Source organism: Nipponia nippon, unplaced genomic scaffold (assembly GCF_047370975.1).
Source record: "Nipponia nippon isolate SJK-2023a ecotype South Korea unplaced genomic scaffold, ASM4737097v1 scaffold_23, whole genome shotgun sequence".
Taxonomy (NCBI): domain Eukaryota; kingdom Metazoa; phylum Chordata; class Aves; order Pelecaniformes; family Threskiornithidae; genus Nipponia; species Nipponia nippon.
The window spans coordinates 1-57,412 of record NW_028262340.1 but is presented as its reverse complement, the minus strand read 5'-3'; the positions used below and the strand labels follow the sequence as shown (position 1 = coordinate 57,412).

Sequence of the window (57,412 nt, the reverse complement as noted above, 5' to 3'; positions counted from 1 at the left end):
AACACTTTGCTGGCGTGACCTACGGCATGCACGCTGGGCGGAGATATCCCCCGTTCATCCAGCGCTGCAATAAAGAAGGCCTGCTTTCTGAATGCCAAATTGGCGTTAGAAAGTTTTTGGACCGGTTGGCGGTTGCCCAAGCATCTGCCAAGGGAGCTGCCTCCAACCAGGAGCGCTCCCCACCGGCTGCTCTGCCAACAACGCCCCGGCGCGTGCTCCCACCAGGAGGCAGAAACAGCTCCGTGTCTGGAAATCCCCATTTCTCAAAGGCTGTCGGCAGAGACGGGGCTGTCCATCAGCACCAGACCCACAGGAGGGGACAGCAAAGGCCCCTGGCCTGTCCCCACCACAGCATGCCTGCCCCAAAGCCTGGAGCCGCCTGCAGAGAGGAGGCCACTCTGCCTTCCCCTGCCCTGCGGACATCAAACACCCACCTCCAGCTGGCAGGGCTGGGGCTGGCGGCCCTGGGGACAGCAGCAGGAACCGCTCTGACCCTGCTGGTGGGGCTGGCCCTGGGGCTGAGCCCTCGGGCCCAGGGCTGGGGACTGGGCCGTGGCGGGGCCCGTGGGCGGTGAGGCCTCCAGGCCCCTGCCCCAGGCCCATCCGCACTGGCACATACCTGCTCCTGCAGCTCCCCTGGCCCTGTGTCCTGGTCCTGGCCCTGGTCCTGGCCCTGGCCCTGGCCTGGCCCTGCTCCCCCCGGGCCCCGGCTGCCCCCGGCCCGGCTCCCGCCCCTTTCTCCTCAGGCCCCTGGGCCTCGGCCCCCTCCGGCCCCGCCCCACCCGGCTCTGACTGACAGCCCGCCTCCGGCTCCGCCGATTGGCTCCGCCGTGGCCAATGGCGCGGCTGGGGGGGCTGGGCCTGCGCAGGGCGGGAGGGGAGGGAAGGGCGAGGGGCAGGGCCGGGGGCAGGGCCGGGGGGGAGCTGCCCGGGCTTTGCTGGGCACCGGCACGGCTTTCCCAAAGGGTGGCTCTGGCTGTGCTCCAGCCACCGCCCTGGGCAGGAGGAGCTGCGTGCCGGGAGCCGCTGGCAGCGGCCAGGCTGAGCCCGGCACCCAGGGCCTCCCTCAGGCCTCGCTGCCCCCGGGCGCTGAGGAGGAGAGACGCCCTGTGCTGGCGCGGCCCAGGGCGTCCTCCTGCGGCCAGAAGGGGGGACAGAGCCCTGTCCCTCTCCCCATGGGGGCTGACCGCTGTCCTTGGCTTCTGTCCCCGGGGGTCCCCGGTGCTGGCAGGCCCCGCGGGGCCTCGGGGCCAAGCAAATGCCGGGGCGCCAGGGGCTGCTGGGGCCCAGGGCGGCTTTGGGCCTCTCCGAAGCCGAGGCACGGCCGCCCCTTTGCTTCTGCAGGTGCAGTTCTTTGCTACCCCCGGGGAGTCTGGGAGGCCTTCGGGGAAACGAGGAGGTCCCAGCACGCACGCAGGGAGGAGGACAGTGAAAAGGAGCCCTGCCAGGGTTTTTCTGCTGGTTCCCATCTGAACGCAGACACCTGCGGGCATCAAAGAGCCAGGGGGGCTGCGCTGGTCTTCGGGATAACTGCGCTCCTTTCTTTTTCAGTTGTGTGCCCACCCTTTTCCTTTTCTCCACCCTTTTCTTTCTTCCCCTTTCCCCCCTCCCCGTTGCATTCTCTCTTAAAGGTAATGAGGATTTGGCTTTCTGGACACATCATTGAGTAAGCAGATACAGGAAATATAGGCTGGTCTGTGCGTCCAGAGCTGTAGGCTATAGACTAGATAGATATGGGCTACGGGTAGAATTACTATTTGCTAATTGTAATTTCTTTTCCATATTCTACACTAGGTAAGCGTGGGGACAGCAGTGTAGTCCTCCTGCTGAGAAGCTGGGCTCAGTGTAGAAGGACAAGAAGCACTGGTGAGGGGGATGTGTCGGGGCAGAGGCCAAAGGGCTGGGAGCCCGGCCTCAGCAGCCCAGAGGAGGTGGGGCAGGGTGCCCCTGAGGGCACAGCTGCTCCCTCTACACAGGGAAACTTCTCCCCCGGCTCCCAAACAAGGATGTGCAAGCCCAGAGCATGCCAGAGGTGGCCGCGTCTGAACAGCAGGATGAAACCTCCAGGTGTGGCAGTCCAGCAGGGCAGCTGGGGCTTTGCGGCAAGGACGCCCTGCGTCCGCGTGTGCTGTGTTGCCGTGGGCACGCTCAGGGTGCTTCCTGTGTGAAGGACACCATGGCCTCGGACTTGTGCTTCCAGCTTTAATCCAACAGAGCCATTTTCTTGGAGAGCGCTTCACTTCTGCCCAGCTTTGCAGGGCCAGCAGCAGAGCGCCCACAGGGCCCATCCCCGTTTTGGCTGCTTCCTGGGAGATCTCAGGATGAGCACGGTCTGAATTGCCAGGGATGAGACTGAGAGTTCATCATCTTTCTCCAAAAGCTGTAGGGCTGCAAGAGGAGGAAAGAGAACAGAGCTGAAGCCCACCGATCTGCAGAGACCCCCAGGCATCCCCTCCGGACCATGCCAGCCCCACCCATCCCTTTCCCTGGCAGGAGGAGCAGGTGGGACAAAGGCATCAGCTGGAAGCTGCTGCTCAGGAGCGCCCCAAATGCCCCTGAGATGTTCCCCTGCCCTTGAAGCATTTCCCTGCAGCAGGGCAAGGCATGGCAGCACCCTGCCCAGGCTGGGGCCCCTGCCCCACCAGCCCCGCCACACACAGCACTGCCCCTGCTCACCGCTGCAGAGCTCAGCCAGCTTCTCCTCGCTTTGGTCCCTCCGGTGCCGCGCAGCAAGCCCTAGGCACAGAGCTGCGTCAGACCTCCCGCTCCCCAGCGTGCTCCCAGCAGCACAGCTCCCGGCTCTGCCGGTTTGGCTGCACACCCTCCTCCCCCTCAGCAGGGTGACCCCAGGGAAGGACGGGACCCGAGGCGGGGTGGGACTGAGCAGGGCGGCCACCAAGCCCACCTGCGTGGGCAGGGCTGGGAGAGGGAGGCCCAGAGCCCCTGGCTGCCCAGGCCCTGCCCAGGGCAGCCGGGGCTCTGGCAGCCACAGGGCTGCCCCTTGCTGCCAGTGCAGCGGCTGGCACTGGGGCCAGGCTGCCAAAGGAGGGTCTCCAGGGGCTGTGGCTCACCAATGAACCTCACGGCCGCCTCTCGCAAGGGGACCTGAGCATCCTTCAAGTACGGCAGGCTCTGACTCAGATAGTCTTCAAGTCTGCTCCTGTCCTGCACCAGCTGGAGAGAGCACAAGGGCATGGGGCTGGCACAGGCCCTCCCCAGTTACCCGGACCGGTCCCTCCTCCCAGCACCCCCGGTCCCCCTCCCACCTCAGGCCCTTCCCATCTCCCAGCCAGGAGCCCTGTGGGGCTGAGGTTCAGAGAGAGCCCCAGGCAGAGGCAGGTCTGGAGGTCCTGAGAGCCCTCTGTCCCACTGCCAGGGCCCGGCTGGGCTAGGGTCTCGTTCGACATCTTGAGGGTGGGGAGGGGAGAGGGGCCTGGAGAAGAGCCCTTGGGGGGCTCTGTGCCTGGGGGCAGGGAAGGAGGATGCAGCTCCAGGCTGCAGGCTCTGGGCTGGAGCAGGGCAGGCCAGGCACAGCTGCACAGGGGCACCCCTTGTCCAGCCCGGGCCCTGGGCCTGGGGGTTGTCCTCACCAAGCACTCCCCAATTCTCCAGGTCTGCTGTGTCTGGGCCAGGTGCTTGAGCTGCCTCCACTTCAGCAGCTTTGCAGCGACGAGGAGGGCTTCCTGAGAGGCCTGCAGAGGGGGACAGGGATTGGGGCTCAAAGTCCTGGCCTCCAACACTTGCAGGGGCAGGACTGTGGGGAGCAGGGATGGGAGGGGACCCCACATCTCCATCCTCTGCAGCAGTGGTGGGACTGGGACAGGGAAGGAGGGCAGCTCTGCCCTGTCCTCAGTGACTCGGGCAGTTGGAGCCTGGGGTGAGACAGACGCCAAGAGGCCAACTGCCAGCAGCCCTTGCCCCTCCCTGATGCCCAGCCCACCCCTGTGCTGGCAGCACGCCCTTCCCCGCATCACTGGTCACGTTTGAAATCTCTACCTTGGCCACGCTCTCGCTCTCGTCACTCATGCGGAAGAAGAGGGGGAGCAGGCTTCTCCGCACGTTCTCCTTCACCTGCCGCTTGTCGTTCCCCACCACCATCTGTAGCACCTCTTTGAAGAGGCAGATGGAGAGCTCTCGCAGCTGGCTGGACTCCTGGCAGGGAGGAGAACAGGAGGACGTCAGCAACAGCCGCTCCCTGAGCAAGGGCGTCAGCGTGGCTTACATCACAGCAGCCTTACATCATCAAAGAGCGGCAGGAGCTTCTCCACCAGCTGCAGAGCGGTCAGGCTGGCCTCCTCCCTCGTCATATGACCCATCACATTTCTGAAGACAAGCAGGGCCTTCATCTTGTTGTCAGTGTTGGCATTCTGCTGGGTCTCCATGATGTCCGGCAGCAGGACCAGCATTTTTCTTGCCTGTAGGAAGCACAGAATTTTCTTCTTGTGAAGCGGTGAAAGACCACCCTGGCAAAAATGCTCTGGCCACTAAGCACCAGCCTCCTCTCCGCCTTCCTGGCAGGTGGCACAGGAATCCCAAACCAAAGGGGCAGAAGGCTTGGTAACCCTCCGGGCCTGGAAAGCTCCCCAGGCAGCCACCACCAGGCCCCTCCATGGCAGCACTCTGCGGACCCCCACGGCTCGTGCACCGCAGGGTGCGGGGAAGGGCAGCCATCTCCAAGCTGGCAATGAGCAGGCGGTGACCCCGTCATGACAGAGGCCCACTGCCCCAGCCCCAGAGTCAGCCCCTAGCATCAGCTGTACCCTGGGCTCTGGCTCATCCCCCTCTCTCAGCAGAACGCTTCTTCTGGGGACAGGGCTCCCTCGACTGAGGCACCTTGGCGCTGGCTGCCTCGGTGCAGAGCAGAAATTCCTGCCTGGCACCACAGGGATGAGCCAGGAGCGAGAGCTGCTGGTGAGGGAGCTTTTCTCCTTGCGCTGCAGCGGCAAGGTCCAAGCCTGAAGGAGCCTGGGGCCCGTGAAGGGGACAGCGGGGGCATTTGGAGCTGTCACCCCACCTCCTGACTCCCAGGGCAGGCCAAGCCACCGCGTTACCCACTTCCCCAGCCCCAGGCTGCCAACATGGCTTCACTTGACCAGGCCCTGCTCACCGTCTCAGGTCTCTGCGACAGCGTGATGAGGCCTCTGAGCACCAGCGAGAGCAGCACCAGGCTTGGACGCCTCAGGTACCTCTGGACTTTGTAGAGGCTAGCAAACTCCTCCGATTCAATGTCGCTGGAGGCCAGCAGCTGAAACAAAGGCGGCAGTGAGAGACTGGCAGAGCCCACTGGGCTCCGTGCTCCGTGTGGCTCCTGCTTCCCACTGGCAGCTCAGGGCAAGGGCACCGGGGCCAGACAGCCCGACCCAGGGGCAGCTCTGCCCGTGGAGGGCCGCTTGGCTTCCCCGCGCCCTGCGCCTCGCCGCACACCACATGGTTGCCTGTGCCGGCTCCTCCTGTCCTCTCAGCATCGGCAGCCTCTTGCTCTCACGCCTCTGAGGAGTGATGCAACAGCAAGAGCGGGCACAAAGGAGGCACGACACGCGAGTGGTGACGAATGTCTCCTGCCCCCAACCTTGCAGCCTGCTCAGCCTGTGCAAAGGCCACGTCTCTGCCCCTGACCCAGCCCTTGCCCTGCCCCAGGCTTCCAGTCTGCAGAGCAGGACAGGGGGGTGCAGGCAGGGGAGAAGCAGAGAGCTGCCTGGGCAGGCAGGGGCTGCCTGGGCTTCGTGTTTGTGCACCGGGGCCCAAGCAGCGTGGAGTGGCCCTGCATGGCTGGCGCAGGGGAACCTGCTGCTGGGCGGTCCCTGCTGGCCCTAAGGGGCTGTGTCCCTATGTCCTGGAGAAGGCGACTGTTTGGGGCAGATGGGAGGGGAGAGGACCGTGCCTGTTTGCCTGAAGAGGCAGGCACAGCCCCGAGGGTGAGCAAGGACTGCTCTGGTCACTCACAGCCAAGTGATGGATGCAGGCGTCCTCTGTGCTGGAGCTGAACACCCTGCGCAGCCGCTGGTCCTGGAGCTGGCTGAGCAGCTCCCTCAAGACCTTCTTCAGGGTGTGGGGCTGGGAAAGCATCACGTCCCACATGGCCAGAGCAGCACTGCAGGCCCAGAGCGCTCTGTCAGCAGGGCTGCCTCGGCCACCACACTGTGCCCGGGCCAGCCCCACAGGACCCAGGCTGTCCTGGCCCTTCCCGACCCCTCGCTTGGAGTGCCCGGGTCCCTGCCCGGGCAAGGAGGAGGGGGCTGAGGCAATGTTCCCCATGGGGCAGGGAGGAACCTCGTGGCAGGGCTCTGGGCTGCCTTGGCCAGCTTTGGCTACTGCGGGCCTGGCACATCCACCAGGGCTGGAAAGTGGCGTGGGCTGGAGGGCCCTGCTCCTTGGGGGTGTCCTGCGCTTTCCCGTGGCTCCGGCAGCCAGAAAGTCTCCAGGCCCCTCTCCCCACACGGCACAAGCCCACGGGGGCTGTTGGGCTCAGTACCTGTCACACGATGGAGAGAGCTTCAGCAGGCTCGCGACCACTTCCCTGGGGCACTGCTCCGTCATCAGGAGAAGCAGCAAGTCCAGGCTCTGCCGGGCTGACGCCGTGCGGATGCATGCCGTGTTTTCATAGATGCACCTCACGATGCTTGGCACCTGGAGGGCACACAGGTGAGGATGGTGCTGCCACTGGAATGCAGCCATTTCCTCAGCTGCCTCTCAAACTGCTGCTCTTCCCATCCTGCTCTGCTGGCTTCAGATGGCTTCAAGGTGCCTGAGGCACCTGCATCAGGGAGGGAGGGAGGGAGGGAGGAACAGTGCCTGAAAGGGCTTCAGGGCAGGGCAGCCACAGGCCGCTTACCTCTGTCAGCCAGGAGGCAGGCTCTCTCCCAGCCACATCCAGGATGCTGCTCGCCTCCTCCTTGTCATAGACGCTGGAGTCTCTCATGGCCTCAATGGCCACGAGGACGACGTCTCTCTTCTCAGAAGGCTGCAGGTATTTTCCAAACGCCTATGGGAGGAAGGAAGGCGGGGAAGACATGGCACACCGAGCGCCCTGATGGTGCTGCTTAGCTGAGCAGTGAGAGCAGCTCTGGCAAGACATGGCCCAGCAGTGCTGGCAGCGGTGCCCGCAGGAAAGCTGGAAGCAGGGGCTGCAGTACTGCGTGGTGGAGGAGGAGAAGAGAGGGCCCTCAGGGTGAGGGAGGAGGGTTGGGGTCGTGAGCCCAGCGTGCCGGCCCTACAGAGAACCAGGGCTTGCTGGTGGCCAGGCGGGCTGGAGCTGATGCTGGGACACTGGAGTGCAGCCCCTTCTAGTCCCTGCTCGGGGACAGCAGCAACCCTCTCACCAGGGACAGTGAGGCCATGCCGGCCCCACTGATTCTGGATCTCTGGGCACAAGAGGCCCAGCAAGGGAGGAGCTCATTACCATTGTTATGTTGCTGGTGCTGGGCGAAGAAAGCCAGGTGGTGTTCTCAGCTTTCCATTCCCTTTGACGCCGCGGATGCTCTGGATTATCCTCTGGCAGCATCGTGCCTAAACAGGAGGGGATCACAGACAAGTGATCAAGTAGGACAAAGTGTCTTTGCCAACAAGCTTAGCAAATGGTGAAAAGAGCTTTGAACTAGGAATGGCTGAGGAGGGGGTTCCGACCCACAGTCAGGGGAGGAGGTGGTGGGCAGGGGTATAAAGCAAAGGGTGACGACAGGCGAAGGGAACAAGAGGGACCTCAGGGACGATGGAGAAGGATGAGACACCTGCCTCAAGCATATGTGTGCAAACGCTCACGGCCTGGGAAGCTCAAAGGAACTAGAACTCTGCACGCAGTCACACAACTCACACGTTGTTGGAATAACTGAGATGCGAGGGACAGAGAAGCTGGCAGGCTTTCCTGGACAGCCTCCAGCAGGCACAAGAACGGTCCGTTGCAACACTCGGGGAAACAAGCAGGCATCTGAGGAGATGCCTGTGTGTGGAGGGACACAGCCCACCACAGCTCCTCTTACGTTTTTGCCGCAGGATGAACCTGAAGAGGCGATGAAGAGCATCCAAAGCCCCCCAGCTGATCTCCCAGTTCGTGCAAGTGCGGCAAAGGATGAGACGCCCCAGCAGCTGTCCCAGGATGGGGATACGGATCTCTGTCTGGCAGGCACGGCTGTCATCGTCTCCTACAAAGGTGCTCCGGACCTGGGTGAGGGAGGCAGGACAGGTAGAAGGGCTGAGGGGCAGCAGCTGCGACCCAAGAGGCTGCGCAGGGAAGGATCCCCGGGGAGTCAGAGCTTTGGAGGGCCCTCCCAAAGCAGCCAGCTGGGGAGAGAAGAGCATGGGAAAAAGAAAGAAAGCAAGACCCTGGCTCCAGGGCAGAGCCTTGCTGAATGCCTCAGTCGCTGCCCAGGCTTGCCTCGCAGGCATCTCTGAGCTCAGGCTGCTCTGGTGTGCAGGCAAGGGGAGACAGCCTGGCTGGAGGCTGCCTGGCTCCTTACCTCCACTGAGGAAGAGCTGGCCAGCAAATCGCTCAGCCTCCCAATCCTCCCCACAGCCCTCTCACACGCAGCTGCGTTCTGGCAGTTGACGAAGGTCAGCAGCATCTGGGAGGAGAGAAAGTGCTCACGTGCCCTGGGAGCTGGTGCCCGCGCCAGCAGAAGCAGCACTGCTGAAGCCCTGGCTGGACTCACGCAGCCCTTGTGGCCAGGCAGGTGGGCAGATGCCACCCCCAGGGCAGTGCCTGCTCCCTTCCGTGCCCTCCCCCACAACACAGCCCTGTGTCCCCTCTCCAGTGAAGGCTGGGCTCTTGGGCAGGAGCCTGCCTGCAGGGTCTGCAGTGGGGCAATGGGGATACGGCCCCCTGGGAAGCCAGGAGTACAGAGCTTCAGGGCTGGGCTGCCTGTGCAGGACAGGCAGGTCTCAGTGGCTCTCTGCCCCAGTCAGATCTGGGGAGGAAAGCACGAGGGACGGTGAGGCAGGGGAAGAGCAGCACCAGCTGCCACCGCTGAGGTGCCTAAGGAGAGGGGTCAAATGTCTGCCACCGCTTTGGTGCAAGGAAAGCTCTGGGGACGGAGCTGGCCCAGAAGTGCCATGGGCAAGGCTTTGCCGTGACACAGGAGGAGGCTGCAGAGGGGAAGCGACATTGAGTGCAGCCAGGGGACACGGGGCTGCCAGAAGAGCATGGTGGACCAGCCCTGGCTCCCCCAGGGAGCTGGGCACCCTCCCTGCAATGTGCTCTGTGCGTGGCACTGGGGTGGGGACCATCCACTCGAGAGTGGACACTCCCGTCCCTCCAGCGTCAGGAACAGCCCCTGCGCACCCCACTCTTTGCCAATGCCACACCTGTAAGATTGTCTGCAGCTGCGTGAAGCCAGAGGCAGGAGAGCTGAGCACCAGCGTCCACAGCATGGTATCCATGGTATCCAGGGTCTGCAAGAAGGACAAAGGGTTGTGGCAGTCTTTCTGCAGTCCCTCTCACCCTGGAGATGGATCTGAACTCCCCACGCCAAGGACTGCGGGTGAAGGGAGGAGGGTGGGAAAGCAAAGCCGAGCCCCTGCCCTGCCTTGGATCTCCGGGTGTCTCTCAGCACACGGCGGCCAGGGAGCAGCCCAGAGGGACTAGGGACTCCTGCCGCTCAGCCAGCACTTACGTTAAAGTAGAGAGCAGTGTCCAGGTCCTGCATGTCCGTTTTTGGAGGAAGCAAGAAGACACTCCTGAAGCAGGCCTGTAAGAGGCTTTTCTTTTTGCCCTCCAGCACCATCTCCACTTTGCTGCAAAGAGAGAGAGGGGCCTGTTGGACACTGGTGCTGGGCGCCTCGATGCCTTGGGCAGGTGGCCACGCGCCTCTGGAGCAGGGGTCCCCGAGAGGGATGGAGGGTGTGCAGGGAGCCCTGCCAGGAGGCACCTCCTCCCTCCCCAACATGGCCTGGGCCAAAGGACAGTCCTGGCAGGCAAGCCTCCCGCCTCCTGCCTCCCGCCTCCCGCTTTGGGGAAGAGCCGAGGCATGGCAGGCAGCTGCACGATCCCTCTGGCCTCCCCTACGCCCTCCCAACAAGCCGCGAGCAGGGCAGAGCAGAGTCCCTCTGACGGCACTACTGGACTCTGCCTGGATGGGGGACGGGGAGAGGTGCCAGCCAAACCAGGGGCTGGGCAGCTACCTCAAGGCGGCGATGGCAAGCATGGCTTGCTGCCGCACCGCTGTGTGCAGGTGGTCCCTGGGCTCCTCTTCCAGCAGCACCTGCAAAGCGCAACCGGCATGGCACCTGGCAGCCACCAGCAGCCAGTGCCAGCAGACCCAGCACCAGGCGGTGGGGCTGGTGGAGACCCTCTGCCCCCGCCCCAGCACCAACCCCAGCGTGCCCCCTGCCACTCCCGGTGATGGGGTCTCTGCTGGCAGGGCTTCTCAGCGGCACCCGAGTCCCCTCAGGGCAGCTCCGCGTCCACTCACACTTGTCCCTGCCCTACCCCTGCCCGTGCACTGCCCGCACACTGCCCGCACACTGTGCCGGTGCCCGGGGACCTTGCCCCCGTCCCCAGACCTGCCAGGTGTCCCCTCACCTTGATATTCTCTGCCAACTCAAAGCTGTGGCAGAACGCATTCAGGCCCTGTGACAAGCCCTTGCACCTGGCAGCTTCGCACAGGGTGCAGATGGTCTCTAGGAACTGTATCTTCTGGGCCTCCTCCTGGCAGCCAGGGGACAGAGAGACAAACGGGGAGCGTGAGAGGGTAGACACATGGCCAGCAGCACTGGAGCCCTGGGGCTGCAGTGCTGTGCAGGAGACCTGGGGGGAGCAGCTCTGCCCAGCCACCAGCCCCCCAGCAGCCCCGGCAGCAGGCAGCAGAGCTGGTGCCACCGTCAGGAGACGCAGGCACAGCTACCATGGAAATAGCCACGCTTACCTTTTCTGAGCTCTTCAGAAAAGCCTGGATGAGCTCTACGGCTTCTTTTTCCTCTCGGTACAGAGATTGCCAGCTGGATGCACCAGCGGGGGCACCTAGTAAAGGAGGAGAGCAGGGAGGGCTGTAGAGAGGGGCTGAAGGCAAATGCAAGGAGACGGAGGAGCTCTGCCCTCCATCCGGCCCCGTGCCCACTCCCCTGGCGCAGTCTCCCCATGGGTGTCTGGCCTGGAGGGTGCCCGGCAGATGGGCTGCGATGTTGGAGCGCAGTGTGGCACAGAAAGGCACAAGTGCACCGGGCTTAGGAACTCGCTTGCAGACAGGCTGGAAAGGTGCCCGTCCCCCACCACTGCTGCCTCCCTCCAGGCCAGCTGCCTCTTGCTGCCCCATAGCCTGGAGCAGGAGCCCCGTCCCGCCCTGGGGGAGGCTATGCTGGGGCCAGCTCCCAGCCCCGAGCAGCATTCCACCAGTGCCGTGCTCCCCGCCCGTGGGACCCCCACTGCCGCTGTGCCCGGGAAACAGGACCCTGGCGTCGATCAGGGTGCAGGCCCCAGCCCTGCCCAGCCCAGCGGGGCCCCTCACTTACTTCTCTGCAGCGGCTGGGGCACGCACACCTCGTAGGGCTGCGGTGGAGAGCTGCTCTCCTGGGGAGCCCTCTTCTCCTCCCAGGCCACCCTGGGGCGGCTGGGGGGTCTCTCCGCCATCCTGCGCGACGCAGGAAAGGGCTAGGGGTGGGGAAGGGGGAAGCTTTGGCAAAATGCCTTGGCACCGCGGGGCTGCCGGGGAAAGACGTGGGCTGTGCTCAGGGGCTGCTCGCCAGCTCCAGGCTCCCGCCCTGTCCCGTCGCCGTCCTGCCGGACACTGCAGGCTGGGGGCTGTGACCGCGTTGACCATATGCAGTGCCACAGGGTGTCACAGAGGCGGGTCACAAAGGGCACCACTGTGACCCGCCACCCAGGCCGGGAGGGGCAGGGTGTCCTCTGGGGGCGTCACGAGGCCCACTGACCCCTGGGCACTTGGGTCCTCTTGGCGTGCCCCAAGCCCCACATTTGCCCTCATGTTCCCTGCAGACCTCCCTGTTGCTCTCCAACTGGCCCAGAGCCCCGTGTTCACGCGTCCCAGCGTGCCCCCAGGACCTTCCCTTCCCTTCTGTGCACTCCAGAGCGCTGCTTCTCTCCCTTGGCGATGTTAGATTTAGTCAAGCTGAACACAAGTCCTAGTTTTTGTCACTTCCTCTCTTCCTCCTATCAAACAGGAAGAGCTTATGCAGAAAAGAGGGAAAAGAAAAGGAAGCATCTTCCACGGAGTTTGCCCTTTTAGGAGTTGGGAACCTTTCACAAATGGAGATTGCTCTCTTGCTGCTTTTCTCTTGGCCTGGTTTTGGACCGCGAGCGAGAAGCCCTCCTCATTGTGCTGGTGCTGGCTGAGCGCCATCTCCAGCGCTCCATGGGCATCTTGTGGGCCACTTCTCCTGCCTGATGGCCTGCTCCCCCTCCCAGCTTTCAGAACGGTGGGAAGCCCATTGCTGCGCGGGCTGCACAGAAGTTTTATAATTGGAGTCTTTTGGCCTGTGGGGAATGGTAGCTCCAGGCAGGGCTGTCTTATGCTGGGTTTTTAGCAATGTGGAAACTTCTCCCCTGCAGCACAGCAGGAAATACCACTGTCTGCTTTCAGCTCGGAGCTGCATAAGAAAGTGCAAGGCTAGGATCCTAACCGAGTGTTTCTATCCCAACTGACTTTTGATGTTGCTAATGACATTTACCAGTTCTTTTGGAATCTCATGCTAATCTTTAATCATTCCCGTGAGGATACGACACTGGCCACAGTGCGGAGTTCACCACAGATGGGACGAGATGCTCTCTCCACATTTCTACAATTTCTGGCATCTTACAATTCACAGCCTTTCCTCCGTTCTGAGAATCTCTTTCAGCAAAAAGCCGTTTACACCTGCTCCTCTCTCTGATCCTTGTTTGGTGTTACAACTGTCGACGGAACGTTAACATGCTGTATTGCTGACCAGATGCTATCAGAAGAGGAAACCGGAACAAAATATGCTCTCTTTCCTAAAGTGTCTTAACATTTTCCATCAGTCCCCTCCCCTACAGGCCGACAGACAGAGAGCTTGAAGGGCGGTTCAGCAATTCTTCTTCTTTAAACATACGGATCTCGTTGGGATCGAAAGGAAAGGTGGCTGATTTGAACAGCATCCAAGCCGCTCCTTATTTGTGCCTTTAGCGATTTCTAGAGACTTCTAAGGTGGGCAGCAGAGAGGACAAACGCTATTTGATGATGTCTGCAGTCACAGATCACAGAATCACAGAATGGTTGAGGTTGGAAGGGCTCAGCCACCCACGCAGTAAAAAAGTGCGTTCTGATGTTCAGAGGGAACCTCCTGTGTTTCGGGCTGTGCCCATCGCCTCTGGTCCTGCACTGGAAAGAGCCTGTCTCCATCCTCTTTGCACCCTCCTTTTGGGTATCAAGACACATTGATGCCGTCCCCCCTGAGCCTCCTCTTCTCCAGGCTGAGCAGTCCCAGCTCTCAGCCTGTCCTCATAGGACAGATGAGTCCCTTCAGCATCTTCCTGGCCCTTTGATGGACTCTCAAGCCTGCCTAACCAAGGGTTTTGTTGGTCTCTGCCTCTTCAATAATTCAGACCTTACTATCTGTCAGGAAAAGCGGGGTCCCACTGACTTTTGATTTCTGTTACCTTGCAGATATGAAAAATGCCAAAAGGACCAATAAATCAGTTCATTAGAAGAAATAAGTCACGTGAATGTCTCCTTGGTTTACATCCCTTTGTCTTCAAAACCATGTCAAAGCACACTGAAGTTGTCAAGGGAAGGTCTGCATTTGTCCTCTTTGTACTGATGGGCCAAGACCGCCCCTGCTAAGACCGCAGATGGAAACTGGCTGTGCCTGTACTCCCGTACGGGCTCTCCTTTACTGTCTGCTGACGAGCAGGTGTCAGCTTGCTGTCGACTTATGAAATGGTCCTCTGTTCAGAGCACAGGCCTAAGCACAGGACACACCAAGTTTGTTTTCCGTGTCTTCTTCTTCTGGTTCTTTTTCTTCTGAACGTCCTTGCCAAGATCTACACAGAAATCTGAGCATGACATCACTTTGCCATGCCCATGCAGAAGGATGCTTGCATTTGCAAACACACTCCTCTGTCTCCCTCCAAGTGTGGACAGCTTGAGTTGGACTTTCAGAAGATACCAGTTCTTCTCTGGATTCCATTTTGTTCTTTGCGCATGAAACACGTTAATATTTTTTCAGATATTCCTTAGGGAGACCTATTTCTACCTAACATTCCCAGGATAATGAGAGGGATGACTCATAGCTCACCCTATTGCTAGTTTGATAGCATGATCGTACTCCGGGGGAAGGCTCTAGAAAAGGGCCCTCGGGGCTCTGTGCAGGGCTTTCCGTTGTCCCTGCCTCGCAGGACAGCAAGAGCAGGAGAACCCCGCTGCCAGCGCCAGGCGGGTCCCCAGAAATGGCGGCTGTCCCTGAGCCTGCACAGCGTCCAGAAGGAGTGGCATACAGGAAGGGTAAGGCTATTGCCACTTCTACCACAGGAGCCACCAGAGCTGTGCATTGACTTCAGGTGCTGTAGACTGGCCTCTTCTGCTACGTCAACACGCACAGCTTTCACTACTCCACAGCTACGTGCAGTGCATATCAGTTTTGTTGCAGAAAGATGCAAAGAGAGCAAGTCTTCATGGCTACAGCGCAGTATCAACCATCAAGAAAGCACAATTTAGCCTGAAGACAGTAAAGCTCAATTTTAAAATGCCACCTTAGTCCCTTCAACTTCACTGCTTCTTTGGCAACTTGTCCAGGATGCAAAAGACTTGCACTGCAATCCGACATACAGGACTATTTAACCAACACTTCTAGCCAGATGTCCTAGCAAAATTTTGCACATACCTCTAGCTCTAAGCAAGGATAGTGACCGCATGTCAGGAAAAATCATACCTAAAAGCTGCTCAACTCAGCCTCTAGGAATTGGACTCAATGCCATTACTCCAGGAAAGATACCAACAGCATTACTAACAGAGAGCTCTTCAGACTCCTGCCCGAGTGATTTTGGGGGATAGAAAACATCAGCTACCCTGACTGTTTTCTTCACAAGTTTTTCTTTTATTGTTTTTTAAAGAACCATTTCACATTATTCCGCAGGTGTCCATTAGCATCATTCCTCCTCTCAAGGTCCTTCACCAATTTAATTGTCAAATACTCACAGCTGCTTAAACGTCAAAGGGATAAGGAAGCTGTCAAGTTTCAGCTTAAGAGGACTTAAAAAAACCCCTGGAGTTTATTTGAGAAGGAAGCATCACTACAGGAAACTTCTTTTCAGTGGAGTTTGTCAATGAATCAGCTAGTGTCTCATCAGGCATACATGCACATGGTTATGCTTTTACGAACACAGCATAGTTGCCTGGCAAAATAAGTCTTTCCTTGGGTTACTTATTTATATTTTACCAGCAGCAGGACAGTGTTTTCAAACCTGAAGAAAAACGCTGCCCCTTTTCCAAAGGTACATTCAAAGCGGTGGTAGACTGAAGAAAGGCTTCACCTTTGGGAAAGTAAAGCAGCAGGCGAGCCTGAAGTCACCGAGCTCCAAACAAGTACTGCAGGCAGAAGGTAAGAAAGATGACAGGCATTTTACCCACAAATGCACCAGGCTCTAACCTTGTGCCAAAGCGTGTACGCTGGGTTTCAGGTATTTGCATTTGCAGACAAACTGTTCAACTCAACTGCTTCATCAGGTAAAGCGGAAAGATCAACTGCAGAGCTCTAGAAGACCACTTTGCGTAGCAACGCTATTGACATTCACGGCAAGGGATTCAAAACACTTATGTACCCAGAGGGGCCCAAACAATAGCACTTCAATTTCACAGTTGTAGGAACAAATACCCAGGTATTTAAGGACACAAAAAGGAATCATTCAGCTGCACAGAACTGTCCTCCAAACATAAGGGATATGTTGGTTTTGGTATTGGTTTGAACGCCCAAGGCAAAAGTAAGAAACAGTCCCAACTTTAACAATCATGGTTTCTCAGGGGGTTTTGATAACATTTTCAAAAACCAGGAGGCCAAAACGGATTTAAAACCAAAAGCTAAGTGATACAAGGTGAAAATGGCAAAAAATACGCTCCAAACCATTTTTATTGCAAGAAACAAAAAGCACACGACACCCTATACAAACATCCATATTGCTAGCTAGAGACAGACAGATGTAGAACAGGGCACCACGTTCAGTTGGGCAAACCTCGCACCTACGTGATCTCAAAATGATCATACATTATCTGTACAACTCAAAGTCATTCAGGAAATGTTCCAGCAGATTCAAGATGAAACACAATGCACTCCTAGGCACAAATACCAGTATTCCCATTAGAACTGTGCGAACGATGGCATTACTCAGTTTTTACTATGCTGAATCAAATCCCTTCTATTCACAACATATGCTGTCTTTTACTGGGAAATACATAAAGGTAATGTTTGGAAAAGTAATACAAGGTTACATTGTTTAGAATGAAGTGCAGTGTCTAGCAAAAAGTCTGCGTTTTTACATACTGCGTTTGATGCTCGGCTCACTGGCTCAGTTGGACTTCTGGAAGAAGAAATACAGGGGATCAGAACTTAAAACAGAGCACTTGTACCCAACATAAAGCGGTGAAAACAGATTCTAAAACCTGAACATCCAAACATGATGTTCTGATAGTCTAGTGAATGTGGACATTTATTCGTACACAGAAACTGTTCTCTCTTGGTACATGCAGTGCAGCTAAAAAGAAGCCCAACAATCACATTTCTACTTTGTCACAAATCACTCTAGGACTTACAGAGACAGAACACAACAGTGCAAGAGGAAGCCCTCAGGTATTTTGTCTCTGCTACATCAGTATCAAAAAGATGAAGTCTGTCCTACAGTTTTGTGTTCTTCAATCATCAGCCATCAAAACACAAAGGTCACTTTAGCCAATCTCTACACCCCTAGTACTGCAAATAGGTACCCGATAGAGTACTTGAGTGTCTGAGAAAGAACAGTCATAGCCTAGACACGTCCAAGTGCAAGTCTACTTCAGTGAAAAAAATCAAGAAATAACAGAAATGTCAGCAGCAGAGTCTTTAGGACAGTGGTTCTTTGTGGGAGCCCAAGCCCTGTGTTCAGATATCTACCACACTTGGCCAGGAAAGGGCCAAAATACTACATGTGTTCCATATGCTGTATTGACTAAAAATAGCAGTAGATATCTCACCTGACAGCAGTTCCGAGGAGTTTGTGCGATTTAGGAGCCCCGTGACAAACTAAAAAAAAAAAAGTCTTAATTGCCAGAACTTGCTTGAAGATAATCTTGAAAATGCTACAATATTCTAGGCAACATTTATTACGTTTGAAAACTTGCTGAGATTCCACACGCTCATTCATCTGTCCCTGCATGCTGCTCATCCTGACTCAGACATGCAAGCATTGACGTAGTTAGCAACCAATTCATACATCACCCAAAGTGTCCCATGAGCAGAGGCAATTCAAAGGCTGCTCTGGAATTTCTGTACAAATAGAAAGGCACGTGCTCCCTGCCACTGCTAGAACACCACCGGGCTGGCAATTACAGCCACGCACCTCCGGCAGATGAGGAAGTACAAGGAAATACTTTAGATTACCACACAAGGATTGCTTCATCCATTTCCCTTGAAGAACATGCTACAAGGCGAGTAACGCATTGCTGAAGGCCTCTCCGCCCTGACAGCATACATTCATCATTCCCAAACAGGAACCACTCTACCAGTTCTTTCTGCAACGTTTCCCACTGAAGGGATAGAAAGCTAAGCTGCCCGGTTCATTTTCTACGGGAGAACAGCAGTGCCATTCTTTCCTTATCCCCACACACGGGTATTGCCTTGAGCTTTGATGCCAGCAGCATCTCTCCTCTCCTTTCAGGGCAGCATTACAATACCAGGAGAGGGTACCATCCAGCCAGAAACGCAGGATGCATTGACAAGACAGCGCTAAGCATACGCATTGAAATTAACCCCCAAAACAAGGCCATGTTTATAAGCACAACGCTGAGACATCCAGAATTCCTAGAAGAAGGCTGGAAAACATGACCAGTCAAACAATGCCAATGTAGCTGAGAGAGAACTGGACTGCATGGATACCTAACTGACAGCATTAATCCTCCAGTCAGGACTGCATTTGAATAGCTGTCATTCTAATCAGGACACCCAATTCCCTGTCCTCCATAAATCTCAGCAATACAGAATACAGAGTTAAAACCTGGAGCACAGAGATCAGCTTAGGGTAAAAACAGACTTAGAAAGGGAACTAGCAACATTTGGTAACATGTGAAACCGCTTCCTGACTTTCAAGTTTGGAAAGGATTAACTCTTCCTTCATCGTACTGACACAAAAGGAAACACGCTTTAGGATAGTGTTGGTTTTATCTTGCCTGAAATGGACATTGTCTTTAGGAAACTAGCAGGAATCCCTGAGGAGTGGAACTTCTTGTTTGCATGGTTCGCCAGCTGGCAACCCTTGGTCTCTCCTCTAGAGCTAGCATGCAAAAGACCCCGATTTGGGGCGTAGGAATACCTGCCATATCCCGCCCCCCCCTTCCCCAAATGCAAGAAAGAGTCAAACGGATACATTAAAATCTACACCAGGACAACGACAATTAACAGCAGCTTTAACAAGAAAGATACAATCGGAATGCCTCTGTAAACTAACAGCTGTTAAAACAGTTAACACATGGAAACCCCTGACAAAGAATACAATGCTTGTTGGAGCCTTACACAACGTATGTTTTGCTGGGAGCTTTAACTCCTCCAACAGGGATTCTTCTAACAACGACCGATGAGTGCTTAGGAATCAGGGCATTATCAGCGGTGTATTCTGAAAACAACATAAATACAGAAAAAACATTAGTCAATTCGTAAGAACGTATATTGATATCTAATTACACAGCACTTCAGAGAACCCCTTTGAGCTAAAAAAGCCAAATTTGATATCGAACATTGCGCTTCTATCGTACAGTTCAAGAAACCTGCAGGTGTGATATCAAACACAAGCAGCAAGAACGGTTTCATTTTCAACGGCTCCTTTTCCGTCTTGCCTCCCACCGTATCACTCAGGGTGGGCTTCTTGTCATTCTACACTGAGCCCAGCTTCTCAGCAGGAGGACTACACTGCTGTCCCCACGCTTACCTAGTGTAGGATATGGAAAAGAAATTAGAATGAGCAAACAGGAACTCCAACGCCAGCCTACAGCTCTGAAGGTAGAGACCAGCCCACACTTCCATCCTGGATCTACCTTCTCTAGGATGTGTCCAGGAAGCCAAATCATCATTACGTCTAATAGAGATTGGAACTGGGGGGAAGCAGGGAGAAAGAAAAGTTCCCGAGAGTCCCTCTCCCTGGCCCGCTGATTACAGCCAGAGCCCAGCCTGGAAACGGCGAACGTCCAGGGATTCCTCCCACACCAAAGGGGCCAGGACCAAAAGCTCTTGCTGCGCTTCAAGTATCCAGGCAACCCCATTCACAGCCCCACAAACGCTGGCGCTCTCTCTTTCTGGCGCCTCCGCACGAATGGATTAGCCCTAGAGCACCTTTCAGCAGCACAGGACAGAGAATGTGCATTGTTGAATAACAGCTGCTGGGGTTTTATGTCAGTCAAGACCAGAAAAATGAAACGGATAGAAACAAGAGAAAGACTCATTTAAAAATACTACATGAAGTAAGGCAGGGATCTCTCCTGAATCTGGTTGGGTGGCTAACCTCTTGGCTCCCAGACTTAGCTAGAGGCCTGTGAACTAGAAGGATTTGGGTTGTTGTAGTCACTCTCTTGTTTGGCTTTGTAATTATCTATCTGTGCGTTTCCAGTGTTCTACTACCTTCTATGCTCCACATACGACTTAAAGAAGGAAGGGTATAGTGTGACCCTGATGGTCAAAAGAAAAGGAGGGACTGCTAGGAACATCTCATTGCTAGGAAAAACTATCATAGCAATTAGTCTTGAGAGTAGGAAATTGTATGACATTTCTTAAGATCCATCCAGATTACGTTGGATACTGCTCAGTCATGGTTCAGTCAGCATGACTGAAGGACCCCAGCTCATTGCAAGGAGGAGAAGGACAGCCCCCACCCTGAAGAAGCAAGGATACCCCTGGACTACCCAGGTCACGCCAGCATCCCAGCCCCTCCAACACCTCTGGGGAACCCTCCCCTTATCTGCCATCAGAGATACGGAACTGCAGCAAGACCGACCGCAGGGACGTCGGGATCAAGAGCAGCGGTTGCCCCCCTGCCACGGCAGAGAGGGGGAGGACAAAAACGACCTAAAAGCGCCCCAATCCCCCCATCCCCACCACCGGGCTGGAATGGGGCAGCACACACGTGTCGGCATTGCAGGGACACCAGTGCCAGCCCCATCCCTTCCCCTTGCACAGGAAATTCACCTCCCCCCAAAAATCATGCTTGGGATGGGAAATCGTGGGGATGGGAGACCCTCGGGTTAGGAAACCATGACGGGGCTGAGAAATCCTCATTGGCTTGGGAAACCATCACGCGGTTTAAAAGCCATTGTGCGGGTGGGAACCCATCATTGAGGACAGGAAACCTCAGCAGGATGGGCAATCCTTGAGATGGGAAGCTGTTGTGGTAGGAAAAATCAACCCAGCGCAAGGCTGGCTGCAGCAGGTGCTGGCGGAATGAGCGCCGTGGAGACGACGGCTGCTTCCCTCAACAAACCCCACCCGGACCAAGCGCCATGGCAGGTACAGCAGCAGGCTCCCGCTCCTCCCGCTGCTCCACCCCATTGCTCCTCTGCACTTCCCCCAACAGAGAGGTTCCCTCTCCGGCTGCCGATGGCATTGGAGGTGCCCAGCGTGAGCATCACCACCCCGGCCATGCCGCCACCGGTCACTGCCGGCATGCTGAGCTCCTCTGGCCCAGGGCTGCTGGTGTCCCGCGCGCCTGCTCGGGTGCCCACCGTCACCTCCCAGCTGGCCCAGGCCACTGTCTGGCAGGGGGTGCCGGGGCCCCTGGGGGCCCCAGGCCAGGTGGTGCAGCTCCCCGGCGTGGTGCTGCTTCCCCCCGTGGTGCAGCTCCCCCCGATGGCGCGGCTCCCCCCTGTCGTGCAGCTCCCTTCTGGGGTGCAGCTCCCTCCTGGGGTGCAGCTCCCCCAAGGGGGGCAGCTCCCCCAAGGGGGGCAGCTTCACCCTGTGGTGCAGCTCCCCCCGATGCTGCAGCTCATTCCTGTTGTGCAGCTTCCCCGTGTCATGCAGCTCCCCTGCAGTGTGCAGCTCCCCACCGTGGCCGCTCCTTGTCCCCCTGCTTATGGCTGGGGACAGCAGGTGGTGATGGGGACACTGGTGCCCCACCACCCGATGGGCCTGGGGCTGGGGGCCAGGGGCCAGGGGGAGACCCTGAACCCCACAGGCCCCCCTGTGCTCCTCACCCTGCCGGCAGCGCCCAGAAGCCATCGGAGGCCTCCAGCAAGGACGGGGCGGCCATCGAGGACAGTGTCCCTGCTGCCAGCCCCCGCCAGACCACCCTGCCTCTGCCGACCGGCAGAACCACAACGAAGCCCAAAGGTGAGGTCTGGGGGGTGGCAGAGCCCATGGTCGGGTGGCCAAGCTTAGCAAAGCTGGCATCGCCCCGGGGTTCGATTGCTTTTGTTTCCTTTTTCAGCAGCGGTGACCACCCCGGGGGCCCCGGGGAAGCCCACGGATCTGCCCCAGCAGGGGCCAGATGCCTTCGTCGAGGCCTTTCCTGAGCAGGCAGAGGACACCACCGCCAGCCGTGTGCTCGCCTGGCTTGACATCATGGACAGCGAGGACACCGTCCCCAGTGTCCCCGACTTGAGCACCTACCTCAACAAGTTCCCTCATTTCTTGGCGTACAGGGCATACGGCGGCAGCCCCAAAGAGAGAGCGGCAGTGGCGGGGCTGGGGGATGGTGATGTCATTGTCGACAATGTCCCCGACGCTACCAACTTCCTCAGCTACCTCCCTGACTTCTCCGAGTACGTGGCAGAGGGCAGCTGCCCCAGTGAACAAGTGGCGGTGGCGGGGCTGGGGGACAGTGAGGACACTGTCCCTGATGGCCTTGATTTCCCCAACAGCCTCGCCAGCACTGCTTCCCTCAGTGAGCTCCACAACTCCTCAGACCACGTGGCAGACGGCGACTGCCCCCAGGACCAAACCGTGGCGGCGCGGCTAGGGGACAGCGAGGACACCATCTTGACCACCAATGTCCGCAACTTGACCGCCGACGTCCTCAATGAGCTCCCTGACCTCTCCGAGTACGTGGCGGAGGGTGGCTGCCCCAATGAACGAGCGGTGGCGGCGGGGCTGGGGGATGGTGAGGACACCGTCCCCAATGTCCCCGTCATCCCCAGCTTCACCACCTCCCTCAACAAGCTGCCCCACCTCTTGGAGTACAGGGCAGAGGGCGGCTGCAACAAGGAGCAAGTGGCAGCGGTGATGCTGGGGGACGGTGAAATCACCTTCCCTGATGTCCCCGACAGCCTTGCCAGCACCGCCTCCTTCAGCGAAGTCCCTGACTTCTGGCACAGCGGGCTGGAGGGCAACTGCCCCAAGGACCGCCTGGCAGCGGCAATGCTGGGGGACGCCGACCCCTTCTGGGGGGGGCCGGCCTCCCCCTTGCAGGACCCCGAGGGGAAGCAGGGCACGGTGGCGGCAGACCTCCCCACCTGGCTGCCACTCAGCCCCTCGGAGACTTCTGAGGAGAGCTCTCCGGAGACTTCAGAGGACAGTCCTGTGGAGAGTCCCCGCAAGGATCCCCTGAAGGCTCTTGTGGAGACTCCCCTGCTGAGCCCCCTGCGGATCCCGCTGCTGAGTCCCCTGGCCAGCCCCCCGGCTGCCCCCCGGCGTCACCCGCCCCACATGGCCCAACTGGTGCAGGAGGCGCTGCGGAGGCAGCCCCGGGTGCTTTTGACCCGCTTGCTGCTGCCGCCGGGTGCCGCCTCCTGCCAGATGGTGCCCAGATCGGGAGAGGTGGGCGGCAAGAAGGCCAAGCGGCCCGCACCAGCCAGCGCTCCCAAGACACAAGAGACCTCCCTGCGCAACAGCATCCCACCAAAGAAAAAGAAGAAGAGGGTGGTTGTGCCAGGTGCCCAAAAACTCAAAAACGCTGTCGGAGGGGAAGGTGGGTGGGCACGGCACGGTGTGTGTGGCAGCGGGCAGCAGGCAGGACGCAGCAAGCGGAGAGCATCCAACAGCAACAACGTGCCTGCCAAGCCATCTAGAAGCCAGAGGGATGCCAGGGGTAAAGGCCCTTCGCGCACCAGAGGGGACAGGTTTCATGCAGCCCGTCTACTGAAACCCTGCAGCACGGAGGCCTTAAACTTCTGGCCCGGGGCTCTGGCCCCGAGCCCTGCCCCGGCCCGGGGACCCTTGCCTGCCCCAGTCCCCCGGCCCCATGCTCTTCAAGCTACGGCTCCCCGCTGCCCGGGGGCTGCGATACGTTCAATGGAACGGGTGACACAGTGCTGCCAGCTGCTGGCGCCACTGGTGTCATGGCCAGGCCGCGCCCCACAGCTCCCGGCAGCAGTGGGCCGCACGCCGCTGCAGCCCCCCGGGGCAGCCCCCAGGAGCCCCTGGGCCGGGAGGAAGCTGCAGAGCGGTGGGGGCAGGGGCAAGACAGGGCAGACGCCCTCACCGCTCTGGTATGTGGGAGCCCTCTCTGCCCACCATCACGCTGCTGGCCCCGGGCCCACCCAGCGCCACTTCCACTTCTGCTGCCTTCACACCAAGCCCCTGCCTGGCACAGGCTGCAGCCGCGGCGCCACCTCGCCGTTCCTAAAGGAACAACCGCCCCCAAACCAGCATCCCCACCCCGGCCTGGTACCCACACCCCTGCTACCGCCAGCTCTGCCCCGGCCTGCTGCTGACAGCCCCACCGCCGGCAGCCCCACCGCGGGCTGCAACCAGCATCCCCAGGAACAGCATCCCCACCGCGGGCTGCAACCAGCGTCCCCAGGAACAGCAGCCCCACCGCGGGCTGCAACCAGCATCCCCAGGATCAGCATCCCCATCGCAGGCTGCAACCGGCGTCCCCAGGAACAGCAGCCCCACTGCGGTGTTGAGGAAGCCCCGCTACGACTTGAGGGAGCACGTGCTGACCTCCATCCCGCGTTTCCACCTGTTGGGGCAAGGACTGAAGGTGGTCATCTGAAAGCTACTGAAATACCCAGTAGTTCAGCTCATTGCAATTGTTTCAGACAAGGCTTTTGGCTAGAACACAGTCAAGAAAATTGAAAACCAGAACTAACCTGAACTCCCTCCTTGACTGGCACCTCTTTCTTCATCACTCCTTTGCATTTCTATAGTTCCTGCGCAGTACATATCAAGAGTTTCCTCATGAAAAGAAGCAAGAAAGATCAGTCACAATTATGCAGAAAACCTGCCATTCACATACACAGTGCCCACACAGGAGCATTATCAAGGCCCTGCCTAGACACAAAAGATTAAATTAAGGCACCGGGGAGGAGAGAGCAGGAACAGCACTCTGGCACCCACGATGAGTGACAACAATTTCTGCTCTGAACTGGGGCTTAGTCAAAGGGCAAGCACAGTACTGGTCCAGACACGAAACTGAGCGTATCGCTTAATCCCGGGCGCCCCATGCACTGTACCTTCTTCCGTCGCCTCCTGCCGACGAATGGTTTCCCAGGCTCTTCCATCTCATCGCAGCTGTATGCTGGCTCCGGGCTGACTGGGGGAACGTCTCAGCAGTTTAACTTTGCTTGGGGCTTGCTACGAGCACGAGGCTTCATCCCTTTGCCTTCGCCCCCAGCAGAAGCTGGGCAAGTGGCAGGTTTGCGAGTGGCTTGATGGAACGGAGCTTGGACACCTACCAGGCATTAAAAACCAACCAAAGAAAAAGCCAGAGAAACTGCGTTAGAGAGCAGCAGAAAGAAACAACGGGGCTCAGCACTCTTTCACACACGGGGTTTGGAATTTGGGAGACTGGAGTTCCCAACAGACTCGCCTCTTGCAATGGAAACATCCTGTAGCTTTTGAGCCTGACAGAAATATGACAGACTGCCCCCATCCCTACGCTGCAGCTGCCCCAAGCGTTTGCTTGTCCATGTCCAGCTCTCTTCCATGCTGGCAAGGGATGTTTAATCTGCAAAAGAGGCAGTCCTACAAACCGTCAGCCAAATGCCTCTTCTCTCTCAGATGTGAAAACTGCAGTGAAAGACAACACAGGTACAGGACAAGGCTTCTGCTCTGGCTTACGTTTTCAAAAGCAAGGTCTTCCCAATCTCTCTTTTCCAGCTGCCGCCAACACCTGCAGAAAGGGTCTGCTTTTGATCAGCTGGATGATGAGTGCTAACTACCAAATCCCAGCACAGGACGTTACACCGCAGGCTGCAGATTTCCAGCCCAACCCCAAGGACTGAATAACCTCCCTCCTGCCATTGGGCTGACGGCAGCATTGCACATCCCCTGGCTTCTCCAGCTTCTCCTTCTGCAGACCTCTCGGCTGTTAACATGCCAAACTTCCCAGCCCCCTGCGTTTTGAGAAGGCTGCTTTTGGCTTGGACTAGAGTAGCAGTTAACACCTGCACTCCTGAACCCTCGTAGACCTGAGCGTGCTCCTCACAGCTCCGTACCGCTCTGCCCTGGGGGAAGTGAGGCTCAGGGGGAGCCGTGCTGCACAGATATGTGCTGGAAGGCAGTGCAATGAGAATACGGATACGAGACTGGTGGGGGAAAGGTCGAGTATCGACCCTGGGAAGCGTGATGCCAGATCAGTGTCTGCAGCAGGATCCAGGCAGCCACAGAGCTGAGCAGCGACTCTCTTTGGAGACCATGACGCAACGGGTACCCTCACTCCCACAACCCGCTCTAGATGACATCCCACCTCTTGCATCCGTGCCCTCCCTTTCCCCTCCAGCTTGCCAGACATACGGCAGTGGCAGCAGGTCACTCCCGTTCTGCTCCCTACATCCCCCCTTGATGACTTGAAGGAAGGCTGCTCCCGGCATCTTCCTCGTGCCCACCCCAGCCTCCCTCAACAAGTCGACTGCAGGCCACTTCTGCTTGCGCAGGAGCTTAGGCAGCGTGACAAGATCCTGGGGTGCACAAAGAAGGGGGTGCTGCCCTTCCCCCAGGGCCGTTGGCTCTCTGCTGGTGAGCACTGGGAAAGCTGGGAAAACACCCTGAGAGCACCCTTACCCAGTCGCCGTGCCAGGAGGTGTGACACCATCGGGGGAAAGCAGCGCAGCTCTACAGATCTGTTCTCATCTCTCCAGCCTTCCTTTTCTCCTGACGGTTTCCGTCAGCAGGGTTTGCTCCCGAGTTCTGGCAGACGCCAACAGAAACCCTGCCGTTATGGCTGAGGAACTAACTCACCCAGGAGCTATTTTTCCAGAAAGGGCTACGGTTACTTGTCCGACAGAGGCCACGCCCAAACAGAGTTTCTGAGGCACCTCCTGAGCACAGGCGTGCAAACAAGGGATTGCTAAGACTCAGAGTAACTCGCATCATTTAAGAACCCACAACAGGCAACTGAATGTGAAAAGGAGCACAAAGAAAGGGGTCTTTTCAGAATCGCTATCTCTTTCTTTTTCATGCCCGTACTTTCCTCACCACGGGGAGCAAACACAGACTCTGCAGCCCCTGCAGGCACAGACGGTTCTGTGGGACAGAGGGGAGAAGAAAGTAGAGAGACCTGCACACGGAATTTTCAAACCTGGGAAGAACCAAGTCGAAACACCTGCAAAGTGTACTTACAGAAATTTAAACCCGATGCAGCCGACTCGTAGAAGCGAGGATTACAGAGAACTAGAGGGGAGCACTGCAATCCAAGGGGGAAGCAACACAGGCAGCTCTAACCGCACATTTTCCCCTGATTGCCTTACACACAACAGGCCTGGGATCCCCACTGCTCACCTCACCCTGGAATAGTCCCATTCCTCCTCTGAACCATCCGCCCTCGGTACCCCCGTTTCCCAGAAGCCCGCAGCACAGCTTGGGTGGGGGGACAGGCAGGTATCCCACCTTGGGGCCCAGAGAGGGGCACAAGCGTTACCTGTGGGATTCAGAAAAGGAGTTCATTACCAAGGCCTGCTTCAAAACGTTCATCATCAAGGCCTGCTTAGAAGTTGGTCACCAACAACTGACAGCTCCCAAGGACAGAGTAGAGCTAGGAAGGAAGTGAATCAGCATGCCCGCAGAAAGCAAGGACAGAGGAGAGGCCTGTAAGGTAAGAAGGAATCTCTGAATCAAAGAGTGAGCTCAGCACAAAGATCATGGGCAGTCTGAACAGAAACCAAGAAACTCCCTGAGCACTGGCGAGTGTCAGCTGTCTTCTTAACAAAAGGAAACCGCCAAATCAGCATGCTGAGGTGGAAAAAACCAACGAGGTCAACAAGCGGACAGCTGGAACTTGAGGAGAACGACCACCAAGGACCCCCGAAAGAAGCCCCAGAATCAAACAGCGCATGCTCCGGTGGGAGGGGAAATATGGTCATGATTTCTGGGAAATACTTGGAATATCAATGACTTTCCTCGGAAAATTAAGGAATCTGTACGTTTTAAGTTTGACAAATACTTTGCTGGCGTGACCTACGGCATGCACGCTGGGCGGAGATATCCCCCGTTCATCCAGCGCTGCAATAAAGAAGGCCTGCTTTCTGAATGCCAATTTGGTGTTAGAAAGGTTTTGGACCGGTTGGCGGTCGCACAAGCATCTGCCAAGGGAGCTGCCTCCAACCAGGAGCGTTCCCCGCCGGCTGCTCTGCCAACAACGCCCCGGCGCGTGCTCCCACCAGGAGGCAGAAACAGCTCCGTGTCTGGAAATCCCCATTTCTCAAAGGCTGTCGGCAGAGGCGGGGCTGTCCATCAGCACCAGACCCACAGGAGGGGACAGCAAAGGCCCCTGGCCTGTCCCCACCACAGCATGCCTGCCCCAAAGCCCGGAGCCGCCTGCAGAGAGGAGGCCACTCTGCCTTCCCCTGCCCTGCGGACATCCAACACCCACCTCCAGCTGGCAGGGCTGGGGCTGGCGACCCTGGGGACAGCAGCAGGAACCGCTCCCACCCTGCTGCTGGGGCTGGCCCTGGGGCTGAGCCCTCGGGCCCAGGGCTTGGGACTGGGCCATGGCGGGGCCCGTGGGCGGTGAGGCCTCCAGGCCCCTGCCCCAGGCCCATCCCCACTGCCACATACCTGCTAGTAAAAGAAAACAACAAAATAAAATAAAAACGCATAAAGCAAGGTAAAGTAAAGTAAGATTAACCAACATAAAATAAAATAATAAAAATTAAACCCAAAGAAAATTTAATAAAATCAAATACAATAACATCACATGAAAGAAACTAAACTAAAATAACATAAACCAACATAAGAAGACAGAAAATAAAATAAAGTAAAATCAAGTAAGCTAAAATAAAATCCTGTGTCTACTTGTATCCCTTTTGATTTGTGTCCTCAAAAGTGTTTCTGCAGCTGTAAACCCCCTGGCATTTCAGGCAAAGAGTGGTCTCCTTGCTATGCGCCTCATCGTGAGTGCAGGGAAGAGAAGAGAAGAGAAGAGAAGAGAAGAGAAGAGAAGAGAAGAGAAGAGAAGAGAAGAGAAGAGAAGAGAAGAGAAAAGAGAAGAGAAGAGAAGAGAAGAGAACAGAAGAGAAGAGAAGAGAAGAGAAGAGAAGAGAAGAGAAGAGAAGAGAAGAGAAGAGAAGAGAAGAGAAGAGAAAAGAGAAGAGGAGACGAGAAGAGACGAGACGAGACGAGACGAGACGAGACGAGACGAGACGAGACGAGACGAGACGAGACGAGACGAGACGAGACGAGACGAGAAGAGAAGAGAAGAGAAGAGAAGAGAAGAGAAGAGAAGAGAAGAGAAGAGAAGAGAAGAGAAAAGAGAAGAGAAGAGAAGGGTTGAGTTGGCAGGGACCTCCAGGGATCCTTCAGGACTCTCTAGCTGAGGTGAAGACGACTAGCAGGAGCAAGACAAAGGCTGAGAGGGCTGCCGTCACTTTCAGGAAAGGTCTTGAGGGTGAAGGCCAAAGGAGGAGAAAAGCTCTTGAGTGCAAGGAAAAAGATGGTCAGGAAGAGAAAACAATTTGGGACTTCTTTCCCAGAAGAAGACCTCACCATAAGCAGGGTAGTAGCAAATGTCCCTTGGTGCATCGGTCAGGAGCGGTGAGGCCATCCTGCACGTGCTCTACGGCTCTGCACAGTTCACGCAGAGGGAACCCAAAGCCTTGCTTTCACCTCTGGCATCCCCACAACCAAATGAATGGCTATGGTACAAAGAGCCTTCACGACGCAGTCTGAATGTCCAGCTGTATTTAGCGGGACGCCCAGCAGCTGTGCCCGGTGCATGGCCAGCAAGGGCAGGGACAGCCCCCTGAGCCTCCTGGGCCCAGGGACTGCCTCGGGGCCAGCAGCCCTGAAAGGGTTAAAGCCAAGGTAGACAAAACTACTGCATGAAAATGCTTCCTGAAAGAATGAAAGCCTAGGGGCAAGGAAGATATTTTACATATCTTAATCACTTAACTAAACAAAAGAAAGGCCTATGTGATTTAGAGTGTAGTTAGAATGGTTGTAAGATAAGGGGGCTCCGGGATAATCCCATCTCAGACAACTGGGCCTTGGGAGAAGAAATGTATGGAAGATAGGAAGTCACAAAAGAATGGCAACAGCCTTGAAGGACACCGTTTAGGTGATCCTAGGACTGAGTTTGCAGAGAAGCAAGGGTCGGTCAGCGAACACAGTGAAGAAGACTACGAGCCTTCATCTGAAGACTCCCAAAGAGCACTTGAAGACCACCACGGGAGACGACTGTGCATGCAGATCGGACATTTGCATATGTTAATGAGCTCCAGGAATTCTCATGTTTATGTAAATGATTTCTTGGAATTTCTGTGAATATGTAGGACTTTATAGTATATAATCTCTGAAGGTCTACCAAATCGTTGGAGCGCTTCTGGTGGAGAATCCCCAGTGCTGCCCAGCGCTGCAATAAAGAATACCTGCTTAATAGTGACTTCATTGCTATTGAGTTTCATTTCAGGGACTCTCTGAATCCTCGGTTTCTCCCTTGGGGAGATTCAGACTGTGAGGAGAAGCACCCGTGAATATTTGTATCAGTTTTGGCGACCCAGGTGGGACCCTCTCTGTTTGGCTGCAGGACCCGTTGAGAACGGGATTCCCTAGGGTACCCCCGGAAAATTTCCGGAGGGACTCCTTCTCTGAATCGGATCACTGCGGGAGCAGATAAGGACCGTCTTCAGAAAAAGGTATTCTTTCTGAAATTTGGTTTGGGACTAGGCATTTGTTGGAAACCCCTGTAAGCCGTGAGTGGTTCACACTTGGTGGAGTATACCGGGCTGCTAGCGCCTTAAAGGAATACGCTTGGGAGCACTTCGGTGCTCATTTGGAACACTTGCATTTGGATACATTGGATCTTGGCTTTGGAACTCGGTTATTTGGTTTTGGGATTGTGTTTGGCATGTTATAAGGACAAGTAGTTGCTCTGTGTTTGCTTTTAGGATTTTTGTTCATTGTATTGGTATGTGAGCGTTTTTGTTGTCAAAAGTGTCTATACCGTCCTGTGCGTGCGTGAATGAGACGTACTCTTAGTACAAAGTGAGTGCGGAGTCCTGATCCGTGGTTTCGTTGTCCTGCAAGGGAAACGGCCGGAGATGGACGAAGCAAAAGAAAAAGATTGTATGGATGTAAAACAGTAATTCTGTAACCCTCTAAGTGGTAAAGTGTGGACGGTGGAACTAACTGTTAAAATACTGCGGGAATACAGGAGAGAACTGGGACCAATAAAATGGGAGGGTCACAACAAAGTAAAGAGATACCAAAGAAATCTCTGTTAGGTTGCATTTTATATCACTGGAAGGGCATAGGGGGTCCTCCTGCAGGAAATGTGAATAAGAAAACTCTAATTAAGTATTGTAATCAGTGATGGCCATTGTATAAATTAGATGATGAAGAAAAGTGGCCTTTGAATGGGACTCTGAAGTCTAATGCCTTGCTGCAACTCCTCTGTTATTTTGAAGGAGGGAGGGAAAATGGGACGAAGCTCTGTATGTGGATACGTTTTCACCCTTCGAAATCACCCCGAGTGGCAGAAAGATTGTGGTTTTAATTTTGCTCCCCAAGATCCCATGGTGTTGGCTTTGGAAAAGGAAAATCAGAAAGAGTTCGGGAAGTTGAAGCGATGTTGTTCAGCATGTAGTATTGGACAGAGGTGTTGGAAGGTGAAAGAGAAACCCAGAAAGGCGGAAGAAAAGTGCCTTTCCGGATGGATGATGTGGATAAGTGGAAGGATGCAGTGAAGAGGTACAGGGAGGACCCAAGTGGGGCTGCGAAAAGGTTTGAGTGGATTACTAAGAACTTGGACCCGGATTGGAAAGATGTGGATCTTATGCTAGATGCTAGGACTGAACCTGAGAAGCAGCTTGTATTAAAGGCAGCCCGAGCTCCTGTAGAAACACAGACTGAGGGACGAGTTTTACAGGGCACAGCTGAAGATCATGCGCCCTCCAGGGACCCAGGTTGGGACCCTAATGATCCAGCTCCGTACTGTTTGATTGCAACGATACTGAACCTGGATCAAATTTGGAATAGAACATGCGATCCCAAAGGCAGGTAACTGGTCGGCTCTGTATGCTGTCAAGCAGGGGCAGAGCTTTTTAAACGCCCACGGAGCTTTTAGATCGCTTATGGGCTGCTGTGAGAAGATTTACTACTAGTCAGAAGCTGCCACACAGCAGCTGGTATCTCTGTTTCTGGGACAATCCACTAATGGTATCAGAAAGAAACTTCAGAAACGTAGGGAACCAGACATAGGGAATTTAGAAAAGTTGCTGGAGGAAGCGTGGAGAGTATATCGGAATGGGGAGGGGAGGACAGAAGGAAACTGGGAAAGGAGATAGTGGCTCCGTTAGCCACATTCTCTGTATTGAATCAAACCTTGTTACCTCTAAGTACACAAAATGTTCATGTTGTGGGAGCAACTGGGCAGGTTGAAAAGGTTTTTTTCTTGAGACCATTAAAATTTAGAATTGGGAAGAGTGTGGGGATTCACAAATTTCTCCACCTGCCTGAGGCTCCTAGACCATTGCTGGGGAGAGACCTATTAGAACAACTAAATGCCGAAATAAAATTTAGAAATGGGGAAACTGAATTTAAAATACCAGATGAAAATCAGACTGAAATTTTAAGTTTGGTTCTTACTGACCCCAAATTAAAGAAGAAGAAATTACACAAGAAATAAAAGACCAGGTATACCCAGGAGCGTGGGCCTCAGGAATGCCTGGAAAGGCTAAAAATGCTGAATTGGTTGTTGTTAAACTCAAAGGAGGGGCACGACCTGTTAAGATAAAGCAATACCCCTTGAAATTGGAAGATAGGCGAGGGGTACAAAGTATTATAGAAGAGTTTATAAAATTTGGACTATTAACTGAATGCTCTTCAGAATATAACACTCCCATGCTGCCTGTCAAAAAGCCTGACGGCAAAACTTATCCATTGGGGCAAGATTTGCGGGCAATAAATCAAATAGGTGAAGATTTGTATCCAGTAGTGGCAAACCCCTGTACTCTCAGTGGTTTACTGTATTAGATTTAAAGGATGCATTCTTTTGCCTTACCTTGGCTCCAGAAAGCTGCAATTTATTTGCCTTTGAATGGGAAAACCCTGATACAGGACGAAAAACCCAACTGACCTGGACAGTGTTACCCCAAGGATTTAAAAACAGCCCTACCATTTTTGGAAATCAATTAGCTAAGGAATTAGAGACCTGGGAGAGGCCCCCAGGAAACGGGATTCTTTTGCCGTATGTGGATGATACATTAATAGGCACAGAAAAGGATGAAGAGTGTAAGGAATGGACTGTGAGCTTGTTGAACTTTCTGGGATTAAGCGGTTATCGAGTCTCATTACAGAAAGCCCAAATCTTGAAGAAGGAAGTGATATACCTGGGATTCGTGATTTCTAAGGGACAAAGACAGCTCGGGAATGACCGAAAGGAAGCTATCTGCAGAACTCCAGAACCCAACACGGTAAAAGAGCTTCGAACCCTTTTGGGAATGACAGGTTGGTGCCGGTTATGGATCTCTAATTATGGACTTTTGGTTAAACCTCTGTATGAACTGTTGAAAATAGCCAGACACAATTACTGTGGACTGATGAAGCTGAGAGGGCATTCAAGGAACTGAAATTGGAGGTAATGAAAGCTCCAGCTTTGGGCCTACCAGATGGAACGAAACCTCTCTGGCTGTTCTCGTATGAAAGGCAAGGAGTGGCTCTGGGAATTCTGGCCCAGAAGCTGGGTCCTTATAAATGAGCTGTAGCGTACTTCTCTAAACAATTGGATGAAGTAAGCAAAGGATGGCTGGGATGCCTTTGGGCAGTGGCCGCCGTTGTTTTGATTGTCCAAGAAGCTCAAAAATTTCCTTTGGGACAAAAGATGATTGTGCACACTTCCCACACTGTAACCTCCGTTTTAGAACAAAAAGGGGGACCCTGGCTTTCACTATCAAGATTCTTGACATATCAAGCAGTTTGGATGGAACAGGATGATATGGAAATCGTTACATCTACAATTATCAACCCTGCTTCCATTTTAAGTGATGAACAGGAAATGGAGACCGTCGTGCATGATTGTATAGAAACTATAGAAACCGTATATGCAAGCAGAGCAGACCTGAAGGAGGAGCCACTGGAGGAAGCCGACCGAACGGGGTATACTGATGGGAGCAGTTTCGTAAAGAACGGAGTTCGAATGGCAGGATGTGCTGGAACCACCACAGAGCGACTGGTGGAAGCGAAGTCACTCCCTAAGGGCACATCTGCACAACGAGCTGAAATGAAATAGTTGCCCTAGGGAGAGCGTTGGAGCTGGCCGAAGGGCTGCGAGTAAATATCTGGACGGATTCAAAATATGCCTTGGGTGTAGTCCATGCCCATGGAGCAATTTGGAAGGAACGAGGACTCTTGACTGCTCAAGGGAAAGGTATAAAACGTGCTGACAGAATTTTGCGACTTTTAGATGCTGTACAACTTCTGTCAGCAGTGGCAATTATGCACTGCAAAGGACATCAGAAAGGTAACACTGACAGGGAAGTGGAAATTGGCTGATTACAAGGGCAGGCGAGCTGCAGAACAAGGTGAGGTATTAAGCATAATTCCTGAAAAATCTTTGCCACCACCTGAAACAATTGAATGTGATGAAAAGGATCAAAAGCTGATGACTAACTTAGGAGCTGAAATCAGCCCATCAGGATGGGCACTGCTGAAAGATAACAGAATAATAGTTCCCTTTAGCATATTATGGGAACTTCTAAAAACAGAGCACAACAAAACTCATTGGGGAACTGAAACCTTAACCACCTCTCTTCTTAAGCAAATTGTAGCTAGAAATTTCTATCAGACTCTAAAGACTGTAGTTAATAGATGTGAAGTATGCTTAAAGAACAACCCAAAAGTAGAAAACCGTGTGAAATTTGGAAATATCAGCAAAGGAAATGTTCCAGGTCAAAACTGGCAGATAGATTTCTCGGAACTCCCCAGAAAAGGGGGATATAGGTATTTGCTAGTATTAACTGACCCTTTTTCTGGGTGGCCTGAAGCCTTCCCTTGCAGAACAAATAAAGCCCGAGAGGTAACAAGAATTCTGTTAAAGGAAGTTATTCCTAGATTTGGAGAACCAGAGGCAATGTCCTCTGACAAGGGACCACATTTCATATCACAAGTGGTCCAGCAAGTTAGTAAGTTTTTAGGAATCTGTTCCAATCCAATGTCAGGGGAGGTTTCAATACGATCCCAGGGACGAGATTAAGACGCTGGAATCGGTCAGATGTCGTACAACCTTTTACTTTTATTTGAGGGGAGAAGAGAATGGAGGGAGGAGGGAGGGCAAGGGAGGAGAGGAAAAGGATAGGGGAGAGAGAGAGAGAGAGAGAAGGAGTTTATCACCACCACTCCGAGTCCGATGATCTTCCGCTGGGTCTTTGGTGGCCTCAGGCTTCGTCGGGGACGGAGGCGAGGGGGGGCCTTGAGGGTGCAGGAACGGAAGGAGTGGTCGCGCACGCCGCCGCCGCTGCCCCCGCCGAGGGGCACGTGTGCTCCTTATATAGGGGCTCTCACGGATGCGCGGATCACAAATGCGTACGTGCGGTTTCTCACGGACGTGCTGCTCCCGCCTGTGCTCTTCCGCACATTTAGTCCCTGTGCAGGGGCACGAGTTTGTTTTTCTCAAAACTGTGGAGAAGAGGGCTTTCTCGAAGCACAACGCTGGATAGTGCCACAGCAGCAATGTCGAGACAAAACCGCATTTCATAACGGTTCTATACAGGTGATTGGGGGGGGGGGGTTAATACAGCCTCTGCCCACAGGTGGGCAGCAGGTGGGCAGCGGCGCGCACCAAGCGGGCAGCACCAAGCGCAGGGCATCTGAGGACACCAATGGGCCCGCCTCGGTGCTCCAGCCACCCAGAAGCCCTGGGGACGCCGGGGGGCAAAGCGCCCCGCCCCCGCCGCCCACCCGCCCACCCCGCCCGCTGCTGCTCGAGAAGGCGCGCAGCACGCATCCCCGCGCCATGCGACCCCACGACAGGCTGCTGCGCAAAAGGTCCAGGCCAAAACACTGCGGGGGCCGAGGACGCCCCGCTCCGACCTGAGGGCCCACCTGCTGGCCTCCATCCAAAGCTTCCACCCGCTGGGGCAAAGGGTGAAGGCGGTGGGGCCCGTGCGCCAACCGCCCCAGCCGGAGCCCCAGGCCGGCCCCAGCGTGCCCCCCAAGGTCCCCAGGCCCCTGCCCCCTGCCCCCACAGCCGGCGAGGGGCCCGCTGCCTCCGAGGCCCCAGCTGACGGCCAGAAGGAGACGGCACCGGCGGCGCCATCGAGCAGCAAGGCGCGCACCGGGGCTGCCGCCAAACCCAAGCGGCCCAGCTGGCTGCACCTCTCGCCCACGGGGGGCCAAACCCCGCGGGAGGGGCTGCCGCAGCAGCTGCACATGTCGCCGCGCCTGCCGCGCCCTCCCGCCGACTCCGCGCTGCCGCCTGACTCCCGCTGGCCCCGGGCTAGGCCCACCCCGCTGGAGGAGCAGCAGGAGTCCGTGCCCATCACGCCTGAGCAGCGGCCCGAGCGGGAGCGCCTCAAGAAGCTGGCCCAGGAGGAGCGGCAGCGGGCGGCCCTGCAGATGACACTGGGGCAGCTGCAGTTTTGTGCAGAGGGAGATCGACATGCAGATAGCCGACGCCTACGGCTACCCATAAGCCACCGCTCCAGCACCGTCCCCCCTACCACCCACGCACAGAGCAGATGCGCAGGCAGGGACCTGCACCCACCCGCTCCATCCCCAGCCCTCTCCCACATCCCCCCGCTTCTTCTTTCCGTCATTAAAAGGCTTGCCTGTTCGCTTTGCAGCGCCTCTCTCTGCCTGCGGCCATTTGCTCAGCGGGGGTGGGGGGGGTGGGGGGGTTTACCGCAGCCTCTGCCCACCCCGCGGGTGGCTGAGCTGGGCTGGGGATGGCCACCCAGACGATGGGTAGACGGGGCATCGCTCCGGGTGGCAGGCGCCCGTGGGAGAAACCACACTGATTCGCACCAACGCCGGGAGGACGCAGGCCTCCAGCACTGCCCCACTACCGGCATCACCGCCCCGGTACCGCCATCACCAGCACCGCCCCAGCACCAGCATCACTGCCGGCCAGCTGGATCCGGCCCTGGCAAGGAGCCGCGGCCGCCCCAGGGGGCCAGGCAGAGACAGCCTGAGCGCGCAAAACGCAGCTCGCCCCGTGGCCGGCCAGCGGCCGTCGCCTGCCAAGGCTCGCGTGCCGAGATCCCGCAGCTGCCGCTGCAACGGCTGCACGGCTCGCTCGGCCCCCCTCTATGGCCTCGTCTGGCGCTGCCCGGACCTCATCCACCAAAAACCCCTGCCCACACGCCAGCCCTCAGCCGCTCTCACCAGCAACTCGCAAACGGCCCGTGCCGACCGAGGCCAGAGGCTAGGACGCAAAGGGTCCAAATACAGGGGCCAAGATTCTTTCACGCACGTGCCGGGTCCCAGCCCAACTGGGGCAGCCCCAGTGTGCCTTTACACAGGGTTCTTGGACCCTTCACTCGGTCAGGGACCAGACCACTTGACTGATCACTCCCACCCACGCTACCCACTCCTCATCACAGGCCAACTTTGCAAAGCAGCTCTAGTTTTGCAGCATTCTTGCTGCTTGTCTACCGAGCCGCATCTCCCCGTACTCCGTCTCGCTACAGTTCCTCATCTCTGAGGCCGGACGACGCCGGCAGGGTTTCAAAGACGTGGCAGAGGGGCTAGGATGCTGCCGTTATCTTGCTGGGCCCGGGGGATCCTTTCTCCGTCACGGACAGCTCTAAGCTTCCCGGAAGCAACGTCCTTCTTTCCAGGGCCGGGCTGTGCTGTCCTTTCTTTTCCTTCAGCGTGAGCAATACCACAGCCTCCAGGAAAACTCCACTACCTCCTCACATTGCAGGGGATCACGTGAACTCCGCGTCTCTCTCTCTCTCTCTCTCTCTCCCCCGCCCCCTCTCTCCACAAACCAACCTAATACACTTTTATCCTCTAAAGGCTGGTTGATGAAATGGTTAAGGACGGGACTCTTGGTAACGTGCCCTGAGGGTCCCAGCAGCCAGGGCCCCAAAAAGCCAGGGACAGGCTGACGGAGAGCCAGCAACCGCTGGGCTAGGACACCATCCCGGGGCTGGGAAAGCACCCTTGGGATGGGAAGCCATCATGCGGATGGCAAACCACCGTTGGGATGAAAAACCCTTGTGGGGGTGGGAACCCATCCTTCAGGACAGGAAAGCATGGGCAGGATGGGCAATCCTTGAGATGGGCAGCTGTTGCAGTAGGAAAAATCAACCCAGCGCAAGGCTGGCTGCAGCAGGTGCTGGCGGAATGAGCGCCGTGGAGACGAGGGCTGCTTGCCCCCAACAAACCCCACCCGGACCAAGCGCCATGGCAGGTACAGCAGCAGGCTCCCGCTCCTCCCGCTGCTCCTGCCCTCCAGGTAGCCCCCCAGCCGCCTCTGCCCGCCAAGCTCTCACCCCATTGCTCCTCTCTGCTTCCCCCAACAGACAGGTTCCCTCTCCGGCTGCCGACGGCATCGGAGGTGCCCAGCGGGAGCTCCAGCGCCCCGGCCATGCCGCCACCGGGCACTGCCAGCGTGCTGCCCTCCTCTGGCCCAGGGCTGCCGCTGTCCCGCGCGCCTGCTCGGGTGCACGCTGTCACCTCCCAGCCGGCCCAGGCCACTGTCTGGCAGGGGGTGCCGGGGCCCCTGGGGGCCCCGGGCCAGCTCGTGCAGCTCCCTGGCGTGGTGCCGCTTCCCCCCGTGGTGCAGCTCCTCCCGATGGCGCCGCTCCCCCGTCTCGTGCAGCTCCCCCACCAGGTGCAGCTCCCTCCCGTGGTGCAGCTCCCCCACGGGGCGCAGCTCCCCACCAGGCCTGCTCCCTGTCCCCCTGCCTATGGCTGGGGACAGCAGGTGCTGACGGGGACGCTGCTGCCCCACCAGCCCATGGGCCTGGGGCCGTGGGCCGTGCTCCAGGGGGAGCCCCTCTACCCCACAGGCTCCTGCCTGCTGCATGGCCCCGCCCGCCCCGGCCCCCCGCCACCGCGCCGCCCCGCGCCTCAGCACTGCCCGCAAGGCCCCCCTGTGCTCCAAACCCTGCCCCGCACTGCCCACAAGCCGCCAGGGGCCTTCAAGAAGGATGCAGTGGCCAGCCAGGACAGCCACCCTGCTGCCAGCCCCCACCAGCCTGCCCTGGCTCCGCCGACCGGCACAACCACCACCAAGCCCAAAGGTGAGCAGCTGCGGGTGGCAGAGCCCGCGGGCGCGCGGCCCGCGCCCAGGAAACCTTGCAGCGCCACGGGCTTGCCTTGGCTTGGTTTGCTTTTTCAGCAGCGGTGACCACCCTGGCGGCCCTGCAGAAGCCCGTGCACCTGTCCCAGCAGGGGCCACACACCTTCGCCGAGGCCTTTCCTCAGCAGCCAGGTGACACCAACATCAACGAGACACTCGCCTGCCTCCAAACCGCGCACGGCACCGAGGCCGTCCCTGACATCTCCGACAGCCCCAGCTTCACCGCCTTGCTCCACCAGCTCCCCGACCTCTCCCAGTACGTGCCGAAGGGCGGCTGCCCCAAGGAGCGAGCGGTGGTGGCGGGGATGGGGGACAGCGAGGACACCGTCCCCGATGGCCCCGACGGCCCCGACTTGACCACCTCCCTCATCAACCTCCCTCACCTCTCCGAGTACAGGGCAGGGGGCGGCGGCACCAAGGAGCCAGCGGCAGCGCCCATGCTGGGGGACAGCGAGGCCACCGCCCCCGATGTCCCCGAGGACCCCCATGGCCCCGGCGGCCCCGACAGCACCGCCTTCCTCAACCGGCTCCCCAGCTTCCCGCAGGACAGGGCGCAGGGCGACTGCCCCCAGCACCAAGCGGCGGCAGCCATGCTAGGGGACGCCGACCCCTCCTGGGCGGGGCTGCCGACATCCCCCTCGCTGGACCCCAAGAGGAAGCCCCACCAAGAGGTGCAGGAGGCGCTGCGGAGGCAGCCCCGCGTGCTTTTGACCTGCTTGCCGCTGCCGCCGGGCGTCACCTCCTGCCGGGTGGTGCCCAGATCGGGCAAGGCGGGCGGCAAGCAGGCCAAGCGCCCCGCGCCGGCCGGCACCCCCAAGACGCAAGACACCTCCCCGCGGGACAACATGCCGCCCAAGAAGAAGAAGGTGGTGGTGTGCCGCGTGGCAAAACACTCCAAAACCCCGCGGGAGGGGAAGCCGGACAGGGACGGCGAGGCGGCGGGTGGCAGCGGGCAGCAGGTGGGCAGCGGCGCGCACCAAGCGGGCGCCACCAAGCGCAGGGCATCTGAGGACACCAATGGGCCCGCCTCGGTGCTCCAGCCACCCAGAAGCCCTGGGGACGCCGGGGGGCAAAGCGCCCCGCCCCCGCCGCCCACCCGCCCACCCCGCCCGCTGCTGCTCGAGAAGGCGCGCAGCACGCATCCCCGCGCCATGCGACCCCACGACAGGCTGCTGCGCAAAAAGGTCCAGGCCAAAACACTGCGGGGGCCGAGGACGCCCCGCTCCGACCTGAGGGCCCACCTGCTGGCCTCCATCCAAAGCTTCCACCCGCTGGGGCAAAGGGTGAAGGCGGTGGGGCCCGTGCGCCAACCGCCCCAGCCGGAGCCCCAGGCCGGCCCCAGCGTGCCCCCCAAGGTCCCCAGGCCCCTGCCCCCTGCCCCGACAGCCGGCGAGGGGCCCGCTGCCTCCGAGGCCCCAGCTGACGGCCAGAAGGAGACGGCACCGGCGGCGCCATCGAGCAGCAAGGCGCGCACCGGGGCTGCCACCAAACCCAAGCGGCCCAGCTGGCTGCGCCTCTCGCCCACGGGGGGCCAAACCCCGCGGGAGGGGCTGCCGCAGCAGCTGCACATGCCGCCGCGCCTGCCGCGCCCTCCCGCCGACTCCGCGCTGCCGCCTGACTCCCGCTGGCCCCGGGCTAGGCCCACCCCGCTGGAGGAGCAGCAGGAGTCCGTGCCCATCACGCCTGAGCAGCGGCCCGAGCGGGAGCGCCTCAAGAAGCTGGCCCAGGAGGAGCGGCAGCGGGCGGCCCTGCAGATGACACTGGGGCAGCTGCAGTTTTTTGTGCAGAGGGAGATCGACATGCAGATAGCCGACGCCTACGGCTACCCATAAGCCACCGCTCCAGCACCGTCCCCCCTACCACCCACGCACAGAGCAGATGCGCAGGCAGGGACCTGCACCCACCCGCTCCATCCCCAGCCCTCTCCCACATCCCCCCGCTTCTTCTTTCCGTCATTAAAAGGCTTGCCTGTTCGCTTTGCAGCGCCTCTCTCTGCCTGCGGCCATTTGCTCAGCGGGGGTGGGGGGGGTGGGGGGGGGTTTAACGCAGCCTCTGCCCACCCCGCGGGTGGCTGAGCTGGGCTGGGGATGGCCACCCAGACGATGGGTAGACGGGGCATCGCTCCGGGTGGCAGGCGCCCGTGGGAGAAACCACACTGATTCGCACCAACGCCGGGAGGACGCAGGCCTCCAGCACTGCCCCACTACCGGCATCACCGCCCCGGTACCGCCATCACCAGCACCGCCCCAGCACCAGCATCACTGCCGGCCAGCTGGATCCGGCCCTGGCAAGGAGCCGCGGCCGCCCCAGGGGGCCAGGCAGAGACAGCCTGAGCGCGCAAAACGCAGCTCGCCCCGTGGCCGGCCAGCGGCCATCGCCTGCCAAGGCTTGCGTGCCGAGATCCCGCAGCTGCCGCTGCAACGGCTGCACGGCTCGCTCGGCCCCCCTCTATGGCCTCGTCTGGCGCTGCCCGGACCTCATCCACCAAAAACCCCTGCCCACACGCCAGCCCTCAGCCGCTCTCACCAGCAACTCGCAAACGGCCCGTGCCGACCGAGGCCAGAGGCTAGGACGCAAAGGGTCCAAATACAGGGGCCAAGATTCTTTCACGCACGTGCCGGGTCCCAGCCCAACTGGGGCAGCCCCAGTGTGCCTTTACACAGGGTTCTTGTACCCTTCAGTCGGTCAGGGACCAGACCACTTGACTGATCACTCCCACCCACGCTACCCACTCCTCATCACAGGCCAACTTTGCAAAGCAGCTCTAGTTTTGCAGCATTCTTGATGCTTGTCTACTGATCTGCATGTTCCTGGAGTCAGTCTCGCTACAGTTCCTGATCTCTGATGATGGATGACGCCGGCAGGGTTTCAAAGACTTTCGAGCATGGCTACATTGCATTCCTATGCCCCAGGAACTAAGATTTCTGACCAGCATCTTGAGTGCCTCAGGACTACAGTTCTCAGCTTTTCCCTGAAATAACATGGCCACCTTGCAGCTCTGTGCTCCAGGACTACACCTCCCAGCATGCTGCGGGGTGCTCCTTTCTTCGGTCTCACCCTGCTGGGACATTGCCTCACCGTCCTGGCTGGGCCCGATCCTCCTGCAGGCCCCGGGGTTTCCTCCCTCGGTCTGCCTGTGTCCCACACCCCGGTGGGGCAGGGAGGAGGAAGAGAGAGGGACAGAGTGGCAGACAGGGGTGGGATAGGGTGTTGGGGTGCCCGGAGAGGGAAAGAAGCAGGACAGAGGGACAGGAGAGAGACAGAGAGAGGAGGAGAATGGGGCAGGGAGCTGGGCAGCGGGTGGAGAAAGGAAACCCCTGGTGAGGAGTGGGCACAGGGACAGGGAGTAGGGCATGGAGGGGAAGGGGGCAGGGGGTGTCCCAGATCATGGTGACGAGCAGCGGGACAGAGAGAGCAGAGGAGGGCAGGAGGGAGGACAGAGGTATGGAGCAATACAGGCAGGCTGAGGGAGAGGAATAGAGGGAAAAGGAGGAGAGGAAAAAGGAAGGGGAGAGAGAAAGGGACAGGCAGGGACAGAGAGCAGGGCACAGAGAAGCAGAAGATCTGCAAAACAGTCAGTACTGTAAACTGCCTCTTGTCTGAAAAGATGTGAAAACTGGAGTTATCGACCCCACAAGCAGCTGCACAAGCCAGGGGCCTGCTCTCGCCCTATCACCTGCTCAGCAATCAGTGAGATCAGAAGAAGTGTCACAAGCAAGGGGACTTCTCATACCCAGAAAGCTACTGAGCAACACGGGACACCACAAGCACCTGCACAAGCCCAGGACGTGCTGTGACGCTAACAGCTACTCAGAGACCGGTGACCTCACAAGCACCCACGCAGCAGAAGCATCCTCACTTCCAACATCCCAGCTTTTTCCCCTCCATCACCATCCCTGTCTCCCATCTCCCCGTGCTCTCCTCTCTCCCAGGCGCCTTTCTCACCCACTCCACCACCTCCCAGTGGCTGTCTCTGGCTCTCTCTGGCAGATCTTACCTCGGCGGCAGCAGTGTCCCAGCCGGGTCACCTGCATCTCCTTCTCTTCCTCCTCTGCTGTCATCGCAACTGCGCCAGGTGCCTGATGCACTTTTTGACCTCAAAGGGCATTTCGTCCTGCCTCCCTTCTGCTGTGAAATCCTGCTCCTGCAAGAGAAGTGACAGTCAGTCACGGTCACCTCTGTCGCATCTTACCTGCATCTTCCTGAGCTGGACAGCTGCTGGGACCTGTCACCATCAGCCCCGGCTCTGCTTGAAGTCTTCTCCTGGCACAGGCGTAGCTCTGGCTGTGCTTGGGGCGGGCCATGCTTCCTGAAGGAGGACAGCAACACTCACAGTTACTCCTGGGCAGTTTCCAGCTGGGAAAAGCTGATTAGAGGCAGGTTTGCCACAGGTCCGGGTGTGCTTCTTGTCCCCCAGCTCGGCCACAGGTCCCACATTTGGCTCCCTCCAGCAGGAGCTTGGAAAACCCTTTCCCAGCTGGGAGCGCCAGGCCCAGGGCACGGGGCAGAAACAGCCCCCTCCCCTGAGCACCCCAGCCCCCAGCTGGCCTCTGCCCCCACACTCCTAAAATTCCAAACAGGCTCGCCCCCTAACTTAATTATCTGCAGTTTTAAGAAAAGAAACTGTGTACTGCCAGATTCAGTAGTCCGACTAAGACTGTTAGAGGGCGATTTGGGCTTCAGCTCCAGAACAAAAGGATTTCCAGTACAGAATCTCAGCTGCCAACTCCATGACCATCTTGGCACTGACACACAAACACGCTGTTGTACTAAAACTTACGGCAAATTAAAATTATCCTCCCCTCCCCAAATCTTTGTTCTTCTCATACCCTCAGACTGCCACAGGTAGTATTTAATGTAATAGAATATAATAATATAATCATGTCATTATTCTGCAATTACCACCGATCAGAAACCCCTCCAAAGCATTACTCCCTGACGGGACCGACAGTACTGCTGATAAGGGAGAACCATCACTACCCATGCACCTGCCTGTTAGGCCTTTTGCCTCTGCGACCAAGCACTTCTACATGGACATCTCTGCCTGACAGGAGAAGACCAGGCCCCCCAAAAATATCTTACATTGCCTTGGCTCTAGAGTAAGCCAGGGATCTATGAGAGTGATACAAACAAGTTTAAGAGAAAGCAGGAGAGCGGAAAAAGCAGAAAATGTAAGATATCTCACCCCCCTCTCATTTCAGAAGAAAGTTTCAAGGGCGTTTTTTTTCTGTTTGGTTTGTTTTTTTAACCACTGCAGAGCACAAGTTGAAAACACATGCCTATGTTTTAAGGAGAACTGTAAACTACAAGAGTAAAACTATCCAGTCTATGTAATGACACTTCTTTCCAGGATACATCAGTCATTTTTCTTACATTTCACTGGAGAGGTTTATGCTAAAATCACTGAATTCTGATGTGGAAATAGCAAAATGTCATCTGTAAATCTTGGAAAAGAACACCACATTGGAGGAAAACTGTTCATAGAAACTGTAAATGACGTGTTTCTGCTGCCAAAGGTTATAATGCTTTTGAGTATCTTTGCCGCCTTCATCTTCTTTGCCTTCACTTTCTTCTGATGACATTATAACTACTGTACCTCAACATAACATTAAACTGTTCAAGCACTCTTGCAAATTACATGAAATCCAAAATGCCTTACTGTACTGGCTTTGGCTGGGAGAGTTAAATTTCTTCAAAGCAGTTTTTATGGGGCTGTGGTTTGGATTTCTGCTGAAAATACTGTCGAGAATGCACCAATGTGTTAGTTACTGCTGAGCTGTACGTACACAGCATCAAGGCCTTTTCTGCTCCTCACGCTGCCCCGCCAGCGAGCAGGGTGGAGGTGCACAGCGAGTTGGGAGGGGCACAGCTGGGACAGCTGACCCCCGCTGACCCAAGGGATATTCCATACCCTATGACGTCGTGCTCGGCAATAAAACTGAGGGGGAGAGTGGCAGGGGGGACCCTGCTCAGGTACCGACTGACTGTCGGTCGGTTGGTGGTGAGCAATTGCTTTCATTTGCATCGCTTGTTTTTCTTGGGCTTTATTTTCCTCTCTCTGTTTGGTTTTTTTTTCTCTTTTCCCTACAATATTTTTTAAAAATTTCTTTTCAATTATTAAACTGGTTTTATCTCAGCCCACGAGTTTCTTTCTCACTTTTACCTTTCTGATTCTCAACCCCATCCAACTGGGTTTTGTTATTACCATCACATCCATGACACACTAGATCCTGCCAAACCTACAACCTGCAAAACCAAAAGACCAACTTATGCAAGACACGGTCCAGAAATTACCATCAGCACAGAGAAGCATACGTATCTATCTTGTTCTGTCCTTGCCGGAACTGCTGGCTGACCTGTCATCAGCCTCGGTGACTAACAGCAGGCAAGACGCTCTCAGCTGCCTTAGCTCAGATGCAGCTCCTAGGAAAACAGCTATTTCAGAAAGTCATGCCTTGTTATTTTGGGAAAGTGTTTCAAGGAAATGTTTTTAACACTCCAGAATGGTAAGACTAAGCACGGTCATCTCACTCCAAGTTCAAGCTCTGCTACAGATTACCTTTTTTTCTTTTCCCCCTCTTTTCCCCAAAAGGGTGGCACTTCTTCCTCAACACAAGATGAGTTACATGGGGTATACAGATAGCCCACGGAAAACTGAGAAATGAGCCTGTGATCCCTTCCATCCCCATTCCTTGGCACTCCAGCACTCCTTTCACACTCCTTTCCTCGCCAGCAGTCAGGCCTTACGCAGGCTGTGACACACGTACAAGACGCCAACTTCGCCAGATATTGCCCAAATCATTTCCTACTTGAGATCTGATGGGCTCAGCTACTGCCACAACCTTTTCTGTCCTTACATGCAGTCTTGCCCCCTTCTGACCCATCCAGAAAGCTCCTCAAAGGATCACCTCACTCACTGCCTTCATTGCAACTAACAGTCTCCTTAACACCCCAAAGTTGTTTCCCTCCCTTCACACATCGAGTTAATATGGCCTTTCATGACTTAGCTCCCTCCCTCGTTATTTCCCACCAAGTACCACGACGACAGCTCCGAATTACAGGCCCTGAGAGCAGCTTCCACCAACTGCCACCTGCGACACACCAACAGGAACGGCACTGTCTTCTCCCATGCCCGTCTCCATGCTGGGGAGGAGCTGCTCACACACCCCTGGCAGCCGGCCTTGGTGCCTGAAAATCCTTGCTGTCAACCAGAACCCCCAGATCCCTCTCCATGGGGCTGCCCTCCAGCCTCTCCTTCCCCAGGCTGTACGTACATCCAGGGTTGCCATGTCCCAGGTGCAAAATCCGGCACTTGCCCTTGTTAAACCTCATACGGTTGGTGATTGCCCAGCTCTCTGATTTGTCCAGATCCCTCTGCAGGGCCTCTCTGCCCTCAAGAGTCTCAACGGCTCCTCCCAGTTTTGTGTCATCGGCAAACTTTGATAACAAACCTTCAAGTCCTCCATCCAAGTCATTTATGAAGATATTGAAGAGCACTGGCCCCAAGATGGAGCCCTGTGGAACCCCGCTAGTGACTGGTCGCCAGCCCCATGTAACCCCATTTACTAGAACCCTTTGAGCCCGACCCATCAGCCAACTGCCCACGCACCAGAACTAACCTACACTCCCTCCTTGATTGGCACCTCTTTCTTCATCAGGTCCTTGCATTTCTGCAGTTCCTGGGGAGTACCTATCAAGATTTTCCTGTTCAAAAGAAACAAGAAACATCAGTCACAACTATGCAGAAAACCTGCCATTCACATACACGCTGCCCACCCAGGAGCATTATCAAGGCCCTGCATATATGCAAAAGATTAAATACATGCACCGGGGAGGAGAGAGCAGGAACAGCACTCCGGCGCCCATGATGAGCAACAAGAATTTCTGCTCTGCACTGGGGCTTAGTAAATGTGCAAGTACACTACTGATCCAGACACGAAACTAAGCCTGTCACTTCACCCCAGGTGCCACCCACACTGCCCGTTCTTCCATCGCCTCCTGCCGATGAACTGTTTTCCAGGCTCTTCCATCTCATCGCAGCTTCCATACCTGCACTCTGGCTCCGGGCTGACTGGGGGAACTTCTCAGTGCTTTAACTTTGCTTGGGGCTTGCTACGAGCACGAGGCTTCATCCCTTTGGCTTCGCCCCCAGCAGAAGCTGGGCAAGTGGCAGGTTTGCAAGTGCCTTGATGGAACGGAGCTTGGACACCTACCAGGCATTAAAAACCAACCAAAGAAAAAGCCAGAGAAACTGCGTTAGAGAGCAGCAGAAAGAAACAACGGGGCTCAGCACTCTTTCACACACGGGGTTTGGAATTTGGGAGACTGGAGCTCCCAACAGACTCGCCTCTTGCAATGGAAACATCCTGTAGCTTTTGAGCCTGACAGAAATATGACAGACTGCCCCCATCCCTACGCTGCAGCTGCCCCAAGTGTTTGCTTGTCCATGTCCAGCTCTCTTCCATGCTGACAAGGGATGTTTAATCTGCAAAAGAGGCAGTCCTACAAACCGTCAGCCAAATGCCTCTTCTCTCTCAGATGTGAAAACTGCAGTGAAAGACAACACAGGTACAGGACAAGGCTTCTGCTCTGGCTTACGTTTTCAAAAGCAAGGTCTTCCCAATCTCTCTTTTCCAGCTGCCACCAACACCTGCAGAAAGGGTCTGCTTTTGATCAGCTGGATGATGAGTGCTAACTACCAAATCCCAGCACAGGACGTTACACCGCAGGCTGCAGATTTCCAGCCCAACCCCAAGGACTGAATAACCTCCCTCCTGCCATTGGGCTGACGGCAGCATTGCACATCCCCTGGCTTCTCCAGCTCCTCCTTCTGCAGACCTCTCGGCTGTTAACACGCCAAACTTCCCAGCCCCCTGCGTTTTGAGAAGGCTGCTTTTGGCTTGGACTAGAGTAGCAGTTAACACCTGCACTCCTGAACCCTCGTAGACCTGAGCGTGCTCCTCACAGCTCTGTACCGCTCTGCCCTGGGGGAAGTGAGGCTCAGGGGGAGCCGTGCTGCACAGATATGTGCTGGAAGGCAGCGCAATGGGAATACAGATACGAGACTGGTGGGGGAAAGGTCGAGTATCGACCCTGGGAAGCGTGATGCCAGATCAGTGTCTGCAGCAGGATCCAGGCAGCCACAGAGCTGAGCAGCGACTCTCTTTGGAGACCGTGACGCAACGGGTACCCTCACTCCCACAACCCGCTCTAGATGACATCCCACCTCTTGCATCCGTGCCCTCCCTTTCCCCTCCAGCTTGCCAGACATACGGCAGTGGCAGCAGGTCACTCCCGTTCTGCTCCCTACATCCCCCCTTGATGACTTGAAGGAAGGCTGCTCCCGGCATCTTCCTCGTGCCCACCCCAGCCTCCCTCAACAAGTCGACTGCAGGCCACTTCTGCTTGCGCAGGAGCTTAGGCAGCGTGACAAGATCCTGGGGTGCACAAAGAAGGGGGTCCTGCCCTTCCCCCACGGCCGTCGGCTCTCTGCTGGTGAGCACTGGAAACGGTGACAAAACACCCTGAGAGCACCCTTACCCAGTCGCCGTGCCAGGAGGTGTGACACCATCGAGGGAAAGCAGCGCAGCTCTACGGATCTGTTCTCATCTCTCCAGCCTTCCTTTTCTCCTGACGGTTTCCGTCAGCAGGGTTTGCTCCTGAGTTCTTGCAGATGCCAACAGAAACCCTGCCGTTATGGCTGAGGAACTAACTCACCCAGGAGCCATTTTTCCAGAAAGGGCTACGGTTACTTGTCCGACAGAAGCCACGCCCAAACAGAGTTTCTGAGGCACCTCCTGAGCACAGGCGTGCAAACAAGGGATTGCTAAGACTCAGAGTAACTCGCATCATTTAAGAACCCACAACAGGCAACTGAATGTGAAAAGGAGCACAAAGAAAGGGGTCTTTTCAGAATCGCTATCTTTTTCATGCCCGTATTTTCCTCACCACGGGGAGCAAACACAGACTCTGCAGCCCCTGCAGGCACATACGGTTCTGTGGGACAGAGGGGAGAAGAAAGTAGAGAGACCTGCACACGGAATTTTCAAACCTGGAAAGAACCAAGTCGAAACACCTGCAAAGTGTACTTACAGAAATTTAAACCCGATGCAGCCGACTCGTAGAAGTGAGGATTACAGAGAACTAGAGGGGAGCACTGCAATCCAAGGGGGAAGCAACACAGGCAGCTCTAACCGCACATTTTCCCCTGATTGCCTTACACACAACAGGCCTGGGATCCCCACTGCTCACCTCACCCTGGAATAGTCCCATTCCTCCTCTGAAAGCTGCTGTGTGCCTGGCTGAGGACAGGCACAATCCACACAGAGAGCAACCAGAGCTAAACGCTGCGCTTTCCTGGGTGAAGTTTCCTCAGAAATAAATACATTGACAAAAACAAATAACCTGCTACTGCAAGCACCAGGAAAAAAAAAAGTCCCTGACAGGTTACCGGACCTTCCTGGCTGTGGTAAAACCATCCGCCCTCGGTACCCCCGTTTCCCAGAAGCCCGCAGCACAGCTTGGGTGGGGGGACAGGCAGGTATCCCACCTTGGGGCCCAGAGAGGGGCACAAGCGTTACCTGTGGGATTCAGAAAAGGAGTTCATTACCAAGGCCTGCTTCAAAACGTTCATCATCAAGGCCTGCTTAGAAGAAGCTGGTCACCAACAACTGACAGCTCCCAAGGACAGAGTAGAGCTAGGAAGGAAGTGAATCAGCATGCCCGCAGAAAGCAAGGACAGAGGAGAGGCCTGTAAGGTAAGAAGGAATCTCTGAATCAAAGAGTGAGCTCAGCACAAAGATCATGGGCAGTCTGAACAGAAACCAAGAAACTCCCTGAACACTGGCGAGTGTCAGCTGTCTTCTTAACAAAAGGAAACAGCCAAATCAGCATGCTGAGGTGGAAAAAAACAACGAGGTCAACAAGCAGACAGCTGGAATTTGAGGAGAACGACCACCAAGGACCCCCGAAAGAAGCCCCAGAATCAAACAGCGCATGCTCCGGTGGGAGGGGAAAGATGGTAATGATTTCTGGGAAATAATTGTAATATCAATGACTTTCCTCGGAAAATTAAGGAGTATGTGCGTTTTAAGTTTGATAAACACTTTGCTGGCGTGACCTACGGCATGCACGCTGGGCAGAGGTATCCCCCGTTCATCCAGCGCTGCAATAAAGAAGGCCTGCTTTCTGCATGCCAAATTGGCGTTAGAAAGGTTTTGGGCCGGTTGGCGGTAGCACAAGCATCTGCCAAGGGAGCTGCCTCCAACCAGGAGCGCTCCCCACCGGCTGCTCTGCCAACAACGCCCCGGCGCGTGCTCCCACCAGGAGGCAGAAACAGCTCCGTGTCTGGAAATCCCCATTTCTCAAAGGCTGTCGGCAGAGGCGGGGCTGTCCATCAGCACCAGACCCACAGGAGGGGACAGCAAAGGCCCCTGGCCTGTCCCCACCACAGCATGCCTGCCCCAAAGCCCGGAGCCGCCTGCAGAGAGGAGGCCACTCTGCCTTCCCCTGCCCTGCGGACATCCAACACCCACCTCCAGCTGGCAGGGCTGGGGCTGGCGACCCTGGGGGCAGCAGCAGGAACCGCTCCCACCCTGCTGCTGGGGCTGGCCCTGGGGCTGAGCCCTCGGGCCCAGGGCTGGGGACTGGGCCGTGGCGGGGCCCGTGGGCGGTGAGGCCTCCAGGCCCCTGCCCCAGGCCCATCCCCACTGGCACATACCTGCTCCTGCAGCTCCCCTGGCCCTGTGGCCTGGCCCTGGCCCTGGCCCTGGCCCTGGCCTGGCCCTGCTCCCCCCGGGCCCCGGCTGCCCCCGGCCCGGCTCCCGCCCCTTTCTCCTCAGGCCCCTGGGCCTCGGCCCCCTCCGGCCCCGCCCCACCCGGCTCTGACTGACAGCCCGCCTCCGGCTCCGCCGATTGGCTCCGCCGTGGCCAATGGCGCGGCTGGGGGGGCTGGGCCTGCGCAGGGCGGGAGGGGAGGGAAGGGCGAGGGGCAGGGCCGGGGGCAGGGCCGGGGGGGAGCTGCCCGGGCTTTGCTGGGCACCGGCACGGCTTTCCCAAAGGGTGGCTCTGGCTGTGCTCCAGCCACCGCCCTGGGCAGGAGGAGCTGCGTGCCGGGAGCCGCTGGCAGCGGCCAGGCTGAGCCCGGCACCCAGGGCCTCCCTCAGGCCTCGCTGCCCCCGGGCGCTGAGGAGGAGAGACGCCCTGTGCTGGCGCGGCCCAGGGCGTCCTCCTGCGGCCAGAAGGGGGGACAGAGCCCTGTCCCTCTCCCCACGGGGGCTGACCGCTGTCCTTGGCTTCTGTCCCCGGGGGTCCCCGGTGCTGGCAGGCCCCGCGGGGCCTCGGGGCCAAGCAAATGCCGGGGCGCCAGGGGCTGCTGGGGCCCAGGGCGGCTTTGGGCCTCTCCGAAGCCGAGGCACGGCCGCCCCTTTGCTTCTGCAGGTGCAGTTCTTTGCTACCCCCTGGGAGTCTGGGAGGCCTTCGGGGAAACGAGGAGGTCCCAGCACGCACGCAGGGAGGAGGACAGTGAAAAGGAGCCCTGTCAGGGTTTTTCTGCTGGTTCCCATCTGAACGCAGGCATCTGCAGGCATCAAAGAGCGAGGGGGGCTGCGCTGGTCTTCGCGATAACTGCGCTCCTTTCTTTTTCAGTTGTGTGCCCACCCTTTTCCTTTTCGCCACCTTTTCTTCCTTCCCCTTTCCCCCCCAGTTGCATTCTCTGTTAAAGGTAATGAGGATTTGGCTTTCTGGACACATCATCCGGACACTTTCTAAGTCTGTTTTTACCCTAAGCTGGTCTCTGTGCTCCCAGTTTTAACTCTGTATTGCTGAGATTTATGGAGGACCGGGAACTGGGTGTACTGACTAAAATGACAGCTATTCAAATGCAATCCTGCCTAGAGGATTAATGCTGTCATTTAGGTATTCACGCAGTCCAGTTCTCTCTCAGCTACATTGGCATTGTTTGCCTGCTCCTGTTTTCCAGCCGCCTTAAAGATACGCCTCTCCACCACAATTAGTAGATGTCATCAGCTTGTGGTTTTGCCATGTCTTTCTGATGTTGGTTCTCAAGAAATAAAGTAGACGGATGAGTTACAGGGAGTCTCAGAAAGACAGTACAGCAGCATCCTGGTACCCATGAAGCATTTGCAAGCAAAACCCCCTGAATTTATGTGGCTCTGCATGTAGACTTTGGGCAGATTGCTGCAGGAGTTGCTGCAGTGCTTTCAGGCACTACCTAGTAATTCTGGACGCCACAGCGTTGTGCTTATAAACATGGCCTTGTTTTGGGGGTTAATTTCAATGCGTATGCTTAGCGCTGTCTTGTCAATGCATCCTGCGTTTCTGGCTGGATGGCACCCTCTCCTGGTATTGTAATGCTGCCCTGAAAGGAGAGGAGAGATGCTGCTGGCATCAAAGCTCAAAGCAATACCCGTGTGTGGGGATAAGGTAGATATGGTAGATATCTGAACACAGGGCTTGGGCTCCCACAAAGAAACACTGTTCTAAAGACTCTGCTGCTGACATTTCTGTTATTTCCTTGTCAGATGAGTGATTTTTTTCACTGAAGGAGACTTGCACTTGGACGTGTCTAGGCTATGACTGTTCTTTCTCCGACACTCAAGTACTCTACCTGGTAGCTATTTGTAATACTAGGGGTAGAGACATTGCCTGAAGTGGCCTTTGTGTTTTGATGGCTGATTCATTCTAAACAATGTAGCCTTGTAGTAATTTTCCAAACATTACCTTTATGTATTTTGCAGTACAAGACAGCATATGTTGTGAATAGAATGGATTTGATTCAGCGTAGTAAAAACTGAGCAATGCCATCGTTCGCACAGTTCTAATGGGAATACTGGAATCAGGCCGTGGGCATTTTGCCCCTCTGGGAAGGCCCTGAGGTGGCAGCAGGTGGAGGGAGAAACGGGCTTGAGCATCCTCCTTCTTCAAGTTCTTCTGCACTGTTGAGAAACGAGGGACTGCTTGGCCCGTATTCCTGCTGCTCCTTTCTGCGGCTTTCCTTTGCCACACTGCAGGGCAGGATTTTTCCAACTAAACTGAAGAACACATCAGCCTGCTCCTGGCTACACAGGCGCATTGTGTTAATGCTTGTGAGCATCGGCTCTGAAAGAGATTCAGCAAAATAGCCTCAGATAAAATCAGGCAAAATGAAGTAATAGGAAAAGAAAACAACAAAATAAAATAAAAACGCATAAAGCAAGGTAAAGTAAAGTAAGATTAACCAACATAAAATAAAATAATAAAAATTAAACCCAAAGAAAATTTAATAAAATCAAATACAATAACATCACATGAAAGAAACTAAACTAAAATAACATAAACCAACATAAGAAGACAGAAAATAAAATAAAGTAAAATCAAGTAAGCTAAAATAAAATCCTGTGTCTACTTGTATCCCTTTTGATTTGTGTCCTCAAAAGTGTTTCTGGAGCTGTAAACCCCCTGGCATTTCAGGCAAAGAGTGGTCTCCTTGCTATGCGCCTCATCGTGAGTGCAGGGAAGAGAAGAGAAGAGAAGAGAAGAGGAGAAGAAGAGAAGAGAAGAGAAGAGAAGAGAAGAGAAGAGAAGAGAAGAGAAGAAGAGAAGAGAAGAGAAGAGAAGAGAAGAGAAGAGAAGAGAAGAGAAGAGAAGAGAAGAGAAGAGAAGAGAAGAGAAGAGAAGAGAAGAGAAGAGAAGAGAAGAGAAGAGAAGAGAAGAGAAGAGAAGAGAAGAGAAGGGTTGAGTTGGCAGGGACCTCCAGGGATCCTTCAGGACTATCTAGCTGAGGTGAAGACGACTAGCAGGAGCAAGACAAAGGCTGAGAGGGCTGCCGTCACTTTCAGGAAAGGTCTTGAGGGTGAAGGCCAAAGGAGGAGAAAAGCTCTTGAGTGCAAGGAAAAAGAGGGTCAAGAAGAGAAAACAATTTGGGACTTCTTTCCCAGAAGAAGACCTCACCATAAGCAGGGGAGTAGCAAATGTCCCTTGGTGCATCGGTCAGGAGCGGTGAGGCCATCCTGCCCGTGCTCTACGGCTCTGCACAGTTCACGCAGAGGGAACCCAAAGCCTTGCTTTCACCTCTGGCATCCCCACAACCAAATGAATGGCTATGGTACAAAGAGCCTTCACGACGCAGTCTGAATGTCCAGCTGTATTTAGCGGGACGCCCAGCAGCTGTGCCCGGTGCATGGCCAGCAAGGGCAGGGACAGCCCCCTGAGCCTCCTGGGCCCAGGGACTGCCTCGGGGCCAGCAGCCCAAAGGCCTTCCTGGGAAGGATGCTGGGCGGAGGGCCGGCGGGCGGGGCTGCGCAGGGGGGGCCCCGTCCCCCCCGTGTCACAGTGCCACCACCCGGCAACGCAGCAGTCACCATGCCCCGGGACAGTATAAAAGGCAGCACGCTCCCGCGGCCCGCTGCCATAGCTGGCCTGGGGGCAGCTCGAAGACGAAGTGCGAGAGGAAGTCCTTGAGGAGGCGGTGGAATTACTTGGCGAGGGCGGAGGGAGGAAGGCCGGAGGAGGCTGGCCGAGGCTGCAGGAGACGAGAAGAACCACCAACACGTGGAGGTTCCCGAGGCTGGCTGGCCTTTTCAGCTGGCTAGCAGTGGCAAGAGCAAGGGAATGCCTTCTTGAAGAGCACTGCAGAGCTCGCCGTCCTCATCCCCTGCGGAGCCAGTGGCAGCAGCCGTGAGGAATGGGATGCAGAGATGTTGGCGGGGGTCCCGGTGCTTTGGAGCAGCCACTGGTGCCTTGCCAGGCGCAGGAAGGATCGTTGCCTCCCGATGGATCAGGCCGCGGGCGTTTTGCCCCTCTGGGAAGGCCCTGAGGTGGCAGCAGGTGGAGGGAGAATCGGGCTTGAGCATCTCCTGGGAGGCGTGAGCAGCCTGTGGGCCGAGGAGGCAGGTCTTGCTCACGTGCTCAGGGAATAGCCGGTCGCCGGCGGCGCTGGGGTCCGGAAGGAATTTTCCCCCGGGGCAGACTGGCACTGGTCCCCGGGGGTTTTTTGCCTTCCTCTGCAGCATTGAGCATGAGCACTTGCCAGGGCTCCTCTGGTCCCTTTTGGCTGGGTTACTGCCTGCTGCTCATGCACCACGAAGATGGCCTCTCGTGCCCTGCAGCTGGGGGGAGGAAGGCTTTTTTTCCCCCACGCTGGGCTAGCAAGTGTCCTCGGGGGTTTTTTGCCTTCCTCTGCAGCACTGAGCACGGCCCCTTGCCAGGGCTCCTTTGGGCCATTTTGGCTAGGTGCCTGCTGCTCCTGCTCCACGAAGGTGGCCCTTGTGCCCCGCATGCGGGGGGGGGACGCTTTCTAGACTCGCAGGGCGGACGCCCAGGGTGGCCCCCGCGGGGTTGCTGCTTCTCCTCTCTAACAGCATTGAGCTCAGCCCCTTGTCAGGGCTCCTCTGGGCCCTTTGGGCTCAGCTCTTGCCTGCTGCTCTTGCACCTCCGAGGCGCCGCTCGTGCCCTGGCGCTCCCTGGCTCTTTTGCCCATTGCAGGTTTGGAGCAGGAGCGAGCTCTGCTCTTGCCTTGGCTCCGTTTCCCGAGGTGTTCTTGCTTGTGCAAAACAGCCTGTGCTTGGAAGGGCTCCAGGCTTGCTGCGCCCTCCGCAGCTGCCGCTTTTCAGCTCTCCCTGCATGCGATCCAAGCAGGAGAGCGCTTTTCCTGCCTCCCTGGCCAAGAAGCACAGCGGAGCAAGTTTTGGAAGGCAAAAGGTGTGCTTGTCATCGACACGTGTCCTACTTGTGAAAATACCCCAGGGCACCACACCCCTCTTCTTCTTCTACCTTGCTGGGGGTGGTCGGGACCCATCCTCCTTCTTCAAGTTCTTCTGCACTGTTGAGAAACGAGGGACTGCTTGGCCCGTATTCCTGCTGCTCCTTTCTGCGGCTTTCCTTTGCCACACTGCAGGGCAGGATTTTTCCAACTACACTGAAGAACACATCAGCCTGCTCCTGGCTACACAGGCGCATTGTGTTAATGCTTGTGAGCATCGGCTCTGAAAGAGATTCAGCAAAATAGCCTCAGATAAAATCAGGTGAAATGAAGTAATAGGAAAAGAAAACAACAAAATAAAATAAAAACGCATAAAGCAAGGTAAAGTAAAGTAAGATTAACCAACATAAAATAAAATAATAAAAATTAAACCCAAAGAAAATGTAATAAAATCAAATACAATAACATCACATGAAAGAAACTAAACTAAAATAACATAAACCAACATAAGAAGACAGAAAATAAAATAAAGTAAAATCAAGTAAGCTAAAATAAAATCCTGTGTCTACTTGTATCCCTTTTGATTTGTGTCCTCAAAAGTGTTTCTGGAGCTGTAAACCCCCTGGCATTTCAGGCAAAGAGTGGTCTCCTTGCTCTGCGCCTCATCGTGAGTGCAGGGAAGGGAAGGGAAGGGAAGGGAAGGGAAGGGAAGGGAAGGGAAGGGAAGGGAAGGGAAGGGAAGGGAAGGGAAGGGAAGGGAAGGGAAGGGAAGGGAAGGGAAGGGAAGGGAAGGGAAGCGAAGGGAAGGGAAGGGAAGGGAAGGCAAGGGAAGGGAAGGGAAGGGAAGGGAAGGGAAGGAAGAGGAAGGGAAGGGAAGGAAGGGAAGGGAAGGGAAGGGAAGGAAGGGAAGGAAGGGAAGGGAAGGGAAAAGAAGGGAAGGGAAGGGAAAGGAAGGGAAGAGAAGGGAAGGAAGGAAGGAAGGAAGGAAGGAAGGAAGGAAGGAAGGGAAGGAAGGAAGGAAGGAAGGAAGGAAGGAAGGAAGGAAGGGAGGGAAGGAAGGAAGGAAGGGAAGGAGGGAAGGAAGGAAGGAAGGAAGGAAGGGGAGGAAGGAAGGGAGGAAGGAAGGGAAGGGAAGGGAAGGAAGGGAAGGAAGGAAGGAAGGGAAGGGAAGGAAGGAAGGAAGGAAGGAAGGGAAGGAAGGAAGGAAGGAAGGAAGGAAGGAAGGGAAGGAAGGGAAGGGAAGGAAGGAAGGAAGGGAAGGAAGGGAAGGAAGAGAAGGGAAGAGAAGAGAAGAGAGAAGAGAAGAGAAGAGAAGAAGAAGAAGAAGAGAAGAGAAGAGAAGAAGAGAAGAGAAGAAGAAGAGAAGAGAAGAGAAAGAGAAGAGAAGAGAAGAGAAGAGAAGAGAAGAGAAGGAGAGAAGAGAAGGGTTGAGTTGGCAGGGACCTCCAGGGATCCTTCAGGACTATCTAGCTGAGGTGAAGACGACTAGCAGGAGCAAGACAAAGGCTGAGAGGGCTGCCGTCACTTTCAGGAAAGGTCTTGAGGGTGAAGGCCAAAGGAGGAGAAAAGCTCTTGAGTGCAAGGAAAAAGAGGGTCAAGAAGAGAAAACAATTTGGGACTTCTTTCCCAGAAGAAGACCTCACCATAAGCAGGGGAGTAGCAAATGTCCCTTGGTGCATCGGTCAGGAGCGGTGAGGCCATCCTGCCCGTGCTCTACGGCTCTGCACAGTTCACGCAGAGGGAACCCAAAGCCTTGCTTTCACCTCTGGCATCCCCACAACCAAATGAATGGCTATGGTACAAAGAGCCTTCACGACGCAGTCTGAATGTCCAGCTGTATTTAGCGGGACGCCCAGCAGCTGTGCCCGGTGCATGGCCAGCAAGGGCAGGGACAGCCCCCTGAGCCTCCTGGGCCCAGGGACTGCCTCGGGGCCAGCAGCCCAAAGGCCTTCCTGGGAAGGATG

The 57,412-nt window shown here is 56.3% G+C and overlaps 1 protein-coding gene across 6 annotated transcripts; it reads right to left on the bottom strand.

The window, feature by feature from the left end:
* Nucleotides 1-1,618: 1,618 nt before the first annotated feature.
* LOC148055335 (maestro heat-like repeat-containing protein family member 7) lies at nucleotides 1,619-50,543 on the bottom strand. 6 transcript variants are annotated; one of them, XM_087761225.1, is made up of 25 exons: nucleotides 50,469-50,543; nucleotides 46,799-46,958; nucleotides 46,369-46,453; nucleotides 42,747-43,058; nucleotides 24,522-24,739; nucleotides 24,159-24,243; nucleotides 18,658-18,757; nucleotides 17,124-17,172; nucleotides 16,438-16,474; nucleotides 10,857-10,951; nucleotides 10,514-10,639; nucleotides 9,606-9,726; nucleotides 9,298-9,384; nucleotides 8,454-8,558; nucleotides 7,977-8,157; nucleotides 7,400-7,506; nucleotides 6,833-6,982; nucleotides 6,473-6,627; nucleotides 5,944-6,091; nucleotides 5,108-5,245; nucleotides 4,239-4,415; nucleotides 3,997-4,152; nucleotides 3,591-3,692; nucleotides 3,072-3,174; nucleotides 1,619-2,736 (listed from the first exon to the last, which is right to left on the bottom strand). In XM_087761225.1, the coding sequence occupies exons 11-25, from the start codon at nucleotides 10,552-10,554 to the stop codon at nucleotides 2,237-2,239; spliced, it is 2,271 nt and encodes a 756-aa protein (XP_087617351.1). In that variant the 5' UTR covers nucleotides 10,555-10,639; nucleotides 10,857-10,951; nucleotides 16,438-16,474; nucleotides 17,124-17,172; nucleotides 18,658-18,757; nucleotides 24,159-24,243; nucleotides 24,522-24,739; nucleotides 42,747-43,058; nucleotides 46,369-46,453; nucleotides 46,799-46,958; nucleotides 50,469-50,543; the 3' UTR covers nucleotides 1,619-2,236. The 6 variants fall into 6 exon arrangements, with proteins under 6 accessions (XP_087617351.1, XP_087617350.1, XP_087617353.1 ...); XM_087761224.1 differs by having other exon boundaries at nucleotides 42,747-42,893; XM_087761227.1 differs by having other exon boundaries at nucleotides 24,159-24,218; nucleotides 42,747-42,893.
* Nucleotides 50,544-57,412: the final 6,869 nt, after the last annotated feature.

What these genes read in the sequence shown, in the direction of transcription:
- LOC148055335 (XM_087761222.1), bottom strand. Translation starts at nt 11,557, where the DNA reads ATGGCGGAGAGACCCCCCAGCCGCCCCAGGGTGGCCTGGGAGGAGAAG. An exon ending in TTCTGAAGAGCTCAGAAAAG is followed by an intron (nt 10,640 to 10,856) that starts GTAAGCGTGGCT and finishes CCTGGCTGCCAG; the next exon opens with GAGGAGGCCCAGAAGATACA. An exon ending in CTCTCTCCATCGTGTGACAG is followed by an intron (nt 6,092 to 6,472) that starts GTACTGAGCCCA and finishes CTGGGCCTGCAG; the next exon opens with TGCTGCTCTGGCCATGTGGG.